Source organism: Phyllobates terribilis, unplaced genomic scaffold (genome assembly GCF_046119375.1).
Source record: "Phyllobates terribilis strain yellow unplaced genomic scaffold, ASM4611937v1 Scaffold_222__1_contigs__length_3263388, whole genome shotgun sequence".
NCBI lineage: Eukaryota > Metazoa > Chordata > Amphibia > Anura > Dendrobatidae > Phyllobates > Phyllobates terribilis.
The window spans coordinates 2,623,690-2,695,778 of NW_027362982.1; the positions used below are offsets into that span (position 1 = coordinate 2,623,690).

Here is a 72,089-nt window from a genome sequence, read left to right on the forward strand (position 1 = left end):
ACGGCCTATGAGGTGGTAGTGTCTCCGCTTCCTTTTTGTCAAAGACGCCCGCATAGGACCAGTAGGGAGCCGGCAGGCCAGGTAGGTTAGCTGGATTAGACGGGGGTCAAGCAGGATGAACCATGAGTCCTGTCTGGTTCCGGCATTCCTGACCCAAACGGATCACTTCACCAGATCTCCAATTCAGGATGGGCTCATGTCTCTGTAACCAGGGCAGACCAAGCAAGAGGAGATGAGAGAGACCGGACAGCACATGAAAGGAGATCTTCTCAGAGTGCAGCATTCCCACCTGAAGAGTTACAGGCTCAGTGTCAAGCCAGATGGTTTCCAGGATAAGCTTCCCATCCACAGAGGAAACCGCCAAAGGTTCAGCCAGATGTATGGTAGGAATCTGATAATGCTTCACAACGGCCTGTTGAATGAGATTCCCAGCGGCTCTGGAATCCAAATAGACAGTATAGAAGAAGCAGGTCTCACCACTGGTGACAGAAACGGACAGAGTCAAGGACGGAGAGGAAGAACTCTTGCCTAGGACGAGCGGTCCTAGACACTGGAGTTTCCCTGTCTCACCGGGCAGGAACGGATCAGATGCTCTATACTGCCACAGTAGAAGCAACGCCCCTCGGCGCGGCGTGTCTCCGGGCGAGACTTGACCATCTTGATTTGGTCACTTTGCATTGGCTCTGGAGAAGACACCCAGGGATGGCTGGTTGAGAGACTGGGTTTTGGGAGGTTGGAGCGAGACGCGGAGGTCTTCTCTCCCAGGTCGTCTCCTTAGCACGCTCCAGAAAACGGATGTCAATCTGGGTAGCTAATGACACCAGGTCGTCCAGGGTGGGAGGTGTAACGGGTCCGGGAGGCGGAACCTCTGAGCTACTATACAAGGGGGCGGCCCTTGTAAGGGAGCGGGCGGCAGTCTCTGGGTGAACGGACAGGGAGCTACGGCAAGTGATCAGGGCAGTCTCTGGGTAAGGGGTAGGTACGACCTGTGATGGCTGAGCCTCCGGGTAGGCTAGCAGGCAGATGGTAGATGTGTGCTCCCAGGTGAGCAAGCGAGAGTCTCTGGAATAGCAGGTGGTCACGGCACGTGACGGCGGAGCCTCCGGGCTGGCAGGCAGGCAGGTAACGGAGAAGCGCTCCCAGGTGAGCGGGCAAGAGTCTCTGGAATAGCTGGTGGTCACCGCACGTGACAACGGGACCTCTGGGCTGGCAAGCAGGCAGGTAACGGAGATGCGCTCCCAGGTGAGCGGGCAAGAGTCTCTGAGATAGCTGGTGGTCACAGCACGTGACAACGGAGCCTCCGAGCTGGCAAGCAGGCAGGTAACGGAGAAGCGCTCCCAGGTGAGCGGGCAAGCTGGTCCATAGACAGACTGACCGGAGTAGTAAGGCAGACCGTCGGACCTCAGGCAAGCAGGCAGGTAGCTGGTATGCGCTCCCAGGTGAGCGGGCAGGCTGGTCCTTAGACAGACTGACAGGAGTAGTAAGGCAGACCGTCGGACCTCAGACTGGCAGACAGGTAACAAGTATTCAGGCAGGAATCAGGCAGGAATCAGGCAGGTAACTGGCAGGTAACTGGCAGGTAACTGGCAACGGGACCTGAGGGCTGAAGCACAGGTGAGACACAGGTGCAAACAACATTGCTCGGGCACCTCCATTTTGGAGGAGGTGCCTTATATATGATGAGGTCCTCCGGCCATTGGCCGGGGACTCTTTAGGGCGGCGCGCGCGGCCCCTTTAGGAGGAGGGGAGCGCGCGCGCCCTAAGCACAGGGGCCGGGAAGGAGCGCGCGCTGAGAGCAGAGCAGGAGGAGGACGCCGGGACGGAGCGCGCGCTGACAGCAGAGCGGGGAGAGGACGCCGGGCACGGAGCAGAGCGGTGAGGGGAGCAGCGTCCCTGCCTAGCAGAGGGCAGGGACGCCAGCGCTACAGTACCCCCCCCTTTAGGCCCCCCCTTTTTTAGGTCAGACAGAAATTTAGCTAGGATGAGAGGGGCATGGATGTTCTCCCGGGGCTCCCACGTTCTCTCCTCAGGACCAAACCCCTTCCAATCTACCAGGAAAAAGGTCTTTCCTCTTACCCTTTTGGTGGCAAGAATGTTCTCTACCTCAAACTCGTCCTCAGCAGAAACCGGAGCAGGAGGCGTACCTGTAGACTTGGAAAAAGAGTTAAGCACCACAGGTTTCAGGAGAGATACATGGAAGGAGTTAGGGATCCGTAAGTTGGCCGGGAGTTTCAATTTATAGGCCACCGGGTTGATCTGACTGATGACCTCCAGTGGGCCGATGAACCGAGGCCCTAACTTATAGGAAGGGATCTTGAGCCGGACATATTTGGACGAGAGCCAGACTTTATCCCCAGGACGGAATTGAGGAGGGTCCAGACGTTTTTTGTCAGCGTGTCTTTTCATACGCTCGGATGACAGAAGGAGTGCGGACCGGGTACTCTCCCATATGGAGGAAAATTTGTTAACAAGAGACTCCGCAGCCGGATTGTCCACCGAGGTGGAGACGGGAAACGGGATCCGAGGATGCTGACCGAAGACTACAAAAAACGGAGATTTGGAGGAAGACTCGCTCTCGTGATTGTTGTACGAGAATTCGGCCCATGGCAGGAGATCCACCCAGTCAGAATGGTGGGCATTAACGAAGTGCCGGAGGTAACTGGTCAGGTTCTGATTGATCCGCTCCACTTGACCATTAGACTGCGGGTGGTAAGCGGAGGAGAAGTCCAGGGTGACGTCCAGCAATTTACAAGTGGCTCTCCAGAAACGGGAAGTGAACTGTACTCCTCGATCCGACACGATGTGACGGGGCAGGCCATGAAGACGGAAGATGTGGCGGATAAAGTCTTTAGCCAGCTCGGGTGCAGACGGGAGACCTGGCAATGGAATGAAGTGAGCCATCTTGGAAAAGCGGTCAGCGACCACCCAAATGACCGTACAACCGGCAGAGACGGGCAGATCAGTTATGAAGTCCATCGCTATATGCTGCCAGGGGGCAGCAGGTACTGGCAGAGGTAGGAGGCGGCCGGCCGGCAGGTGTCTCGGAACTTTGTTGCGGGCGCAGGACACACAGGCAGAAACAAAGTCTATTACATCCTTGTGCAGGTTAGGCCACCAGTAGTGCCGGGTAATAAGCTGGAGGGTCTTTTTCTGACCGGCGTGGCCAGCTAGTTTAGACGAATGGCCCCAGTGTAGGATCTTCTCCCGATCAGGTACTGGTACGAACGTCTTACCGGGAGGGAGACGATTTAGACTCGCGGGAGCCACCTGCATCACTCTGGCGGGATCGATGATGTGTTTCGGATCCTCCTCGAGATCAGACACCAGAAAGGATCGAGACAAGGCGTCCGCCTTGACGTTTTTGTCAGCCGGGCGAAAATGAAGGACAAAATCAAAACGAGCAAAAAACAAGGACCACCGGGCTTGGCGCGGGTTAAGTCTCTGGGCATGCTGGAGGTAAGCCAAGTTCTTGTGGTCAGTGTAAATTATTACCGGGTGAAGAGCCCCCTCGAGCAGGTAACGCCACTCCTCCAATGCCAGTTTGATGGCCAATAACTCTCGGTCTCCTATGGAATAGTTGCGCTCAGAGGAGGAGAAGAGTTTTGAGAAGAAGCCACAAGTTACCATCCTCCCGGAAGATGATTTTTGAGTAAGTACCGCTCCGGCTCCAGAGGAGGAGGCGTCAACTTCCAGGAAGAACTGCTTGTTGCCATCTGGGCGATGCAGCACCGGGGCGGAAGAGAAGGCCTGTTTAAGGGAAAGAAAGGCCTCCTCTGCTTCGGGTGGCCACTCTTTGGGATTAGTACCTTTACGGGTGAGCGCAGAAATTGGGGCCGTCCGGGAAGAGAAGTGTGGTATGAAGAGGCGGTAGTAGTTGGCGAAGCCCAGGAATCGCTGAATGGCCTTCAACCCCTCCGGTCGGGGCCATTTCTCGATGGCAGACAGTTTCTCAGGATCCATTTGTAGGCCGGTCTGAGAGATAATGTAGCCCAGAAACGGAAGCGAGGTCTGCTCAAAGAGGCACTTCTCAAATTTAGCGTAGAGATGGTTTTGCCTGAGCCTGAGCAGGACCTGACGAACGTCCCTCCGGTGAGTCTGGAGATCCGGAGAGAAGACCAAGATGTCGTCCAGGTACACCACTACGCAGGAGTAGAGAAGGGCCCGGAAGATGTCATTGTCACGGGTGTGTTGCCACGAAGATCGTCACGAGTACACAGCCTGACTTCTCGCAGCTGACTTGTTGGTGCTTTGTGTTTTCTCGGCAGTGAAGGAGTTAATTCTCTCTCTCTCTGGGCTAGCTGAGGTCCAGCCTCGCCCAGCTGCAATCAATGCTTCGTTAGTGAGACTCCTTTATATTCCTGCAGGTCTGTTTGTGAGGTGTCGGTGAAAGCTTTTCATTCTGACTTACAGAGCGGATCGTGGTGTTTGGAGTTGCTGAGATAAGTGTATTTGGAAGTGTTTTTCCCTTTCCTCGCTTTATCATTTATCTCCTTTCCCGTTGGTGTTCCCTCTGTTGTAGTTGTGTAGAAGTTGTATGCAAGGTGGTTTTGGTTTTTCCCTTGTACTGTCTCGTTCGTCTAAATACTGTGTGTGGGCATATTATTTCTGGTTCCCAATTGTTGTGATCGGGGTCCTTCTCAGGACTAGATTACTGTGGTGCAGGGATCCTCAGGAGGTAGGGGTTACGCTGGCGGCCTGGACCTCTGTACCTTTAACAGTACCTCCAGGATGAGGGATTAGTCAGGGCCCCAGCTTAGGGTCAGCTTAGGCCCCCTACCTCCAGTATTCTGTGACAGTGTGACATTTTCACCGACCAACTTAGTTTTTCTCCAGCTACCATGGATCCAGTAGCCGGTCTAGCTCGGCAGTTGCAGAGTTTGTCCATGGGGCTGGCGGACGTTAGGTCCAAGGTTTTGCATCCTCTGGAGCAAGCCGGACCAGAACCTAAAGTAGCTCTCCCTGACAGGTTCACTGGGGGGCGGGACAAGTTTTTTGTTTTCCGGGAGGCATGCAAATTGTACTTTCGGCTGCGGCCTCGGTCATCGGGCAGTGAAGAACAAAGGGTGGGAATTGTCATCTCGCTCCTACAAGGGGACCCACAATCTTGGGCGTTCTCTCTTCCCCCAAGCTCCCCGGTTCTCCAGTCAGTGGATAGGTTTTTCGCTGCTCTGGGACTCGTATATGATGACCCAGATCGGATCTCCCTTGCTGAGTCTAAGTTACGTAGGATTCAGCAGGGAGATCGTCCGGCGGAGGAATTCTGTTCGGAGTTCCGTAGGTGGGCCACGGACACCCAGTGGAATGACCCGGCTCTTAGGAGCCAGTTTTGTCATGGTTTATCCGACAAATTACAGGATGTGTTGGCACAGTATGACTCTCCCGCGTCACTGGAAGCCGCTATGGCCCTTGCTATTCGCGTTGACAGACGGCTTCGGGAGAGGTGCGGGATAACTCTACCCCCTGTAATGTCTCCACCTCCTACAAGGTCCCCTCATATGGTGGTTCCCCTGGTCAGTCCGGAGGAGCCTATGCAATTAGGAGGGACATCATTTCGGGGAAGGGGACCGGTGGTGCGCCATAAGACAGGAAGGTGTTTCCTCTGCGGGAAAAAGGGACATTTTATTGGGGGGTGTCCATCCCGTCCCTTGCAGAGTAAAGAGTCGTCGAAAAAACTGTTGATCCCAGGTTGTGTGGTGGACGGCAATCTGGGAGTAGGTATTTCGTCCCTAGGTTCGTCTCAGTTTCTCGTACCGGCGGAGGTGGTGGTGGGTACGAGAACTGAGAGGATATCTGTTCTTCTGGATAGTGGGGCCGGGGCTAATCTGGTTGATGCTCGGTTTGCCCGGGTTCAAGGTATGCGATTGAGTGAGTTGGCTAAACCCATCCCCATATTCTCGATCGATGCCAGGCCTCTCGGTCAGGGAAGTTTTTTGCAAGCTGTGCATGGCGTAAAACTTCAAGTGGGGGCAATACATAAAGAACTGTTGTCTTGCTACGTGTTGGAGGGTCTTCCCACTCCTATAGTGTTGGGCCTTCCTTGGTTAGCTAAGCATAACCCGGTTATTAATTGGCAAACCAGAGAGATAAGCCAATGGAGTAAATTCTGTAATAAAAACTGCATGAACACGGTCATCGGTGCGGTTACTCCTTGGGTCTTACCTCCATTTCTGGCGGACTTTGAGGATGTATTCTCGGAGAATGGGTGTCAGGAACTACCTCCTCATCGCGAGTATGACTGTTCTGTAAAACTGCTCCCTGAGGCCAAGTTACCTAAAGCTAGGTTGTATAACCTTTCTGGTCCTGAGAGGCAGGCCATGAAGGATTATATTTCTGAAAGTCTGGCTAAGGGGCATATTAGACCTTCATCTTCACCGGTGGCCGCGGGGTTCTTCTTTGTTAAGAAGAAAGATGGAGGCCTACGCCCTTGCCTGGATTTCCGTGAACTTAATCGGATTACGGTCCGAGATCCGTATCCGCTCCCACTTATTCCCGATCTCTTTAATCAGATCGTGGGCGCCAAATGGTTCTCTAAGTTGGATCTCAGGGGGGCGTACAATCTGATTAGGATGAAGGAGGGGGATGAGTGGAAGACGGCTTTTAACACTCCGGAGGGGCATTATGAGAACCTTGTCATGCCATTCGGTCTGACTAATGCCCCGGCGGTGTTTCAACACTTTGTGAATGATATTTTTCGCCACCTGGTGGGACAGTTTGTTGTCATATATCTGGATGATATCTTAATTTACTCGCCGGATCTGGTGTCTCATCAGGAGCACGTTAGACAGGTGTTACAGATCTTGCGGGATAATAAACTGTATGCCAAGTGGGAAAAGTGTGTGTTCGCCGTACAGGAACTCCAGTTTTTAGGCTTCCTGGTTTCAGCGTCCGGTTTTCGTATGGACCCTGGGAAAGTGCGGGCAGTTCTTGAGTGGGATCGGCCGGAGAATCTTAAGGCACTACAACGTTTCCTGGGGTTTGCTAACTATTACCGGAAGTTCATTCGTAATTTCTCGTCCATGGTTAAGCCTCTCACAGACATGACTAAAAAGGGGACGGATTTTTCTAGGTGGTCTGACAAGGCTTGTCAAGCATTCTCCTCCTTGAAAAAATGTTTTGCCTCGGCACCCATACTCATTCAACCTGATGCGTCTCAGCCATTCTTTGTAGAGGTAGACGCTTCCGAGGTAGGGGTGGGAGCAGTATTGTCACAGGGTTCGTCCCCTGGTAAGTGGCATCCGTGCGCCTTTTTCTCTAAAAAATTGTCGTCCGCTGAGAGGAATTACGATGTCGGCAATAGGGAACTCTTGGCCATTAAGTTAGCTTTTGAGGAGTGGCGCCATTTTTTGGAGGGGGCAGTTCATCCGGTCACCGTCATCACCGATCACAAGAACCTGCTATATCTGGAGTCCGCTAAACGTCTGAATCCCAGACAAGCTAGGTGGTCATTGTTTTTTACCAGGTTTAATTTCGTCGTTACATATCGTCCTGGGTCTAAAAATGTAAAGGCGGATGCCTTATCTCGTAGTTTCCCTGGGGCCGGGAATACGGACGACCCGATTCCTATTCTTCAGGAGGGGGTGGTGGTTTCGGCAGTATGCTCTGAGCTGGAGGAGGAGATATTGGAGGCTCAGGGGGACGCCCCTGTTGGACCTCCGGGGAGACTGTTCGTTCCAGATCAGTTGCGACAAAAGGTGATCGAGGCACACCATAACTCAGTTTTTGCAGGACACCCGGGGAGTAAAGCAACTGTGGATCTCCTCTCGCGTCGGTTTTGGTGGCCTAACTTACATAAGGAGGTGGTAACTTTTGTCGCGTCCTGTGGGGTTTGTGCGCGCTCTAAGACCTCACATACCCGTCCGTCTGGGGCCCTCTTACCTTTGAAGATCCCGGAGCGTCCTTGGACTCATCTGTCTATGGACTTTATTACGGACCTCCCTCCGTCTTCGGGTAAAACGGTCATACTTGTTGTAGTGGACAGGTTCAGCAAGATGGCACATTTTATCGCTCTTCCGGCTCTCCCTAATGCTAAAACTCTTGCGCAGGTGTTCATTGGGGAGATTGTGAGGCTTCACGGGGTACCCTCCGAGGTGGTGTCTGATCGGGGGTCTCAGTTTGTGTCCAAGTTCTGGAAGGCGTTTTGTGCACGGCGGGGGATGCATTTGTCATTCTCGTCGGCTTTTCATCCTCAGACCAATGGTCAGACGGAACGTATGAACCAGAGCTTGGAGACATATCTTCGGTGTTTTGTGTCAGAGAACCAGGAGGACTGGGCTTCTTTCCTACCTCTGGCAGAGTTTGCTCTCAATAATAGGCGGAGCGAGTCCACTGGTAAGTCCCCGTTTTTTGGGGCATATGGTTTTCACCCCCAGTTTTGTACTTTCAGTAGGGGGGGCTCTTCGGGGGTTCCGGAGGAGGAACGATTTTCCTCATCTCTCGCTTCAGTATGGAGAGGGGTGCTGAAGAATCTGAATACTATGGGGAACCGATACAAACGTATGGCTGATAGGAGGAGAGTGTCTGGTCCGGACCTAAGTGTGAACGATCTGGTATGGTTGTCTACCAGGAATATTAAACTTAAGGTTCCCTCCTGGAAACTGGGTCCCAGGTTCATCGGGCCGTACAGAATCAGTTCTGTTATTAATCCGGTGGCATTCCGTCTTGACCTCCCCCCTACGTTTAAAATTCACAACGTGTTTCACAGATCATTGCTTAAGAGGTATGTGGCGCCGGTGGTACCGTCACCTTTACCTCCCCCTCCTGTGGTTGTCAATGGTAACTTGGAGTTCCAGGTATCGAGGGTCATTGATTCACGCTTTAATCGCCGGTCCCTTCAGTACTTGGTTCATTGGAAGGGGTATGGTCCTGAGGAGAGGATGTGGGTTCCTGCGTCGGATATTAACGCAGACCGATTAGTTCGGGCCTTCCACACGACTCACCCGGATAAACCTGGCCCTGAGGGTCCGGAGGCCCCTCGTAGAAGGGGGGGTACTGTCACGGGTGTGTTGCCACGAAGATCGTCACGAGTACACAGCCTGACTTCTCGCAGCTGACTTGTTGGTGCTTTGTGTTTTCTCGGCAGTGAAGGAGTTAATTCTCTCTCTCTCTGGGCTAGCTGAGGTCCAGCCTCGCCCAGCTGCAATCAATGCTTCGTTAGTGAGACTCCTTTATATTCCTGCAGGTCTGTTTGTGAGGTGTCGGTGAAAGCTTTTCATTCTGACTTACAGAGCGGATCGTGGTGTTTGGAGTTGCTGAGATAAGTGTATTTGGAAGTGTTTTTCCCTTTCCTCGCTTTATCATTTATCTCCTTTCCCGTTGGTGTTCCCTCTGTTGTAGTTGTGTAGAAGTTGTATGCAAGGTGGTTTTGGTTTTTCCCTTGTACTGTCTCGTTCGTCTAAATACTGTGTGTGGGCATATTATTTCTGGTTCCCAATTGTTGTGATCGGGGTCCTTCTCAGGACTAGATTACTGTGGTGCAGGGATCCTCAGGAGGTAGGGGCTACGCTGGCGGCCTGGACCTCTGTACCTTTAACAGTACCTCCAGGATGAGGGATTAGTCAGGGCCCCAGCTTAGGGTCAGCTTAGGCCCCCTACCTCCAGTATTCTGTGACAGTGTGACAGTCATTGACCAACTCTTGAAAGACGGCAGGAGCGTTACAGAGACCAAAGGGCATTACCAGGTATTCATAGTGGCCGTCCCGGGTGTTGAATGCCGTCTTCCATTCATCCCCCTGACGGATACGAACCAGGTTGTACGCCCCACGAAGGTCCAGTTTGGTGAAGATCCTAGCCCCCCTCAGACGATCAAATAATTCTGGAATGAGCGGAAGGGGGTACTTATTCTTCACCGTGATCAGGTTTAGGCCTCTATAGTCTATACAGGGACGGAGAGAGCCGTCCTTCTTTTTGACGAAAAAGAAGCCTGCTCCCGCCGGGGAGGTAGATTTCCGGATGAATCCTCTGGCCAGATTCTCCTCAATATATTCGGACATGGACCGGGTCTCAGCAGCGGATAAAGGATAGATACGCCCACGGGGAGGAGTAGTACCGGGTAGCAGATCGATGGGACAGTCATATGGTCTATGTGGTGGTAATGTCTCTGCCTCCTTTTTATTAAAGACATCTGCATAAGACCAATAAGGAATCGGAAGTCCAGGTAGATTAGCTGGGGTAGGAGAGGGACGGACGGGATGGACGGGAACCAGGCAGGTTTTATGACAGTCTTGTCCCCAGCGAAGGACCTCTCCAGTTTGCCAGTCTAGCACGGGTGCATGTCTCTGGAGCCAGGGCAGACCTAGCAAGAGGGCGTGAGAGAGTCCAGGCAGAACATGAAAGGAGATACTTTCAGAATGCAGCATTCCCACCTGCAGGGTAATGGATTCGGTGATGAGTTGAATGGGGCGAGGTAAGAGGCCCCCATCCACGGCAGCGACAGACAAGGGTACAGCCAGAGGTTTGGTGGGGATGCGGTATTTCTCAACCAGGGACTGTGAAATAAGGTTCCCGGCTGCTCCAGAGTCAAGTTGGGCTAGTTCGAAATAACGGTTCTCCCCGTAGATGATTGAAACTGACAACAGCAGGGATGGAGAGGATTTATTCTTGTCTAGGTGGACCTCTCTGAGCGAACCTAGACACAGGCGTTTCCCGACCTCTCCGGGCAGACACGGATCCGGTGCTCCTTACTGCCACAGTAGAAGCAGCTCCCCTCGGCACGGCGTGAGTCCTGACGGGTTTTGACCATCTTGGTCTGGTCAACCTGCATAGGCTCAGGAGAGTGTACCTGGGGAGGGACGGAGGGAATGACGGGTTTCTGGAAAGTAGGAGCTAAACGTGGAATCCTCCTCTCACGGGTGACCTCTTTGGCACGCTCCTGGAACCGTAGGTCAATCCGGGTGGCAAGGGTTATCAGATCATCGAGAGAGGTAGGAATGTCCCGACCAGCAAGTTCATCTTTAATACGACCGGACAGACCCTCCCAGAAGACGGATACCAAAGCGTCGTTATCCCAGGCCAGCTCCGAGGCAAGGGTGCGGAACCGTATGGCATATTGGCCCACGGTGAGGCCTTCCTGACGGAGGCGTAGCAGAGAGGATGCGGATGAGGTCTTCCGTCCGGGTTCGTCGAAGACTTTCCGGAAAGCCGAGAGAAAAGCAGGCAAGTTGGACACCAGGGGGTCTCCTCTCTCCCATAGAGGATTTAGCCAGGCCAGGGCCTCCCCGGTGAGATGGGACATGATAAAGGCAATTTTGGCCCGGTCGGAATTAAACTGATGGGACAAAAGTTCAAAGTGCAGGGTGCACTGATTAATGAAGCCCCGAGCCTGAGCGGAGTCGCCTCCGAAGCGAGGAGGTGCAGACAGCCGGGGGCCGGGATAGGTTACCACGGTATTAGTGGGTAGCGGAGCTGCCGGGTTGCGAGTCATGGTACTGGCGGTGGTTGCAGGTGGTGCAGTCAGAGTGTCCAGGCGAGTATTGACATTCCGCAGGTGACCCAGGATGGACTCCTGTTGGGACCTTTGACGGGACAGTTCATGACACAGGTCCGTGAGCGAGGGAGCTTGGGTGCCACCGGGTTCCATGGCCCGAGCAAACTGTAACGGGTCCGGGAGGCGGAACCTCTGAGCTACTATACAAGGGGGCGGCCCTTGTAAGGGAGCGGGCGGCAGTCTCTGGGTGAACGGACAGGGAGCTACGGCAAGTGATCAGGGCAGTCTCTGGGTAAGGGGTAGGTACGACCTGTGATGGCTGAGCCTCCGGGTAGGCTAGCAGGCAGATGGTAGATGTGTGCTCCCAGGTGAGCAAGCGAGAGTCTCTGGAATAGCAGGTGGTCACGGCACGTGACGGCGGAGCCTCCGGGCTGGCAGGCAGGCAGGTAACGGAGAAGCGCTCCCAGGTGAGCGGGCAAGAGTCTCTGGAATAGCTGGTGGTCACCGCACGTGACAACGGGACCTCTGGGCTGGCAAGCAGGCAGGTAACGGAGATGCGCTCCCAGGTGAGCGGGCAAGAGTCTCTGAGATAGCTGGTGGTCACAGCACGTGACAACGGAGCCTCCGAGCTGGCAAGCAGGCAGGTAACGGAGAAGCGCTCCCAGGTGAGCGGGCAAGCTGGTCCATAGACAGACTGACCGGAGTAGTAAGGCAGACCGTCGGACCTCAGGCAAGCAGGCAGGTAGCTGGTATGCGCTCCCAGGTGAGCGGGCAGGCTGGTCCTTAGACAGACTGACAGGAGTAGTAAGGCAGACCGTCGGACCTCAGACTGGCAGACAGGTAACAAGTATTCAGGCAGGAATCAGGCAGGTAACTGGCAGGTAACTGGCAACGGGACCTGAGGGCTGAAGCACAGGTGAGACACAGGTGCAAACAACATTGCTCGGGCACCTCCATTTTGGAGGAGGTGCCTTATATATGATGAGGTCCTCCGGCCATTGGCCGGGGACTCTTTAGGGCGGCGCGCGCGGCCCCTTTAAGAGGAGGGGAGCGCGCGCACGCGCGCCCTAAGCACAGGGGCCGGGAAGGAGCGCGCGCTGAGAGCAGAGCAGGAGGAGGACGCCGGGACGGAGCGCGCGCTGACAGCAGAGCGGGGAGAGGACGCCGGGCACGGAGCAGAGCGGTGAGGGGAGCAGCGTCCCTGCCTAGCAGAGGGCAGGGACGCCAGCGCTACAGGAGGTATGTCATGGCCCGCTAGCTCATCCTTGATCCGTCCGGAAAGGCCTTCCCAAAAGGCGGACACCAGTGCCTCATTATTTCAGGCCAGTTCAGATGCGAGGGTGCGGAAACGCACGGCATACCGTCCCACAGAGAGACTCCCTTGACGGAGTCGGAGAAGTGAGGAAGCAGTAAAAGATCTTCGTCCAGGTTCATCGAACACCTTCCGGAAAGCCGCGAGGAAGGCCTGGAGATTGGACACCAGAGGATACCCTCTCTCCCACAGAGGGTTAAGCCATGCCAACGCTTCTCTGGTGAGGTGAGACATGACGAATGCCACCTTGGCCCGGTCGGAGACGAACTGGTGTGCCAGAAGTTCAAAGTGCAGCGTGCATTGATTTATGAAGCCCCTACATAGGACAGGGTCACCATCGAAACATGGAGGCGCAGAAAGCCAGGATCCGAAGCCAGGTGCCATAGCGCCACTGGGTTGAGGTGCTGCCGGAGTGGGTGCCCCTCGGTTAGAGACGGACACAGTCGGGGTGGACAGCGTGTCCAGATAGAAAAAAGAGAGGGGTCGCTCACTGGTCTATTCGGGTGCTCTGAAGAAAAGAGTAATCTCAATTGCTAAAAGAACTTCGGCACTCCATACATGAATATATAAGAAATATTGTATCTAGACTAATGTCACTTTGAAAAATGAAGGTTTTTTGCGCATAATTTGGCCAATTTATGTGTGCCCATCAACCACGACAAGGTCACCTTCGTATGATGGGAAACTACGCTACGCTACCATTGGATATGCCACTCTTGGGCTGTAAGCCTGTATGGACAATATGTCTCTGCTTGGGCTTTTAACCTACAATGTATGGGCTGGTAGAGCTAGTTAAAACCACCTGTGACTGAATGGGAGGGACACATGGTCAGAAAAAAGGCTGTCAAACTTCTAATAGTGTGAACACGTACCTGCTGCAATGCTCCAGGAGCGGGATCCCAAAAATGATTAATAGAAAAAAGAGAGGGGTCGCTCACTGGTCTATTCGGGTGCTCTGAAGAAAAGAGTAATCTCAATTGCAAAAAGAACTTCAGCACTCCATACATGAATATATAAGAAATATTGTATCTAGACTAATGTCACTTTGAAAAATGAAGGTTTTTTGCGCATAATTTGGCCAATTTATGTGTGCCCATCAACCACGACAAGGTCACCTTCGTATGATGGGAAACTACGCTACGCTACCACTGGATATGCCACTCTTGGGCTGTAAGCCTGTATGGACAATATGTCTCTGCTTGGGCTTTTAACCTACAATGTATGGGCTGGTAGAGCTAGTTAAAACCACCTGTGACTGAATGGGAGGGACACATGGTCAGAAAAAAGGCTGTCAAACTTCTAATAGTGTGAACACGTACCTGCTGCAATGCTCCAGGAGCGGGATCCCAAAAATGATTAATAGAAAAAAGAGAGGGATCGCTCACTGGTCTATTCGGGTGCTCTGAAGAAAAGAGTAATCTCAATTGCAAAAAGAACTTCGGCACTCCATACATGAATATATAAGAAATATTGTATTGTATTTTTTCTGACCATGTGTCCCTCCCATTCAGTCACAGGTGGTTTTAACTAGCTCTACCAGCCCATACATTGTAGGTTAAAAGCCCAAGCAGAGACATATTGTCCATACAGGCTTACAGCCCAAGAGTGGCATATCCAGTGGTAGCGTAGCGTAGTTTCCCATCATACGAAGGTGACCTTGTCGTGGTTGATGGGCACACATAAATTGGCCAAATTATGCGCAAAAAACCTTCATTTTTCAAAGTGACATTAGTCTAGATACAATATTTCTTATATATTCATGTATGGAGTGCCGAAGTTCTTTTTGCAATTGAGATTACTCTTTTCTTCAGAGCACCCGAATAGACCAGTGAGCGACCCCTCTCTTTTTTTCTATTAATCATTTTTGGGATCCCGCTCCTGGAGCATTGCAGCAGGTACGTGTTCACACTATTAGAAGTTTGACAGCCTTTTTTCTGACCATGTGTCCCTCCCATTCAGTCACAGGTGGTTTTAACTAGCTCTACCAGTCCATACATTGTAGGTTAAAAGCCCAAGCAGAGACATATTGTCCATACAGGCTTACAGCCCAAGAGTGGCATATCCAGTGGTAGCGTAGCGTAGTTTCCCATCATACGAAGGTGACCTTGTCGTGGTTGATGGGCACACATAAATTGGCCAAATTATGCGCAAAAAAACTTCATTTTTCAAAGTGACATTAGTCTAGATACAATATTTCTTATATATTCATGTATGGAGTGCCGAAGTTCTTTTTGCAATTGAGATTACTCTTTTCTTCAGAGCACCCGAATAGACCAGTGAGCGACCCCTCTCTTTTTTCTATTAATCATTTTTGGGATCCCGCTCCTGGAGCATTGCAGCAGGTACGTGTTCACACTATTAGAAGTTTGACAGCCTTTTTTCTGACCATGTGTCCCTCCCATTCAGTCACAGGTGGTTTTAACTAGCTCTACCAGCCCATACATTGTAGGTTAAAAGCCCAAGCAGAGACATATTGTCCATACAGGCTTACAGCCCAAGAGTGGCATATCCAGTGGTAGCGTAGCGTAGTTTCCCATCATACGAAGGTGACCTTGTCGTGGTTGATGGGCACACATAAATTGGCCAAATTATGCGCAAAAAACCTTCATTTTTCAAAGTGACATTAGTCTAGATACAATATTTCTTATATATTCATGTATGGAGTGCCGAAGCGACAGCGTGTCCAGGCGGGAGTTGACTGTCCGCAGATAGAACAGGATAGTTTCCTGTTGGGATCTCTGACGAGAGACCTCCAGGTACAGGTCTGAGAGCGAAGGAGCCTGGGGGCCACCGGATTTCATGGCCTGTGCAAACTGTTACGGATTCGGGTGGTGGAACCTCTGTGCTTCGATGCAAGGAGGGACCAGAGGGGCGTAACTAAGTGCCTACTCGGACCGACCCAGGTCACACGGAGGCTTAGTTGACTCCGTGAACCAAGGAGGGACCGGGCAGGTGAACCAGGTTCCACTCTGTGACCAACCTTGTGTGAGAGCAGGTGACTCCCATGGGTCAGGTGACAGAAGCTGACAGGTACAGCGGATAAGCACGGCAGGTAGGCCGGCGGGTGATCCGGGTAGACAAGCAGGTGGGTATGGCAAATAGTCAGACAGGTGCTCCGGGTAAGCAAGCAGGCGGACACGGCAGGTAACCTGGCAGGTGCTCCGGGTAGGCAGGCTTGCGGGCACCGGAACCTGAGGGCTGAGGAGAGTGTTGGTGTGTGACTCAGCGTGGTCTCCAATAAGGCCTTACCCTGGGAGATGGGGGACTCGGAGTCGGGTCCTGTGATGTAGAGATGGGGTGCAGCCGTGGTCCGGACCCGACCCGTGCCCAGGGCCGTCACACTAAAACAAAGAGATGGGCTTATCCGGGTTGAGTGGCTGATCTCGACTACGCCACCTGTGGCACCTGGTGAAGGCCACCAGCTCTGCTGCAGTCCGCTGAGGCATGGTGTTATTGCAGCCATGGTTGTTACTACTCCCCACAGGCGGAGCAGGGCCTCAGGGCAGAGGGACAGGACGACAGGGGTAGTAGTCCAGGGGAGTCTAGTGCTGCGTAGTGTGGTGTAGTGCAGAACAAAGAGTCCGGAGGCCATAGGGGTGAACTTCCAAGGCTTTACTCACTAAAGAGATGGCAGTAGGAAGGCGACTCCCTGCTCCTTGCGGAGTCCTGCGGTCACAGAGACAAAGAGGGTCCGACAACCTCCGAGTAAGTCCAGTGTCAAATCAGGACCCTGCACCAGAGTGTTCCTAGACTTCAGACCGGGTCCTTTCCTGTCTGTGTGTAGATAGGCCTTGTCTCCCTCTGAACTCCTCTCAGAAAAAGGGTACGGGTGACAGCGCCATTCCTTCCGTTACCCGGTGGGATCCTCAGGGCCTACCGGGCTTTCCCGACCAGGACGTGGAGTAGCAAGGTCAGGTGTCGGGGACCGGTTCCCCTCTTGCAGCCGGAATCCCACTGAATAGAACAGGTAGGCGAGGACAGGTGGCGTACTCTGCTCCGTCTGCATCCTCCCTGGGATCCATTTGCTGTGGAGCTACACTCTTAAGCTCCGGGCCTTCTTGGTCATGGTCCTTGACCGGGTTGAGACATCCATTATCTGCAACCTGCCCCTCGACCCAAGGCTAAGGTACGAGGGCTGTGTCTCCGTCCTCTGCAGGCCCACACAGGATCCACGCTCAGGGAGGGAGATCACAATACAAAGACCCAGAACCAAAATGTTTTTTTTTTTTATTAAATATGAAATTTACAGTGTCACCAAAATGTGAGTCCTCCATCCTCACCCATTAAATGGTTCCCCTATCTCTTGGTTCCCCAGTCTCCCTGTAACCAGGAGGGCAGCACCTGGTGCAATCTAGTCCCCTCTGGTGGGAGAAGTGTGGTGTTGGATGTGAAGGAAGGTTCCTGACCATCACACTGTTCTTACCCCAGAGGAGAAACATTACACTCCATTAAAGAAATGCAGCATCCTTGTGGTGGTCAAACCCTCAGGGGCGCCACATTGGCACACAAACAACAACCTTGCACAGGCACCTCCATTTTGGAGGAGGTGCTTTAAATAGGGGAAGTCGTCCAGCCATTGGCCGGGGACTCTTTAGGACGGCGCGTGCGCGGCCCCTTAAAAAGGGAAGGAGGGCGCGCGCCCTAAGCACAGTGCCTGGGAAGCTGCGCACGGTGCGCACCACAGCAGCAGGGGTGCAGGAAGACACCGGACCGGGACCGCGGCGCTGATGGGAACGAAGTCTCTGCCCGGCAGGAGGCAGAGATGCCGATGCTACACTTTGTCCTACCTGCTCGTATTCAGTCATAGGGGTGTGATTCTCACATTCAGTCATGGGCAGCACCGCATTCAGTCACTGCTGAAGCCACCCATGTATTTGAATATTGCAAGGTTGTGTATAGATCGGAGGTGATTTTTTGTGCTCCTCACTTTAGCCACGCCGCTCTAGACGCTTCACTGCTGAGGAGACTAGATCGGAGTTGCTGGAGTGAGGTCCTCAAAAAATCCCCTCTGATGTAGACAGTTCAGCACTGTCACCACTAGACCGATGTAGACAGTTCAGCACTGACACCACTAGACCGATGTAGACAGTTCAGCACTGACACCACTAGACCGATGTAGACAGTTCAGCACTGACACCACTAGATCGGAGTTGATTCAAGGATCCTTATACTCACTGCTGTCTAGTCGCCTCTACTGGCTTTTTAATGTTTTTCTTATGCTTTTTTATGCATTTGCTCATGTGATGTTTGCTCCATTAAAAACAAATCAAAAATGATTTTTTACACTGTTATATAATTTATGTATTTTTACACTGTTATATATTTTATGGATTTGGGCAAAATTCTTTTTTTTCCTGATTAATGAAACTTATATTTTTATTGTTGCTTTATGTAATATAAAAATTCCCCTTATCGCTGATTGTTCAGTTTTGCCAGAATGTGACTTCTCCCATTTGTCCACAGTCCTGTCCGCAGCACCGACATTGTGAAGAGTGGAGGGAGCTCCACGGGGAGAGGCGTAAAAGAGCGCCCCCGACAGTCACCATAATGTACAACATGGAAGTGACAAATTATTACAGGAATGTCTAAGGTCACTGGAGAACTGTTATAATTTATGCTACTTTTGAGCTGTGCATTCTGATGATTCTGCCGGCTGCTCCGTCGCTGGCTGAGACTTGTGGACATACAGGAAAATTTGAATTCTAACAAATCTGAACAATCAGAGCTGTGTGTAATTTTTTATATTACAGAAAGCGATAATAAAAAAACCTCACTTTATTAAAAAAAAAAAATTCACAAAGTGGCCGAGCTTTCTCCCTCTCACAAAAAAATCACCTCCAATCTAGACACAACCTTGCCGGGAGCAGTATTCAAATACATGGGCAGCGCCAGCAGTGAGTGAATGAGGTGCTGCCCATGACTGAATAGCAGGATCACACCCCTATGACTGAATACGAGCTGCTAAGACAAAGTGTATATAAAGTTCATCATTATGCTACCATCGATTTTAATGCAAAAAGCTTGTTAGTGATGCACATTGCATCACTAACAAAGCAATGGGGGCAGTATACATAGCAACTAGGACGTGACAGGTTCCCTTTAAAATACAACATTTTATTTTGTTTTTAAAAGTAAATTATTATTATGAATTATATAATCATTAATACAAAAATAAAAATTGTGTCACATTCCTTTTAAATAGGACCTTTCACAAATTGAAAACAAACCTGTCCGCAGGATTTTGCTAAGTAAACTTCAGGCAGTGTCATGTTGGGGCTGCTGCACTGATTAAAATGATACCTGAGGTAAAGAAATCCGTCTTGTGTTTCTTGTGTAATCATTGTTTGCAGTTTTGAGTTAATGAGATTCTTGTGCTCTGGGGCGGGACTGTAGGCCGGGTCTTATCCTGATACTCTGGGCCAGAATAGCAAGAACAGATCTGCCCACAGGCCGCCCCAAAGGACAAGTATGTTCTGTATCATAGAGACAGCCAGAAAGAGAGACAGATAGGGGCGGCCTGTAGACAGGGTTTTATCTTGCTGATCTGGCCTAGAGCACCAGGATAAGACCCTGCCTACAGTCCTGCCCCAGAGCACGGGCATATCATTAACTAAAAACTGCAAACACTAATTACACAAGAACCACAAGACGGATTTCTTCACCTCAGGTATCATATTAATTAGTGTAACGGCACCAGCATGATAACGCCTGTAGTTTACCGTATATACTCGAGTATAATACGAATTTTTCAGCATTTTCATTCTCTTTAGTAGTGGGCACGGTACTAAAGAGAATGAATATTCACTCTTCTTCTCCACACTGCGAGGCAGTGAGAGGGATCATATGCGAGGGACGATATGTGTCTCCTAGGATGTGCATAGAAGCATTTTGAACCCGCTGGAGTGCATGGCAATCACAGACATAGCTGTGGTTGCAGTGCAGGATAAAAGTAAAGTTTGAACTTGGTCAAGCTTTTGGCTAAGTTAGATTTAAGAAAACCCAGCATGGGCTTTTATTCTTGGAGTAGACTACAGGATGACAGTGGGGCGGTCCACTCCCTCCAGCCCGGGTCTTGCATGTGGCTCATGTCCACAGTTCTTATTTAAAAACCTGCAGCAAAGGTTTGGATGTGTCAGTGTTTTGTCTACAAGTTGCAGTGCAGCTGGCTTTGCAATACAGGCCTGTGTGAAGCTGAGCACAGAGCCAAGAGAAGCAAAACTCCTGGCACTCCTCAGCGTGACACGTCGGTGCCGTCGCCCACGGTAACGGGTTTGGAGAAAGACTGTGTTACGACCCAGCTGTGATCAGGAGGATACCGTTTACCTTTACTTTGTGAGTTTGTTAAGAATAAAGACATTTAAGTTAAACTTTACTGGGTCAGTGCCTCATTACCGCACAGTGTGAATACCACCGCAGTACAACGCACATAGTCCCGGTGTGGAGAGGAGTGAACATGCCGGCAGCAGCAGCTCACATCAGCGTCTAAGGGCGCATGGCTGTGACACCATGCGCTGCTCAGATGCTGACATGAGCTGCTGCAGGAGAACAGGACGCAGTGCTGGAGTAGAGGTGAGGAAGGAAGGTGAGTATAAGTGTTTATTTTTTATGTGTACGGTGATGGGGCCATGCATATTAGGATTGGCGGATGAGGAAACCATACATACTAGGATTGGGGGATGAGGGGGCCATGCATGCTAGGATTGGGGGATGAGGGGACCATGCATACTAGGATTGGGGGATGAGGGGGCCATGCACACTAGGATTGGGGGATGAGAGGGCCATGCATACTAGGATTGGGGGGTGAGGAGGCCATACATACCAGGATTGGGGGATGAGGGGGCCATGCATACTAGGATTGGGGGATGAGGGGGCCATGCATACTAGGATTGGGGGATGAGGGGGCCATGCATACTAGGACTGGGGTATGAGGGGGCCATACATCCCAAGATTGGGGGATGAGGAGGCCATGCATACCAGGATTGGGGGATGAGGAGGCCATGCATACCAGGATTGGGGGATGAGGAGGCCATGCATACCAGGATTGGGGGATGAGGAGGCCATGCATACCAGGATTGGGGGATGAAGGGGCCATGCATACCAGGATTGGGGGATGAAAGGGCCATGCATACCAGGATTGGGGGATGAGGAGGCCATGCATACCAGGATTGGGGGATGAGGAGACCATGCATACCAGGATTGGGGGATGAGAAGGCCATGCATATCAGGATTGGGGGTGAGGGGGCCATGCATACCAGGATTGGGGTTGAGGGGGCCATGCATACCAGGATGGGGAAATTTACCAGTAGCTGCTACATTTCCCACCCAAGGCTTATACTCGAGTCAATACGTTTTCCCAGGTTTTTTTTTGTAAAATTAGGTGCCACGGCTTATACTCGGGTCGGCTTATACTCGAGTATATACGGTATTTAGCAAAATTCTGCTGACAGGTTCGCTTTAAGCATTATAAACTCTAGATTCCTGCATGTAATGGCAGAAGTTTAGATGAAAAAGTTACATTTTATAATTTTTCTTCTTCTGCACTCTGTTGTGGAGATATAGGGTGCCACAATTTCTGGTGCCGATTTTCTTCTCATTCAACTTGACGTTTCATTTTGTTCAAATCTGTGGACATGTACTTTCAACCCACTATGAAGCTGTTCAATCATAAAAGGAATAAAATATAGCTTTTATTAAATATAGTTTAAAAAACACACATATGTACATATCCAGCACAGTAGACATGTAAACACATTGTTAGCAAATGTGTCCACAGTCACAGCACAAATACACAAAAACAGAAATGAATGTACCAGCCTATATTGTCTGCATGGATGGAGTAACAGGTTCAGTACAAATGGAAACATACGATTATACAGAAATAAATGTACACCAAGACCATATATATCAGAAAACATAATCAAATATTATTAATTACAACAATACAAAAAATATATAAAACATGTTAAAAATGGGAAACCACAAGATAAGATCCCTATAAACCATAGGAAGCTATGATACCAGCAGGAGATGGATAAGTTAGACATATGTGGAATTGAGCGATAATCTAGATCATTTTCATGCAAAAGGCTGTTGTTTCATACTACTGCTGGGATTGTGGCGCCATCTTGTGGTTTCCCATGTTCAACATGTTTTAATAAGTCAAAATGTTTTTGCATTGTTGTAATGAATACAATTTGATATGTATTTTGATATATAATATATGGCTCTGGTATATATTTATTTCTGTATGATTGAATGAAAACATATTGGTGGGTGAACCAACTGGGACCCTAGTTGTCATGGATGACAGAGTGGGCCAAAAAGAGAAGCTGTCAGCACAAAATTGGAATTTAAAGTAAAGACATACTTTAGATGGTGCTGTAATATTGATTAAATTGATACCTTTGGTGAAGAAAGCCGCTTTGTTGTTCTTCTTTAAATCACCACGTCAGTGTTTTTTTTTATTACAGCGCTGGAGTGGTGCTTCTAATCTAAGGTCCCTGCCCCCAATCTTTTTGTTACCAGCCGCCGTCTTCACCTTCTATCAGCGCCGCTCCAGTCGTCTTCTGCAGTTTGTGACCTGCCGGATCGCTCCAGTGTTTGCTGGACAATCTGGAGGTCAATTTTCAATGCAAGATCTTATGACTATTACCTTTTGACTTCCGATCAGTCAGAAGTTGCGGTCACAAGGTGGCGCAGCGGGACTAGAGCATCGTCGATGAAAGGTGAGGACGACGGCGGGTAAGTATTATACTAGGGTCAGGGACCTTAGATTAGCACTGCAATAATAAAAACCTGCTGGAGTGGTGCTTTAATCCCCATTTGAAGTTTTCTTCTAATCAGATCTCGTTCACAGGGGCTGGACTGTACACTCTGTCTTCTCCTCCCTGTCTGTGATTCCCGGCCCCTCTGGTCTGTGAATAATAGGACCCTGCTTTTTCAGTGACCTTCCTGCTCTTTTCGAAATCTCGCACCATCATTACCATGGGCAGCGAATGCGCAGATTGAGTTTTCAGCTCAATGACATCTTTTAGAGATGACTACATGCGCTGCCCATGGCAATGATAGAGCCATGTTATTGTAGGTCAGCCGGGAACTTAATCTGCGCCTGGGCCTTCCATGGCAAAGACAGTGTGAAATCTCAGCAGAGCAGGAAGGTGACTGAAGAATCACTACTCTGACAACCCCTTCTCCATCACTATGTTTCCCCAAAATATATTAACCCCTTCATGACTGGAGCATTTTCCGTTTTTGCGTTTTCGTTGTTTGCTCCCCTTGTTCCCAGAGCCATAACTTTATTATTTCTCGGTCAATATGGCCATGTGAGGGCTTATTTTTTGTGGGACAAGTTTTACTTTTGAACGACATCATTGGTTTTATCATATCATGTACTGGAAAACGGGAAAACAAAATCCAAGTGCTGTGAAATTGCAAAAACAGTGCAATTCCACAGGTTTTTTTTTTTTTTTTTACCACGTTTACTGAATGCTAAAACTGACCTGCCATTATTATTCTCCAGGTCATTACGAGTTCGTAGACACCAAACATGTATAGGGTCTTCTTTATTTAAGTGCTGAAAAAAATTTCAAAGTTTGCTAAAAAAAAAAAAAAAAAAAAAAAAAAGGCACCATTTTCCAAGACCCCTAGTGTCTCCATTTTTTGGGATCTTTGATCGGGTGAGGGCTTATTTTTTGCGCGCCGAGCTGATGCCATTTTGGGGTAGATCCAATGTTTTGATCGCCTGTTATTGCATTTTATTGCAATGTTGCGGCGACCAAAAAAAAACGTAATTCTAGCGTTTAGAATTTTTTTCTTGTTACGCCGTTTACCGATCGGATTAATTTTTTTTCATATTGATCGGGAGATTCTGAACGCGGCAATACCAAATATGTGTATGTGTTTTTTTGTTATTTTTTAATTGTTTTATTTTAAATGGGGCGAAAGGGGGATGATTTAAACTTTTTTATATTTTTTTAACATTATTAAAACTTTTTTTTTTTTTACTTTTTGCTTGCTTCAATAGTCTTCATGGGAAACTAGAAACAGCACTTGCCTGATCGGCTCTGCTACATACAGGCAATGAGCAGATCGCCTCTGTGTAGCACAAATGCTCACTTGCTATGGGCTCATAGCAATCTGGCCATGACCATCACTGGGGTCATGCCAACCAATCGGTGATCCATGATCATGTAAAAGACGCGCTTCCGGCGTGGTTAAATGGCGCTGTCAGAGATTGACAGCAGCATTTAGCTAGTTAACAGCCGCGGGTGGATCGCAATTCCACCCGCTGCTGTTGCGGGCACATGTCAGCTGCATGGATGAGGTTGATGATCCGGGGGTTATGACGTGGTGTGTACTATTACGTACCACGTCATAAAGAGGTTAATAACCTCTATACTCACCTCTTGGTGTCGGCATTAGCTCTCCCGGGGCTCCTGTAACATAACTTCATTCCCACAGTCCTGACCGAAATGTCATGCCCACTGAGAAGGTCAGAACTGTGCCAGCATGGTCACTTGACTGTGCCGACTTCTCCCTAACTGTATGTTTTTCTGGCTTATTCCCCTGTAGGGTATCCAAATTTTGGAGCGTAAGACATATGGCTGGACCCGTAGTGTGGTTCAAATTATTGGAACATTACTGCCATTGGAATCGTGCCCTCGACCTCATTTCCAGGTTGGTGCACTTCTAAGTCATGTGAATCCACAGTGTATTAAAATGAACCGGTTGTGTGAAAAACCGCTATTAACCTGCCGATATGGGTTTAATCTGCAGGGAAATAGCATTCTGACCATGTGTTGCTGTAGCACCCTGAGGATTCGGCTGCTACAGGAGTATTGCACCTCCGCCAGAGGTGTGATATTCCACTCCCGGGTAAGGATGGAGAGTGGGTCTGAGCTCGGTAGGCTGCATGCACTACACACATCCCATTTCCGAGGGGCAGGCCGACGGTACTCCCACTTAGAAATGTGCAGGTACGACCGTGTCTGTCCCTGGCTGGAGTGGGAGGGGGTTGGAATATCCCTGTAGTGTAGGGGCAGATAGGGGGAGCAGTCTGGGTAGTGTTAGGAGCTCATTGGGTGCTGGTCACCTGAGCTCACACATAGAGGGTTATATAAGGTGGGAACCAACTAAGATCAGGGTCAGTCAGTCAGAGAGAGTCAGACAGGCAACAACATCCAGTCAGTCAGCAAGTCAGAGGAAGAGGAGCAGAGCGGCCCAGAGAAGAGAGAGAGGAGACAGAAAGACCCAGAGGGGGAAGCAGAAAGGACTCTGAGACCCCAAATACCATCATCGGGTGAAGAGTCGGCAACAGGGTACCGGATCCCAAACTGGTGGGGGCTAAAGCACACCTCAGCCAGAGACCGGAGGCCGTGGGCAGCATCTGCCACGGCCACCCACCATATCCACCCCGAAGGCAGACCACGAGTGGGGTCAGGGAACCCAGGGCCAAGGGTTTCCAACAGAAGGCCCAAGGGAGCCGGACTTAGGTGGATCACTGGTGGGGAAGGCCAGAGACAGGACAGAAGGAGGGCTCAGGACCACGCTCCGGACTTGCTTGGGGGTTGGCCGAATCCAGGACCTGGTGGACGCAGCACGGCTCGGGTGGTCACTCAAGGCCGGAGTGGCCAGCGCAACATCAGTAAGTAAAGACCATGAACTGCACCGCTTGACTCTGTGTCTTTCTACCGTCCGTGCTGCATCACCACAACCCCCATCCTCTGCACCTGACCCCCTGAGGCTATACCCCTCCCGTTGGGGGTTATACTACCTGGGCTGCACCAAACACCATCAGCCTCAGTGGACCCTGCTGCAGCGGCGGCCGTAGTGACCGCAATACAACGGGTGGCGTAGTCGACATAAAGAACTTAATAACATCTGTAGGACTGCCACATACAACTGAGTTTGACACCCTGGGCACGGACCGGGTCACAGCCACTCGGAGACTACAACCCCCATCTGATCCGGCTCCGGGTATTCCCCTAAAGAATATGGCCCAGGGGGCGCGTCAACTTTGGCGTAGTCGGCAGGATTACGTGCCCGCAACAACCGGGTACTGCGTGCCTCAAGAAAAGTACAAGTTTACCTCAAACAGAAGTCTCCTGCCGGTTCCGGAGGGTCCACGCCATCGGACTCCATCACAGGTCGATTCCCGCCGGTTGTCCGCCATTTGCAGCTTTTTCCCGCCATCTGCAGAGTTTCCCGCCACTGGGAGACGATTCCCGCCATTTCCAAGGATTTCCCGCCTTGGAAGAGCGGACGCCATTATGGGCGTGCCAGAGGACGGCAAGAAACCACCTCCCATCGTGGGCCAAGACGAAGAATGGCGCCAAAAGTGGAAACCGCCCCCACCAACAGAGACTGTGATGCTAGAGGTGTCAGTCAGCGAGAAAGACCTGCCCCTGGAGCTGATAATCACCAAGTTGCCCCGGGACCGCCCTCGAAGTGGGAGGAGACTGAACAAAAGAACGAAGATGGGTGCCGCCTGGAGCAGTCTGGAGAGAGCGCACCCGGAGACCAGCAGTCTGGAGAGAGCGCACCCGGAGACAAGGAGTCTGGAGAGAGCGCACCCAGAGGCAAGAAGCCTAAAGCTGAGTCGAGAAGAAGCTTACCCGGAGATGGAGAGAAAGCAGAGCAGCACCGGCCCGCTGGCCAGGAGCCTGCTAGAAACAGCGGAAGGAGAGCAGAGCAGCACCGACCCGTTGGTCAGGAGCCTGCTGGAAACAACGACCCCACTAGGCCTAGTGGAGGTCCTAGCACAACTCCCCCGAGACCGGGAGTGTGCGCAGACCGCGCTGGAGGGCCTCGCAAGGAGGATGGCCCGGGTGCAGCAGGAGACGTTGGCGGAGTGGAGCCGAGAGATGGCCCAGCAGACCGAGACCCGTCAGCGGAGCACGCCACCCAAGATGAGGAGACAGACCGCCTCTGAGGATGGCGCAGGAGGACTGAAGGCCGGAGACGGCGCCGAGAAGGGAGCCGAACGAGTGGAGGCAGGTAAAGGGGACGTCTATACCCCAAACCGGGAAACCGCGTACCTGCCCCAGCTCCCCGTCGCAGAGCCCGAAGTTTACCCTGCCGTGCCCGTAACCGCCACGTCACCGCCGCAGACTAGGCCTCAACCGGAAGCCGCCGCCGCGACCCCTGTGACGCCATGCGCAACGACCCCGAGCGTGGCCAAGCAGGAAGTAACACCAGCCTGGTCGCAAGGCCTAGTACCCCCGGGCGCGGCATCACCAACAGCGCCCCCTACCTCCGCGGAGCCACCGGCCTGGTCACAGGGCCAAGTAGCCCAGGGCGCCGCCGTCCTTACGGTGCCCTTCACCTTCCAGGTGCCCCAGGCCTGGCCGCAAGGCCTGGGCAACCCGGGCGCCACAACCACCGCGCCCGCAAAACCAAGAGTGCCGCATTTGGGAGAAGACCTGTTCGCCCAACACACGTGGCCGGACGGGCGGCCCTTCATCTGGCCCCAGGAATATTATGAACTGGAGCTGCAGAAGAAGGCAAGGGCCATGTGTGCACCCCTGATCCCGGCTCCGAAGCCCGTGACAAGGATCTCGCCCCCGCTTGAGGAGACCCAGTTTGAGTGGGACCCCACCGGAGAAGATCTAATGGGGTTCACTCAGGAGACTCGGGCAGCTGCAGCGGAACGTGCAGAGTGCTGCCGGCAACAGCTCGAGATCTTCGAGAGGGAGCGGAGAGAGAGGCGGGTCCGGGAACAACAAGCCCAAATAAGGAGCGCCGAGCAGAAGAGCCGGACCAGGAGGGACCCCCGTGCAGCGCATAGTCCCCGCACCAACGGGACTGTGATAAAGTTTAATCTGCAGCATGGGTGGGGCTTCATCAGGGACCACCACACCCCCGGCGACGTCTTTGTCACGCGCAGAGACGTTGAGTCCCATCTGCCGGAGGGGCACAGAGGTCGTGACCTTTACATCGGGGATGAGGTCACCTTCACCCGGCACAAGTGTGCCAAAGGACCCTACGCCCTCCATGTACATCGCCTGACGGAGGAGGAGCTGCGGTGTGAGGAGGAGCAGGAGGACCCGGACGGGTCTGAAACTGAAAAGATCCCCAAGGAAAGAGCAGGAGGACGTCGTCGTTAAGTACGGCAGAGCAGGAGTTGTATATAGTTACCCGTCGGGGTACCAAGAACTGTTGCTGCTAATATAGTCCCCGTTGGGACCAGCATGTGTGAACTGTTAACCCGTGTGTCCCTTAATCCCACTGGCCGAGGACTGAGAGCGGTCATTCCCTCCTTATATCTGGCCGAGGACTGAGAGCGGCCACATTCCCCTTGTATATAGTTGCGCGTCCTAAAGCGCCCCCTACTGGTTTTACAGGAAAACCATTTCCAAGAAAAGGAACTGTTGCACTTTGCCCGGTCACAAGTTGCACGGTGACCGGAGGAACAAGAAGCAAGCTACGAGAATGTTGTTTATATGAAAAAGTTTTTATTGCTGATATATATCTATATAATGTTTTATATGATATTTTATATGTTATGTTATTATGAAAAATTGTATGTTTGTGGGTTTTTATATCTTACAGCCCGAGGACGTGCTGTGATTTACCAGGGGGGAATGTAGCACCCTGAGGATTCGGCTGCTACAGGAGTATTGCACCTCCGCCAGAGGTGTGATATTCCACTCCCGGGTAAGGATGGAGAGTGGGTCTGAGCTCGGTAGGCTGCATGCACTACACACATCCCATTTCCGAGGGGCAGGCCGACGGTACTCCCACTTAGAAATGTGCAGGTACGACCGTGTCTGTCCCTGGCTGGAGTGGGAGGGGGTTGGAATATCCCTGTAGTGTAGGGGCAGATAGGGGGAGCAGTCTGGGTAGTGTTAGGAGCTCATTGGGTGCTGGTCACCTGAGCTCACACATAGAGGGTTATATAAGGTGGGAACCAACTAAGATCAGGGTCAGTCAGTCAGAGAGAGTCAGACAGGCAACAACATCCAGTCAGTCAGCAAGTCAGAGGAAGAGGAGCAGAGCGGCCCAGAGAAGAGAGAGAGGAGACAGAAAGACCCAGAGGGGGAAGCAGAAAGGACTCTGAGACCCCAAATACCATCATCGGGTGAAGAGTCGGCAACAGGGTACCGGATCCCAAACTGGTGGGGGCTAAAGCACACCTCAGCCAGAGACCGGAGGCCGTGGGCAGCATCTGCCACGGCCACCCACCATATCCACCCCGAAGGCAGACCACGAGTGGGGTCAGGGAACCCAGGGCCAAGGGTTTCCAACAGAAGGCCCAAGGGAGCCGGACTTAGGTGGATCACTGGTGGGGAAGGCCAGAGACAGGACAGAAGGAGGGCTCAGGACCACGCTCCGGACTTGCTTGGGGGTTGGCCGAATCCAGGACCTGGTGGACGCAGCACGGCTCGGGTGGTCACTCAAGGCCGGAGTGGCCAGCGCAACATCAGTAAGTAAAGACCATGAACTGCACCGCTTGACTCTGTGTCTTTCTACCGTCCGTGCTGCATCACCACAACCCCCATCCTCTGCACCTGACCCCCTGAGGCTATACCCCTCCCGTTGGGGGTTATACTACCTGGGCTGCACCAAACACCATCAGCCTCAGTGGACCCTGCTGCAGCGGCGGCCGTAGTGACCGCAATACAACGGGTGGCGTAGTCGACATAAAGAACTTAATAACATCTGTAGGACTGCCACATACAACTGAGTTTGACACCCTGGGCACGGACCGGGTCACAGCCACTCGGAGACTACAACCCCCATCTGATCCGGCTTCGGGTATTCCCCTAAAGAATATGGCCCAGGGGGCGCGTCATTGCCACTGCACTAGGAGCCTGTCTGCCGGGAGGAAATTAACTTTATCCCCCGGAAGCCTCCCGCTTTCAGTCATAGGGGTGTAAACTGTAACAATGCATGCCCAGGATGGGTTGCATTTTGAAATATGTAAAGGCGGCCATCTTGAATAACTTTTTTGGAAAATCCTTTTAAATGGAACTTATCTGGCCAAATCACTGACTGTGGCCTCCAATGTGAAATCAAGCAGTGATGTCAACACTTGTGAATTATTAGGTAGCATCATTATTCACAGTAGAGGCTTAAAGCGGATCTATTCCTCCTGCTGCTGAGATCTCACACTTCTCAGTACAAGCTGCAGCTGCAAGTCAAGTTGAGTGGAGATTAAAAACACTACAGCTTCTGAGCTCTCTAACTCTGTAGGTGGACTCATAAAAATGACCATCCTATTATATCAGTATCATACAGCCATTCTGACCTGTTTCGCTAGGTTTAAGCCATCTATCTAACAATGTATATGATTTGAATTGTGGAATCCGTTGACAGATCCACTGTAAAGAGGACACACCACTCTTTTTTTGCATATACCACTCTTGTTCTCAGTATCTGTCATCACGAATGTCCAAGAGGTTCCAGAAATGAATCTAAAGGTTTGCCATCCCTTATGATTTCATGCCTATACTTGTGGCATCACCACTGTTTGTGGAGCCTTAAAGGGAGTCTGTCGGAAGGATCAACCAACCTAAGCCGTCTATGTGGCGCGTAGGTCATAGAAAGTTGAATACAATGATACCTTCATGTCTGCGATCTGATGTCTTATTCCAGAGAAATTCACATTTTCTTAATATGTAAATGAGCTGTGGGTCGGACGTGGATCTCCCTGAGAATCTGCCTCCAGAGTTTATTGAGCTTATTTTAAATGAAAGGACACATTACCAGTGTGAGAGATGTAGATCAGGAGAGCAGACTGTCAGTCATTACATGTCTCACACTGGTAACAGAACCTTTCATTCAAATTGAGCTCTGGAGTCAGATTCTCCAGGAGATCTATGTTGGGGCCATGATTAAGAGCTCGTGTAGACCGTTGTGCTAACATGTTTTAAATTTTACTTTTTCATGTTTTAATCTACAAATAAATGTGATGTTTTAATGAATTTTGTGGTTGCTGGATTTTCCACTTTTTTTCACAGCTCATTTACATATTAAGAAAAATGTAGATTTCTTTGGAATAAGCCATCAGATCGCAGATATCAAGGTATCAATTTAGTTAGCTTCCTATGACGTACATGCCCATATAGACGGCTTTGGAGGGTTGATCCTACTGACAGATTCCCTTTAAATGGTACAGTGATAAAGTGTAGTTAGAATATATATATATATACACTGTGCAGACCAAAAGTTTGGACACACCTTTTCACTTAAAGATTTCTCTGTATTTTCATGACTATGAAAATTGTACATTCACACTGAAGGCATCAAAACTATGAATTAACACATTTGGAATTATATACTTAACAAAAAAAGTGTGAAACAACTGAAAATATGTCTTATATTCTAGGTTCTTCAACGTAGCCACCTTTTGCTTTGATGACTGCTTTGCACACTCTTGGCATTCTCTTGTTGAGCTTCAAGAGGTACTCACCGGAAATGGTTTTCACTTCACAGGTGTGCCCTGTCAGGTATAATAAGTGAGATTTCTTGCCTTATAAATGGGGTTGGGACCATCAGTTGTATCGTGCAGAAGTCTGATGGATACACAGCTGATAGTCCTACTGAATAAACGGTTAGAATTTGTATTGTGGCAAGAAAAAAGCAGCTAAGTAAATAAAAACGAGTGGCCATCATTACTTTAAGAAATGAAGGTTAGTCAGTGCGAAAAATTGGGAAAACTTTGAAAGTGTCCCCAAGTGCAGTTGCAAAAACCATCAAGCGCTACAAAGAAACTGGCTCACATGAGGACCGCCCCAGGAAAGGAAGACCAAGAGTCACCTCTGCTTCTGAGGATAAGTTTATCCAAGTCACCAGCCTCAGAAATCGCAGGTTAACAGCAGCTCAGATTAGAGACCAGGTCAATGCCACACAGGGTTCTAGCAGCAGACACATCTCTACAACAACTGTTAAGAGGAGACTTTGTGCAGCCGGACTTCATGGTAAAATAGCTGCTAGGAAACCACTGCTAAGGACAGGCAACAAGCAGAAGAGACTTGTTTGGGCAAAAGAACAAAAAGAATGGACATTAGACTAGTGGAAATCTGTGCTTTGGTCTGATGAGTCCAAATTTGAGATCTTTGGTTCCAACCACCGTGTATTTGTGCGACACAGAAAAGGTGAACGGATGGACTCTACATGCCTGGTTCCCACCATGAAGCATGGAGGAGGAGGTGTGATGGTGCCAGGGTGCTTTGCTGGTGACACTATTGGGGATTTATTCAAAATTGAAGGCATACTGAACCAGCATGGCTACCACAGCATCTTGCAGCGGCATGCTATTCCATCCGATTTGCATTTAGTTGGACCATCATTTAGTTTTCAACAGGACAATGACCCCAAACACACCTCACTGGCCTCCACAGTTACCAGACCTGAACCCAATCGAGATGGTTTGGGGTGAGCTGGACGGCAGAGTGAAGGCAAAAGGGCCAACAAGTGCTAAGCATCTCTGGGAACTCCTTCAAGATTGTTGGAAGACTACCTCTTGAAGTTCATCAAGAGAATGCCAAGAGTGTGTAAAGCAGTCATCAAAGCAAAAGGTGGCTACTTTGAAGAACCGATTATAAGACATATTTTCAGTTGTTTCACACTTTTTTGTTAAGTATATAATTCCACATGTGTTAACTCATAGTTTTGATGCCTTCAGTGTGAATGTACAATTTTCATAGATTTCTGAGGCTGGTGACTCGGATAAACTTATCCTCAGAAGCAGAGGTGACTCTTGGTCTTCCTTTCCTGGGGCGGTCCTCATGTGAGCCAGTTTCTTTGTAGCGCTTGATGGTTTTTGCAACTGCACTTGGGGACACTTTCAAAGTTTTCCCAATTTTTCGCACTGACTGACCTTCATTTCTTAAAGTAATGATGGCCACTCGTTTTTCTTTACTTAGCTGCTTTTTTCTTGCCATAATACAAATTCTAACAGTCTATTCAGTAGGACTATCAGCTGTGTATCCACCAGACTTCTGCACAACACAACTGATGGTCCCAACCCCATTTATAAGGCAAGAAATCCCACTTATTAAACCTGACAGGGCACACCTGTGAAGTGAAAACCGTTTCTGGTGACTACCTCTTGAAGCTCATCAAGAGAATGCCAAGAGTGTGCAAAGCTGTCATCAAAGCAAAAGGTGGCTACTTTGAAGAACCTAGAATATAAGACATATTTTCAGTTGTTTCACACTTTTTTGTTAAGTATATAATTCAACATGTGTTAATTCATAGTTTTGATGCCTTCAGTGAGAATGTACAATTTTCCTGGTCATGAAAATACAGAAAAATCTTTAAATGAAAAGGTGTGTCCAAACTTTTGGTCTGTACTGTATATATATATATATATATATATATATATATATATATATATATATATATATATATATATATATATATATATATATATATACACACACACATATGTATGTGTATGTGTCTATATAATATATGTATATATACATATATGTGTGTGTAGACACTGGTTAGGCTGCTACTGTAACGGCTTGAATATATATGACATTGATCAATTATCGTTATGGCCTCTGTTAGGTAATTACATAGATGATGCTCAGTGACGATAGTAAATGGCCCAGTAATACAATATGGGAGAAGAAAGGTGACACTCACCATAAGGGTCTTGGTATCTTTATTGGCTAAAAAATAGCAGCTGACCTGTTACAGGAGAGCGTGGGTGCACGCAGGTGCCGACCATTTCCTGTTATTGTGCGCTTCATTTGGTGTGACTAATAAGACAAATAAATATACCAAGATACTTCTTACTTCTGGTGAGCTCTGATTGTCTTCTCCCATATTGTATGAGCTCAGTCTAACCCAACCTGCACCCAGAGCTGTGGAGTCCATTTTCGTGGAGTCGGAATCTGTATAAAATGTACCGACTGCGACTCCTAACCTAAAATATATAATAAATTGGGTACAGTAGTTCAATGCAGTTTGTGGGGAATATTGTTTCATAAGAATTTGGGAAAGTTATGAAATGTCCTATAAATGTCTGTCCTATTCCTGATCTAAGGGTCTAGACTTTTAGCTGAGATGAATCTGTGCTACAGTAAATTTATCACTTAAACATGAGCCGTGTATGAGGGAGTCAGAGTCATGGAAATTGAGGAGTCGGAGGTTTGGCTTACCGACTCCACAGCCCTGCCTGCACCATTGATTTACAGCTTTCTGTCTACACTGTGCATAGACAACGCTGACAGCGGAGAGGGACATGGTTAGCCAGAGCTCATGAATATTAAGGACTGCATAGCAGGAGCTGATCATTGAGAGGACTAGCAGAGCTGAAGAAGATAACACAATTATTTATCAAAACTACAGCAAAGAGCCCAGTAACATCACTGGATTCGGGGTCTCGGCCCCCACATCATGCTGCTCTCAGATGAGGTAGCATAAACCTGGTGACAGATTCCCTTTAGTAACTACTACTTTTTAATGGTTCTTTAGTGACAGTGACCTTTTTCATCAGACACGATCTTCAATCCAACAAGTCCATGGACCCGAATAATTCAGACTCAGGATTTCTGACTATGATGTCGGCCAAGAGAGTGTGTGAAAAGAGTCTCCTTCCTGCAGACGATCATGCCTTTCAGAAAATCGCAGCTTTGGAAGATGAGCTGCTGCAGCTGAGAGCACAGATTGCTGCCATTGTTGCCCTACAACAGTCACAAGCCGCACAGTCTCGTAAGCCATTGTTTTTGTAATCCTTATTAATCACTTAATGGGTTAAACAGGTCAAGCTTTTGCTATGTATTTGGTATGATTTGATCTTGTCTTTTTTTCTCAGATACAGAATCACTGTACTCATTTGACAGCCCAGGTAATGCCCTCCCACCCCCATCTTCAGCTTCTACACCACTTTCCGCACAGTTCTTACAATGTACAACCCCAGTAGCTCCGCTGCCCCTTCCTCCTCCTCCTCCTCCACCACCCCCAGTCCCATCTACCCAACTAAAATCTGCACTTGATCTTATAAGAGAATGTAAAGGGTTTCACAAATGCAGCCCGACGGAAAGCGAGGCTTCAGAGAAAGGCAGTGTGGATCAGCTCCCCAGTATGATGGATGTGTTAAAAGGCATGAATTCCATCAAGCTTCGGGCGGTCGAAAGGTAAGATCATTTTATAGACTTTCTTTAAATACAGTATATATTTTTTATTACAGACATGCGTGAAATAGAATGAAGGAGAAAACTGTATATAAAAAAAAAAATCTGGCTCTGAGCCCGCATCTTTCCCCGCACATGACTAATGATCTTGATGCGCCCATGGTGTTGGGGGACGACTCGGCGCCCGGGCCTTGTTGTTAGATTTGGGGGATGTCGCGGTGGCCAGCTCCCGAGCCCGTACCCTGGGGTCACTCTTAAAAGCAAAGGAATGGGGGAAAAGGTGTATGGGATAAGGGAAAGTTTGTGACGCACCCGTTGGGTCTGGTGGGAATCACCAGCGCTGCTACAGTCCTCTGAGGCCGGTGATCAGTCAGCTTAGTTGGGTGCGGCTCCCCACAGGTGGAGCGGGGCCTCAGGGCAGCATAGGAGAAGGGATGCAGGACAGAGGGGACCCAGCCGGGTCAGGAGAAGAATAGGCACACTCACAACAGTTCACTTCAGTACCTTTACTGGTGGTGTTTCAGGCACGATCCAGGGCACTATAGGGTGAAGGGTGCATTTCAGGACTCTCCCCAGTGAGTGGGGGTGGGGCCTCCTGTTTCTTGCCTTTTCCTGATAAGTTTATGACCTGCCTGAAGCTAGGACTAACTTTGTCTCTGTCTCACACCTCCTGACCTGGTGGTAGGGCCTTCTGATAGAGATCACACTCCCTTGTCTCTTGGGCCTCTGTGATTCCTGACCCTGGGATAACGGTCAGATTCTGGTGTTCCTGGGACATATAGTTCGCCAGGGGTTCCGGTTGTTTCTGCTGGTTTTAGAGATCCTTGCAGACACGGACCCGGTGTCCGGTAAATGGTTTTGGGGTGAGCTGGCTAAGCTCCTCTGCCCCCTATGTAGCTCGCATACTCCACTTGCCTTCGGCCGCGCTCGGGGCCCTCACTAGGCTTCACACTGGCAGTAGGCCTCGCTACTCTTCACCGCTCTTATGGCGTCGGCACGCCGTAGGCTCACTAACCTGAGCTCACTGAGTCTGTGCTGGACTGACTTTCTCACAGGCTTCACTCTCTGTGGACTCCAGAATTAGACTAACTGCCTAGCTCCACCTTCCCTATTTATATCCCTAAAGGGCTCCCTCTGGTGGTCTGAGGTGGAAGGTGGAGGTGTGTGAATGCTATGAGGGCCTCTTGTGGAGGAATCCGTCCATGCACACCTCTAGGATCTGTGGCACCAATGCACAGCAGGGCGCCACATTCCCCCCTAGCAAAGCTCAGTACTCACGGACTGAAGTACTTTTTATAACAACAATAACAATAACTCTTCCCTTTATGGGAGGCACTTTGCTTGAACGTTACATATAAAACATTATAAATAATAAATAGGTACGTACAATTCAATAAGCAACCTCAGAATTCAAGTCTCTTCCTGTGAGGTTCCCCGACAGTATGTCCATCTCACAGGGTAGAGTACTTGGTAGCTTGAGGGACCTGTCCAAAGCAAACCCTCCACGTAGGCCCTGGGGTGGCTGCAGGGCATGGCGATCCTGAGTTCGACCTCCGCTTGTGCCACCCAGACAGGTTTTTCTTCTGAGGTCACCTAAAGGGGCACACCAGGGAGTGCAATTATTTACTGCAACAGTTTTTGGGCTGCACATAGTCCTCAGCCACAAAGTTCTTTATGTACCCTGGCGGGTAGTTAGAGGCAAACAAGAAAAGTGTCCATTTCACTTAGATTGTCCATTAAAAGGCAAAACACAAGTGAATAGATACATATACATGAAAATACACAATATAATACCCCAAGGGCAACTATCTACACTGTCAGTGTTATGATCTGCTACAAGCACTAAGGAAAGACAGGAGATCTGTCCCTACAATAGAACTAAGCTGGATCCCTACGATGTAACGGGGAACCTGATCCTGCGATTAGACCCGCTAAAGTCCTCGGCTAGTCTGAACGAAGTCCTATAGATGTGAGGGAGGGATCCCTATAAGAACTAGGGACTGGGAAAAAGATGGACACCTCCTAGCAGAAATTGTAGCAGAAATAAGACACACAAACAACATAGAACATAGAGGTCCGAAGACCCAGCAAAACCAACTGAGAAAGGCAAAAGAGCACTAAGCTAGTTCAAGAGTAGAAATTACAATGAAGTCCAGCAAGGCTAGGAGGGCGGAGCAGGACTAAATAGGCAAAAAAGGTCATGTGACCAGCAAGATAGATAAAACCTAACAGGAGAGTTCTAACAGTACCCCCTCTTCTAAGAGGATCCTCCGGATCCCCTAGGCCCAGGCTTATCAGGAAACCTCCTGTGAAACGCTCTGACAAGTCTGGAAGCAGAAACATCATCCGCCCTCACCCATGAGTTATCCTCGGGTCCGAAACCCTTCCAAGCGACGAGATACTGCAAACTCCCCCTATACCGTCTAGAATTTAGGATGCGGGAAATTTCATATTCCCCGTCCTCCACCACCGGAGGAACAGTGGCAGAGGCGTCACCATCCGACACATCAGCTCTTTTCAACAGAGAAACATGAAACACCGGATTAATCTTCCAGGAGGTAGGAACCTCCAACTTAACAGCAGATTGGTTAACTATCTGAAGCACCTTAAAGGGCCCTACAAACTTGGGACCCAAACCATGTCACCAATAGCAAACGAAACCTCTTGCCGTTTCCTATCAAAGTACCTCTTAGATTTTTTGTTAGCCTCCTGAAGATTAGCACGCACATCCGTCCAAACTCTCTCCAAATCACCGGAAAAAATTCTCCTCAGGCACAGTCGATACCAATTTGGAGAATGACCCAAAAGACGGATGTCTCCCAGAACAGCAAAAAAAAGGCGAACACCCAGCAGAAGAGGATGTATGGTTGTTAAGAGCAAACTCAGCAAGTGGCAAAAACTCAGACCACCCCTCTTGATTGTCTGCCACAAAGCAACGCAAGAACTGCTCAACATCCTGGTTCTTTCTTTCTGTCTGGCCATTAGACTCAGGATGATATCCGGATGAAAACGACAAATGAACTCCCAACCTGTCACAAAAGGCACGCCAAAAACGAGCCACAAACTGAGGTCCCCTATCAGAAACAATGTCAGTAGGAACGCCATGTAGTCTGACAATTTCCTTGACAAAAGCCTTAGCGAGTGTCTTAGCGCAAGGCAGTTTGATGAAGGGAACCAAGTGACACATCTTGCTAAAATGCTCCACGACCACCTAGATGACCGTGAAACCCTCAGAGGGGGGAAGGTCAGTAATAAAGTCCATAGCCAGATGTATCCAAGGTGCACTAGGAACCTCTAGAGGGCAAAGCAACCCCGCAGCAGGAGCATGCGAAGACTTAGATCTAGCACACACAGTACATTGACGCACCCACTTAATGACTTCCTTCTGCCATCCAGGCCACCAAAAACTGCGACCCACAAGTCTGTTGGTCTCAGAAATTCCTGGATGACCTGCCAACCGAGACTCATGACACTCAACAAACAAATCTCTCCTAAAGGTCCTAGGCACAAACAACCTCCCATGGGGAGTGTTAGATGGGGCATTCTCCTAAGCTTTAAGAATCTCATCCTCCAAAATGGAGTCCAAAGCATCAAAAACAACACCTTCTTGTAAAATGCTCTCCTCCTCCTCCTCAGCACCGACCATGGGAGAAAAGCTGCGAGACAACGCATCAGCTTTAACATTCTTGGTACCCGGGATGTAAGTAACGGAAAAATTAAACCGCGAGAAAAAAAGTGCCCACCTAGCCTGACGGGCATTCAAGCGCTTGGCAGCATCAAGATAGATCAGATTTTTATGATCAGTGAAAACCTGAATGGGAAATTCAACACCTTCCAAGAGATGACGCCAGCGTTCAAATGCGAGTTTAATAGCCAGCAATTCCCGATTACCAATATCGTAATTAAGTTCAGTCTCAGAAAATTTTTTTGAAAAAAAGGCACAGGGATGTACTCCATCCTAGTTTTCCTGAGACAACACCGCACCGACCCCCACAGAAGAAGCATCAACCTCAACCAAAAACGGCTTAGTCATATCAGGCTGCATAAGGATGGGAGCAGAGGTGAACCTCTCCTTTAGAAACACAATAGCTTCAATGGCCTCAGAAGTCCACTGAACTGCATTAGCACCTTTCCTGGTAAGATCGGTCAGTGGTTTGACAATAATAGAATTTTTTTTTATGAATTTTCTGTAATAATTGGCGAAACCCAAAAACCTCTGTATTGATTTCAAACCAATAGGCCTAGGCCATTCCTGCACAGCTTGAACTTTAACCGGATCCATCTCAAAACCTTCACTGGAGATAATGTAACCCTAAAAACTAATTCTCTGTACAGCGAACTCACATTTCTCTAGCTTAGCAAAAAGCGAATTGTCCATTAATAACTGTAAAACCTCACGTACGCTCCGCCAATGAGACTCCAGATCCGGCGAATAAATCAAAATGTCATCCAAATACACAACCACATTTTTGCCGATCAAAGGTCTAAGGATGTCATTAATAAGATTCTGAAAAAATGCTGGAGCATTGGTAAGACCAAAAGGCATAACCAGATTCTCAAAATGACCCACAGGAGTGTTAAAAGCAGTCTTCCATTCATCACCCTCCTTCATGCGCAACAAATTGTATGCCCCCCGGAGATCAATTTTAGAGAACCACTTGGCCCCCACTAACTGGTTAAACAAATCATGAATCAATGGCAGTGGGTAAGGAATGCGTACAGTAATTTTATTAATCTCACGAAAGTCCAGACAAGGACGTAAACCGCTGTCCTTTTTTTTAACAAAAAAAAATCCAACAGCCACAGGAGACTTGGAAGGCCTAATGTGACCGGCGGCCAAGCTTGTCTGTATGTATTCCTCCAAAGCCTTTCTCTCAGGAATAGTAAGATTAAATAAACGACTTTTAGGAAGAGTCGCTCCAGGGACAAATTCAGTGGTACAATCATAGTCTCTATGGGGAGGCAAAATTTGCGATTCTTTCTCAGAAAAAACTTTCCAAAAATCCTGAATAGGTACAGGTAATTCCCCTTTATCCACAGCAGCAATGCGCCCGTTACAACACTTGTCATAACACTTAGGGCTCCAAGACTTAATTTCATTGGTAGACCAATCCAGTACAGGATTGTGCAATTTTAACCAGGGTAACCCCAACACTACAGGAGAAGGCAAATTATTTAATACTACCAAATCCAAATTCTCTTGGTGAATACCATTAATAGTGAGGGGAAATTCACAGACCTTGTGAGTAACACTCTTTAAGGGAGAGCCATCGACAGAAACCACGGCAATAGGGGATGACAAAGGTTTGGGTTTTAATTTAAGTTTTTCCAAGAACCCCCCATCAATCACATTCAGAGTACAACCACAATCCACAAATACCCGAAATTCAATTAATTCTTCCTGAGCAGTGGTAGTAGCAGAAAGAAGTACACCCTTAGTATTTAAACAGGCTATACGGGCGTAACTGACCTTTTTTTTTCTTTGTTCACACGAAGCACACAGTTCCTAATGAAATGGTAAGACCCACCTCAATAAAAGCACAAACCTTCAGAAAATCTGCGGTCTTTTTCCTGAGAGCGGGGTGACATCGCCCCAATCTCCATCGGCTCTCCAATGTCAGTACAGACCCTCTCAAGACTCGGAGCTGACATGGCAGAGGTTTTACTCTCATTAACCCTTGCACGCAGTCTCCTGTCCACCCGTATAGCTAATTGCATTGCCTCCTGCAAGTTTCCAGGTGAAGGATAAGCAATCAGCAGATCCTTAACCCTTTCCCCTAGCCCCGCAAGAAACAAACTTTTCAAAGCTGAATCGTTCCACTCCACCTGTGCAGACCACCGACGGAAGTGAGTACAATAATTTTCCACATTACCTGATCCCTGCCTCAAACGTCTTAATTCAGACTCAGCAGATGAGACACGATCAGGATCATCATACAACAACCCCAAAGCAGAAAAAAAACTATCCACTGATCTAAAGCACGGATCACTAGGTTGGAGAGAAAAGGCCCATCCCTGAGGTTCTTTGAGCAAAAGTGACATTATGAACCCTATGCGCTGTGATTCATCACCAGAGGATCTGGGTCTTAAACGAAAATACAATAAATAAGCATTTTTAAAGGAAAAAAAATCTTGTTGTTCACCAAAAAATAAATCAGGCAAACGTACCTTTGGCTCTACAAAATGTGCTCCAGAACAGCTACTCACGTGTTGTTGGAGCTTGGCCACCTCCAGAGAGAGTCCCTGCAAGCGTTGAGCCAAATCCTGAACCGAGACCATGATGGAAACTGGAGGTCTTTCCTTAGAGAAATTTTTTGGGCTGGACTTACTGTTATGATCTGCTACAAGCACTAAGGAAAGACAGGAGATCTGTCCCTACAATAGAACTAAGCTGGATCCCTTCGATGTAACGGGGAACCTGATCCTGCGATCAGACCCGCTAAAGTCCTCGGCTAGTCTGAACGAAGACCTATAGATGTGAGGACGGGATCCCTATAAGAACTAGGGACTGGGAGAAAGATGGACACCTCCTAGCAGAAATTGTAGCAGAAATAAGACACATAAACAACATAGAACATAGAGATCCGAAGACCCAGCAAAACTGACTGAGAAAGGCAAAAGAGCACCAAGCTAGTTCAAGAGTAGAAATTACAATGAAGTCCAGCAAGGCTAGGAGGGCGGAGCAGGACTAAATAGGCAAAAAAGGTCATGTGACCAGCAAGATAGATAAAACCTAACAGGAGAGTTCTAACATTCAGAGTTTCCTTCTTTACTCTCTGTATCTGACAGGGGTCTGACCTCGTGTGCTACGTGTCAACCTACGTGGTACTGGGATGCGTGAGGCACTAGTATTTGCACTACCTCCCATTCTGTCAGCTCTAAGTGTTGGGGAACTGCAGGGTTGCCTTAACCTGTCTACAGGACTGGCAAGTATACCATTGGCTGGGCCTTCTTGCTCTGCTCCAATCGGGGATCCTTCTTCCGGGGATTCTTCTTGAGCAGGCTCTTCTGAAGCACTTACGGGCTCTACTTGCTGTGGAGGGTCTTCTGGCTGTTGAAAGAAGTGGATCACAGGGATTATTACTGCTCCTCCTAGTTGAGGCCAATCTGCCGGTAAATCTCCTGTCAGTATGGAGTACTGCTTCTTTAGGCTCCTCCGGTACGGTGAGAGGCACTTCTTCTTGCGGCTTTAGCAGGTCTGGACACAACTTCAGATGATCTCTAGATACCGTTGCAGTCGTCATTCCTCCGACTCTACTAATTAGGCAGGTCTTCTTGTTATCAAATCTTGAATTTAACACAGTGTAGGGTTCTCTCTCCCACTGGTCATCAAGTTTGTGGTTTCTCCTTTTCCTCTTTAACACCACTTCTCCTGGTGTGAAGGGTTCTGCGGGCGCACTTTTATTGTAGTGGGCTTCCTGCTTGTCTCTTACCCCAGTGAGACTGTCTTCGACACAGGCCTGTACTCTTCTGTACTGCTCCTGTCTGGTCGTGTCCCAGTCCTCAGTGGACCTATCTGCTTCCGGTTCTACTACACCAAGCTCCAGGTCCATGGGCAACTTCCCGGGTCTTGCTCGCATGAGATATGCTGGAGTACAATTGGTGGAACTCACAGGTATGTGGTTGTACAGATCTACCAGGTCAGGTAGTAGGTCTGGCCACTGATTTCTCTCCTCTAGTGGTAAGGTCTTCAGCAGGTCAATGACGATGTTATTCATCTTTTCACAGAGACCGTTGGTTTGGGGGTGGTACGGTGTTGTCCTGATCTTTTTACACCCGTACAGATGGCAGAACTCTTTAAACAATTCGGTCTCAAAGGCTGAGCCTTGATCTGTCAGCACCTGCTTCAGGTGTCCGTGGGGCCTGCAGAAGTACGCCTGAAACGTCTTCGCCGTGGTTTCGGCCGTCAGATCCTTGACGGGGGCGACCACCAGGAACCAGGAGTAGTGATCCACCATGGTCAGGGCATAGGAATATCCTGACCTGCTGGGTGACAGCTTGACATGATCCAGGGCTACGATGTCTAAGGGACGAGTCATCTTCATGGGTTGCAGGGTTGCCTTCTGGCAGCTGTAGTCTTTTCTTCTGAGGCTACAGGGTCCACAATTCCGGCACCACCTCTCAATGGAACTGCGCATTCCTACTCAATAAAACCGACACTTCAGAAGGGTTTCTAGCTTCTTCCAGCCAAAGTGCCCCGCCTGATCGTGGTAGGCTTCCAACACCATCTGGATGTCTGTCTTGGGCACCACTATCTGCCATACCATCTCATGGGTTTTGGGGTTGATGTACCTCCGGCACAGCTTCACCCTATAGATGAACAGCCGGCTCTTCTCATTCCACAGCTGCTTGGCTTGGAGAGACGCTTCCTTCTCCAGGGAGGAACCTTCCTTGGTTATCAGTTCTTTAATACGGCTGACAACTGGGTCGCTATCCTGGGTCTCCTTCCAGCTGTGGTGATGCAGGGGGTTTAATGTCTTACCACGTTGCCTCCTGGAAGCTTGTTGCTCGTGGACCACTCCATTCTGATGAAAGGCAGGTAGTTCAATCTCCTCCAGGTCATCCACTTCTTCTTCAGTATCCGACTGGTGAGGCATCCTGGACAGGGCATCGGCGTTGGCGTTCTTGCAGCCTGCCGGGTACTTAATAGTGAATTGGTAGTTTGACAGCCTAGCCATCCATCGTTGTTTCATGGCTCCTAGCTTGGCTGTTTCTAGATGAGTCAAGGGGTTATTATCAGTGAAGGCAGTGAACTTATTGGAGGCTAAGTAGTGCTTGAACCTCTCGGTGATGGCCCAGACCAGGGCCAGGAACTCCAACTTGAAGCTGCTATAGTTCTCTGGGTTCCTCACGGTCGGGCGGAGCTTCCTGCTTGCATAGGCGATCACCTTCTCTCGGCCATTCTGCTTCTCACTCAGTACAGCTCCTAATCCTTCATTGCTGGCATCAGTGTACAGCAGGAACGGTTGGCTGTAGTCAGGGTAAGCTAGGATCTCTTCGCCGGTCAGGATCTCCTTCATCACCTCAAAGGATTCAGCTTGCTCCTTTCCCCACTGGAACGGGGGGTTTCTGCCTCTCCCGGACTGTCCTACCAGGAGATCTTGCAAAGGCGCCGCTTTCTTGGTATAGTCCTTCACAAACCTCCGGTAATACCCGATTAGTCCCAGGAACTGACGTACCTCCTTGAGGCTCTTCGGCTCCGGCCATTTCTGGATGGCAGTGACCTTCTCCGGGTCTGGTGCTACTCCCTCTGGACTAACGATGTGCCCCAGGTACTGTACCTTCCTCTTGAGCAGGTAGCACTTTGAGGGCTTCAGCTTCATCCCATACCGGGACAGCGACTCAAATACCTCCGCCAGGTGCTTCAAGTGGTCCTCATACGTTTTGGAGTACACTATCACGTTGTCCAGGTATAGTAGTACAGTCTCGAAGTTGCGGTGTCCCAAGCAGCACTCCATCAATCTCTGGAACGTTCCGGGGGCATTGCAGAGTCCAAACGGCATACTATTGAACTTGCAGAGTCCCATCGGGGTTGTGAAGGCCATCTTCTCCTGATCCTCCTCAGCAACAGCTACTTGCCAGTACCCACTAGTGAGGTCAAGGGTGGAGAAGTAATTTGCAGACTTTAAGGCAGCCAGGGATTCCTCTATACGAGGTAAAGGGTATGCATCTTTATGTGTAATGCGATTTACTTGTCTGTAATCTACACACATTCTCATGCTTCCGTCCATTTTCCTGACTAGAACTAGGGGAGCTGCCCAGGGACTACAACTATCCCTTACTACCCCTGCCTTCTTCATGTTGTGCAACATCTCCTTCTGGTAGTGTGCTGGTGGTATAGGCCTGTAACATTCTTTGATGGGTGGATGGTCACCTGTGGGGATATGGTGTTGAACCCCCTTAATCCTCCCAAAGTCAAGTGGGTGCTTACTGAATACCTGCTCGTATTCCTGAACCACCCGGTGTACACCCTGCTTCTGATGGGCAGGAGTGGTGTCTGTCCCAACATGGAGCTGTTGACACCAATCCTCCACCTGGGTTCCAGGGTCATTATCCTCCACTTCGTCTGGTGAGGTTAAGGACTCCGCCGTGTGTAAGGAGTTGTTATTTACTGTGTACAGTTTGGCAACAGTGGCGTAGTGTGGTAATCTAATCTCGTCCTCCCCATAGTTTAGGAGGCATACGGGCACCCTCCCATTGCGTACATTCACTACCCCTCTGGCAGTCAAGAGTGTAGGTCTATGTTCCGAGCTAAGGGGCTCTACTACCGCCTGGTAGCTCCGTACTTTGAGACCTTTTGCTGCTCTACACCAAATCAGCATTTCACTCATCGGGGGGATCACAATGAGTACCGGGTCTGTCACCCGTACGTTACCAATTTCACCGCCTGTTAGCTTTACCTGTTGCTGGTACATAAAGGCTCAGATTTCTTTCTGCAGTGCCCTTCTGTGCCCTGGTCTGGCAGTGTCAGCTATCTGTTGGAGCAAGAACAACACTTCCCCCAAACAGTTACTAACAATATTAGTGCCAAGTACCATATACAAGTTTGTATCATCAGGATTAGTCTCTACTACAATTAGTCCCTGGTCCTTCAGTTCCACTCTTCCCACCTTTACTGCCACATCCTTAACCCCGACTAGGTTAAGGGGGAGGCTGTTTGAGGCATAGACGGAAAGATTTGGATCTGGTGGGTGAAGTTCGTCTATAGACCAGAACCTTTTGTAGAGGACATCAGGCGTGATGGTTACCTGAGATCCTGTGTCCAGCAGAGCGGGTGTCGCGATGCCGTCCAGCACGATGGACAGGAAAGGTCTTCCTCCCACGAACCTGTGGTACCAGTTTGATGGGCCTGCGGGGTCTACTCCTGGGTGTCGGAACCTCGGCCCCAGGGTTTTCTCGTTTAAAGGAAAGCTCTGAATAGCGTGACCTGTCTTGTGACAGCGGTGGCAGACAGGGTCCCTCGGCGGGCAGCGTTGGTCGCTGGTCCTCCCAGGGGGTGGCATTGTCCTCCTCATCCTTCTCATCCAGGGGACATCCTCAGGGCTGTCGGCTAGCAGGATCCTTCCTTCTGCCTCAGGCTCCGTCCTCAGCTGCAGGACACTCAGTACAGTGGTCAGGGTTTTGCTCAGGCGGCACACTTCAGAGCGCAGGCTGTCCAGCTCACTAGGGGACGTTGCTGGAACCTTGGCTTCAGCAGCCACCGGGGAAAAGGTGGATGCTGCAGGCACTGGGGTGGCCCCACCCTGGTAACATTGGATAGCAGTTGTTTCCAGGGGCTGCAGTCCTTTTATAGCCATGTCCTTAAGGGTGTCAAAGGTGCCATCTGGATGATCCAGGGACCACCAACGCACAGTCCTGCTCTCCTCTTGGGACCTCAGTCCCTGGATAAACTGTTCCTTCAGCATTTTATTTTCATCATTGAAGCTGGTTGGACTAACCTGTTTCAGAGCTCGCAGGGCCCCTTGTAAATGCCAGGCATAGTCCCGAACACTGTCCTCCGGTTGCTGAGAGCAGTTGTAGAACCTCATCCGGAGGTCTGTCTCAGTACAATTCTCAAAGACAGTCTGTAACTTTTTAGAGATTGCGGACACTGACTCCTGGTCTGCGGCCGACCAGCTTTCTACTTCTCTCTCCGCAGCATCGGTCAATTGTCCCAATACAACATCAGCTCTTTGCTTGCCTGTCATAGAGTACATGTCCAGTATACCGCATATTTTCCTTTTGAATCCAGACAGGGTATCTGGTTTGCCGCTGTACTGGGGGAGCCACTTCGCTCCAGGGATGTACGGTAGGGCCATGGGTATGACAGGGGTTACAGGCCCTGCTGGTGGAGCGGCTGCTTCGGCCTGCTCGGCGCCGAGCACGGGTTGGACATCAGGGCCATTAACCGGTACTCCGGCGTTGTGCTGTTCTTCGGACATTCTGGCGCCCCCCTAGCGAACCGTGGCCTACCTTCTTTTCTTTTCTTCCGGTAGGCCGCAGCTCCGCAGGTGATGGTCTTCTTCAGGACCTTGTGTGACGCCCTGCTATGCATGAGTGCCACAGATCCTAGAAGGGTGCATGAAAGGATTCCTCCACAAGGGGCCCGCACAGCATACACACACTTCCACCTTCCACCTCAGACCACCAGAGGGAGCCCGTCAGGGATATAAATAGGGAAGGTGGAGCTAGGCAGTGCAGTCTGGTCTGGAGTCGAGCCTGTGAGAAGCTGAAGTTCAGTACTGTCTGAGAAGAGTTACCTCAGGGGACAGAGCCAGTTCCAGCTCTTGCAGTTGTTAGCCTGCAGTGCAGCGCAGTCCAGACTCGCCTAGCTCAGGTTAGTGAGCCCAAGGCGTGCCGACGCCATAAGAGCGGTGAAGCGCGGCAAGCTGCCGTTAGTGTGTGTAGCCTAGTGAGGGCCTCGAGCGAGGTCGAAGGCGAGTGGAGAGTGAGTAACATAGAGGGCAGAGGAGCTTAACCAGCTGACCCCGAAGCATATACCGGACACCGGGTCCGAGCTTACAGGGATCTCTATGACCCAGTAAAGCACAACCGGAATCCCTGGAGAACTACAGGTCCCAGGAACACCAAAGAGCTGATACGTAACAGAGCCAGGAAACGCATAGACCCCGCAAGCTGGGAGCGTGTACTTCAAGAGAAGGCCCTACCACAAAGTCAGCCGGTGCAGGACAGAGACAAAGTTAGGCCTAGTTCCAGGCAGGTCAGAAACTACTACGCAAAGGCAAGAAACAGGAGGCCCTATATCCGCTCTCTTGGGAGGATCCTGAAATGCACCCTTCACCCTACAGTGCTCCGAGATGTGCCTGATTTCCCATCAGTAAAAGGTACTGAAGAGAACTGTATGTTTGCCTGTCTTTCCGTAGGCCCGGCTGGGCCTCCCTGTCCTGCATTCCCCCTTCATACGCTGCCCTGAGGCCTAGCTCCACCTGTGGGGAGCTGTTCCATCAAGCTGCCTTATCACCGGCCTCAGTGGGCTGCCGCAGCGCTGGTGCTTCTCACCAGATACCACAGGTGGCGTCACGAACTTTTATATAATTATAAACCCCTTTTAAAAGAGAGGCCCAGGGTACGGCCCCGGGAGCCGACTACCGCGACATCCCCCCATAAACCAGAACAACTAGGCCCGGGCGCCGAGTCATCCCCATCCTCTGGGCTATTCATCTCTTGCGTCGCTTGCGTCCTACGTCAGAGCGCTCACTGAGGCTCCTTCAAGGACCTGGCGCTTCCTGGTATGACTTCGAGGCATGGGGTGTGTCCGGGGCTTCGCGCGCTTCAGCAGGTACGCCTCTCAGTTTCCCGCGGTTACGCCCTTCTTCCCGCTCGGCGGCACAACAATGGCGGCAATCTTTCACCACAGTTAAATACACAGTTTTTATTAAAGGCGCACAGTACCCGGTGGCAACGGGCACAACACTCCGTTGTTGCAGTGGGCACGGGATCCTGTTCGTGATGCCAGGAAGAGATGACGCGCCCAGGGTGTTGGGGGACGGCTCGGCGCCCGGGCCTTGCTGTTAGATTTGGGGGATGTCGCGGTGGCCGGCTCCCGAGCCCGTACCCTGGGGTCACTCTTAAAAGCAAAGGAATGGGGGAAAAGGTATATGGGATAAGGGAAAGTTCGTGACGCCACCCATGGTATCTGGTGGGAATCACCAGCGCTGCTACAGTCCTCTGAGGCCGGTGATCAGGCAGCTTAGTTGGTGCGGCTCCCCACAGGTGGAGCAGGGCCTCAGGGCAGCGTAGGAGAGGGGATGCAGGACAGAGGGGACCCAGCCGGGTCAGGAGAAGTATAGGCACACTTACAACAGTTCACTTCAGTACCTTTACTGGTGGTGTTTCAGGCACGATTCAGGGCTCTATAGGGTGAAGAGTGCATTTCAGGACTCTCCCCAGTGAGCGGGTGTGGGGCCTCCTGTTTCTTGCCTTTTCCTGATAAGTTTATGACCTGCCTGAAGCTAGGACTAACTTGGTCTCTGTCTCGCACCTCCTGACCTGGTGGTAGGGCCTTCTGATAGAGATCACACTCCCTGGTCTCTTGGGCCTCTGTGATTCCTGACCCTGGGATAACGGTCAGCTTCTGGTGTTCCTGGGACATATAGTTCGCCAGGGGTTCTGGTTGTTTCTGCTGGTCCTAGAGATCCTTGCAGACACGGACCCGGTGTCCAGTAAATGGTTTTGGGGTGAGCTGGCTAAGCTCCTCTGCCCCCTATGTAGCTCACTTACTCCACTTGCTTTCGGCCGCGCTTGGGGCCCTCACTAGGCTTCACACTGGCAGTAGGCCTCGCTACTCTTCACCGCTCTTATGGCGTCGGCACGTCGTAGGCTCACTAACCTGAGCTCACTGAGTCTGTGCTGGACTGACTTTCTCACAGGCTTCACTCTCTGTGGACTCCAGCCTTAGACTAACTGCCTAGCTCCACCTTCCCTATTTATATCCCTAACGAGCTCCCTCTGGTAGTCTGAGGTGGAAGGTGGAGGTGTGTGAATGCTATGAGGGCCTCTTGTGGAGGAATCCGTCCATGCACCCTTCTAGGATCTTTGTCACCAATGCATAGCAGGGCGCCACAATCTCATGAGCTGTCATGTGCCCCTAACAGCCGTCGGCGGATCCGAGATAACCAGTTAAATATCACAGTCAATCACTGGCAGTGGCATTTAACACACACCTGCCAGAGGCTCGTCACAAGACACACCCATAGGCGCCCCTGTCATGTGATTGCGGGGTGCCAACGTGTTGTCATGACAGCGGGGGGTCTGCAGAAGACCCCCGTGGCTGTCATTGTAGATCCCCTGTGGCCGGCATTCATAGGAAATTGTGATTTCTGCTATACATAGCAGTGCTGAAGCCCTGCTATGTGTAGCTTAGGTGAAAAGATTATTGCAGCTTCAAGTCTCCTAAGGGGGCTATTGCAGTCAGTAAAAAGTAAAATAAAAAAAGTAAAAAAAAAAATAAAGGTTTAAATCACGCCCTTTTGCCCTATTGAAAATAAAATCATTAAAAAATATACACATATTTGGTATTGCTGCGTTCAGAAATGTCCTATCTATCAAAATATAAAGTAAATTAATCAGATCGGTAAACGCCGCAATGAGAAAAAAAATCTAAACTCCAGAATTATGTGCGTTTTTTTTGCCTCTGCAGCTTTGCAATAAAATAAAATAACAGGCGATCAAAACATTGTATCTACCTCAAAATTATATAACTAAAAACGTCAGCTCAGGGCGCAAAAAATAAGTTCTAACCTGGCCCCAGATCCCGAAAAATGGAGACACTTCGGGTCTCGGAAAATGGCGAAATAAGCGATTTTTTTTTCTTTTTTCTTACAAACTTCTGATTTTTTTTCACCATTCAAATATAAAAGAACCTATACATGTTTGGTATCTATGAACTCGTACTGACCTGGAGAATCATAATGGCTGGTCGGTTTTAGCATTTAGTGAGCATGGTAAATAAAAAGAACAAAAACAAAATACAATTGTGGAATTGCACTTTTTTTGCAATTTCACCACACTTGGAATTTTTTTCCCGTTTTTCCACTACACGATATGCTAAAATAAATGGTGTTAATCAAAAGAACAACTCGTCCCACAAAAAAGAAAGGTACATTGACAAAAAATAAAAAACGTATGGCTCTGGGAATAAAGGGAGAAAAAACGAAAGAGCTGTACCCTTCTCTGGAAGTCCCACATATAATAATGTAGCAATGGTGTGAATGCTTGAGAAGGCTCAAAAATAATGTGTCTCTTCCAAGCCCCATTCATGGTGGGGGTCTTCCATGCGGACCTCCTGCGACCCGTGGATAGGTGATAACTTGCAAAGTGAAAATTAACTAATGCAAGCATGATTTCAATAATGATGTTAGATTTAACATTTCAGAGTAGTCTGTCCCTAATTATAAATATGCTGTATTAGCCCCACTAATAGGATCTTAGACAAGTCTTTTCCGAAAATGGATAGCAGGTGATTGATGCATTTTTGTAGAAAAAATCTGTAAAAAAATCTTATTAGACATAGCAGCAATGAATGAAAAGTGGTTTGTATGAAGAGCTAAGTTATAGCCTGTCAGCCCGTCTGTTACAGAATGGCAGTGATGTTTATGTTCACCGCTTTTTCACTTTAGATCCCCTGGTGGGAAACCCTCAACCAGGAAAGACAAGAAGAAACGTTCACTTAATGATCCCACAGACCCTGCAGCCATTATAGCCAAAGCCTGGAAGCATAAGTTTGCGCACAGAAATGGTGATGACGCTGTCAATAAAGAAAATAGATCTCATGACGAGTCTCCGTTCTCCAGCCCCAATGGTACTGTTTGTAAATCTTACATGACTGACCAACCAAAAATCAGGCTTATGAAAGATCATGAATGGGAGGTTTGTTGCTGGATCTTTAAAGGGTTTATCCAGGACTATTTTATCTTTTTACTATAAGCCTAAAAACTAACAGGCAGGTTGTTACTAACAGAGGCAACTACCTGCCTGTTGTATCCGGCGCCTGCTCGGAGAGGTCACCGACCACTGTCACCAGCGATTCAGCTGCTCCAAGTCAACAGAGCAGCTCTTCTTCTTCCAGGCTGCTCTGTCGACGGGGCGTTACTGCCGATGTTAGGCAACTTGTGAGTCGGCTGCCAATCAGCATGACGTCGGTGACGCGCCCCTGGGGCAATGGGGTACTCGGCAGCCGGGCCTATGGATGCTGGTGGGGGATATGTCACAGTGGCTGGCCCGGTCCGTGGCCCAGGGCGGTCAACCAAAAAGGGGATAGTAACTTGGATAGGAAAAATAAAAATAAAGTAAATAGTTCGTGATGCCACCTGTGGTAGCTGGTAATGATTACCAGCGCTGCTGCAGACCTCCGGGGGGGTGATGGGATGGTAGCTGAGGTGTTTCTGCTCCCCACAGGTGGAGCGGACCCCCGGGGCAGTGTGGAGTTTGGTGGGTGGTGATGCTGGGGCTTGTAGAGTGGTATATGGGTATTGTAATATGTCACCACATTTAAAGTATTAAGATAAACGTCCCTGACGCGCGTTTTGCCGGGGTTACCGGCTTTTTCTAAGGGCCCATATACCACTCTCTGTCATGCTGTGTGCCGTCGCTATCTCACTTCAATTTCCACTCTGCCGGCTTAATATATAAAGTGGCATTGACCACGTGCAGATAACCTGCACGCCACCTGAGTGAGAATGCTGTGGGGGAGATAGGGTGCTCTGACCTCCATGTGCTTAAGCTAATGATACAAACTGGCGGTTGACCGCATCCTTAATCTCTGTAATTAACAACAGTGATTGTAAGCAGACCATCCGCACACAGCCAGAACGAACACGCTGCGGGAGAGACAGAGCACTTTTATCTCTAGGGGCATGATTTAGTAGACCAGCGGTATTAACCGCTTACATTACCCATATGAGATTAATGCTTGGCTCTTAGATGTAAGCTCAGCCATAATAGCTGTTGCTTTAATGCCACCTGTAGCAGTGAGATTGAACAAGCATAACATTTATATCTCCCTATGCAATACTCTTACTAATTTACTTACAGCTTAGAGAATGTAAGAAGCCACAAGAGGCTCACTAGTGGAGAATAAATGATCACTCCTCACATTTCAACGGTATCCCGTATATGGAATCAATAATAACAAAATTATCTGACAGAGAGGGTTGGGATATTTGGGATATACAACTTATAATACCCAGCCAACAATTATAGGGACATTGGCTGTGGACAATTTATCTCTGTGTCCTCACATTTAAAATAGGAACTTTTGGGCTATAACTGCATAAAATTATATAGTAGTAGCCCTATATGCATCCTTAGATGTATGATAATTCATTTACAAATAACTTTTTATTAAACAAGAGTTTTTAATTATACTAATAAAAGCTAAATTTTATTCACACATCTTTCCTTTCTTCATACCCTTTCCAATTTATATTAGCTATTTGAATCAGTGGTGACCACTAGTGTGAATTTTGACCATTATTCTAATCAGTATTCTATGTAATCTGGGTATAAAGGCACCCTGTAGGCGCGGACCCGGTGTCCGGTTTGTATCTTCGGGGTGAGTCTTATGATGCTCCTCTGCCCCCTCAACTCCTCTCTCCTTTCTCCTCTTGCCTTCGGCCACACTCGGGGCCCTCAGAACTCTGCAGCAGACACGCTGCGTCTTCGCTGCTCTCAGCGTCAGCACGCTCTCAGACTCTGTCTCAGTCTGACTCCTTACTAACTGAACTGCCTGGCTCCACCCTCCATAGATATATCCCTAACAGGCTTCCTCTGGTGGTGTGAGGTGGAAGGGTGGAGGTGTTTGTATGTAATGAGGGCCTCTTGTGGAGAAGTCCGTCCATGCACCCTGGATCCTGTGGTACCTGTGCGCAGCAGGGTGCCACATCGGCAGTCACGATCCATCAAGAGACCAGAGCGGAAGAGAAGCCGCTGCTCTGTAGACATGATATCAGCAGAAGCCGCTGAATCGCTGTGACCGCTCTGTGTCAGCAGAGATTCGTGCCAGGCACAACAGGCAGGCAGTTAGCAACTATCTACCTGTTAGTTCTTAGGTCAATAGTAAAAAAAAATAAATAGTCCTAGATAACCCCTTTTAACATTATATACTTGCCAGCAATTATCTATTGTGTGACGTGGTCATAAGACTAAGTAAACTGAGTAACCTGGTCTATTACTGTATAACAAGGTCTATTACTGTATAACATGGTCCTTGACTGTATAACATGGTCTATTACTGTATAACATGGTCTATTACTGTATAATATGATCTATTACTGTATAACATGGTCCTTGACTGTATAATATGGTCTATTACTGTATAACATGGTCCTTGACTGTATAACATGGTCTATTACTGTATAACATGGTCCTTGACTGTATAACATGGTCCTTGACTGTATACCATGATCTATTACTGACCAGTGATAAATGGGGTTGTCCGTGCTTTTATACTTTTTTATTTGAAATATGGTTTCTAATGTTGGGGGCACTAGCTACAGGTATAGACCCTAATTGCTCTATAGGGGTTGTCCATCAATAAAGACAATTTTTTTTTATTACTTAAATGCATGCATTTTTAGCTAAAAATAATTTTTTGTAATTGGATTTGATTAAAAATTTTGCACCGTTTGCCTTTTGTAGTCTCTATCTTGCACTGTCTAAGAATCCATCAGTGAGCTTACTATAACAGTTCAATAGGAGAGAACTGTTATAACAAGAGAAGGAGAGTAACTTTTTTTATGTCTTTTTCTGACCTCATCTCAGCTGGTTTAAGACCACTGACCACATCAAAGTTGAATGTGCAGGGAAACAAATAGTCTCTAAAAGCCAAATGGTGCAATATATTTAATGAAACCAAAATGCACAAAATATATCTTTAAGTCCACATAGGTGTAACATGCACCAATTGGCAGAATGGGGAATTTTTTATCCCCAATGGTGAACTTTTATCCCTATTACAAAATATGTGCCGCAGGTCAGATGCATGACCGCTGGGAGTCTACCGGAAAAAGCCGAGCAGCCACCTAGGGAATGAATGGAGCAGCTGTCAAGCATGTGCCTTTGCTGAAGCATTTGTCATCGAAACCAAGTTTTTACACTGTTGAAACTACATAGTAAAAAAAACATAGTTCTTATAGATGCTATATAACCCTTTTAAGGCAACCCACATACTCTAAAATCTAGACCTTTATTGGGTAGAAGTGTTTTAACTAATTGAATCGTTGACTGATCCTTCACGATTTTCCCAGTGTATATATGAATGTATATCTGTTTCTAACTTTTCCTATGTTCTTCACTTGTAGTTTGGGCGCCACCTGCTAAATCCTATTAGGAAAATAACACAGAAGGAAATTACAAGAAAGCAAGTCCATGTCTGAGTTGATGGACATGTTTCAGAGGTTTTTGGGAAAAGCATGTGAAAATTTGACAATTACTCCGAATAGCCTAATGTAACAAGCTGCTCCTCTTTTTTCATTTATTCCTTAGGATTGCCATTGGAAGGTTTATCTTACTGTACAAGTCTCATGGTTCCACCGTAACACGATTTGTTGGGCAATTTCAACATATATTTTTTTAATTGCTTAAAATAACATTTTGATAAGTACTATTATTAAGTGGCTAAATCATAAATGTTTGGGTCAGCTTCCACCAGCCAGAAGAAGGTCCTTTGTGCTCTTCTACAACCATAATGCGTACTTACTCTTTAGTCCTCACACACAGTCTCATCTTTTGGTGTGATACAACACTCCGGTATGCTCGGTGGTCAAGTTCTAGTGGCTACTGTACCACGGCAGGAGACACTTGGGCATGGGTCCTATTCCATATCAGAAGGTCATACATGAGGGAGCACACAAGTCTAGGTACACTATAAACCTGCAGCAAAAAAATAGAGGAGCAGACCAATGACTCTATTAGACCCAGACTTCATTGAAGTGACATCATAACCTCTGCTTCTTTATTCCCCAGGTTAGAGCAGTAACATGGGATCCCACGTTTTTCCAATTTCTGGATGTCTTGACAGAGGCACAACCAGATATTTATCTCATATGTTATGGATATGTCACTTTTCTCAGTTCCCTTTTACCATGACACAAAGTAATGCTACTAGTTTTGTAACATACTGGGGCCATTCATTATTTAACTCTGGTCTATCAAATGCTATTTCCCGGCTGCTTTATGCAATATAGCTACATAACACCAAAGGAGATAACAAAATTTGGTACATACTATACATAGTATTTTTTTTTATTAAAATGCAGTGTATTTGAGATTACAAATAATTTTTGGGTTTCATTGTTCACCGTTTGGCTTTTACAGGCTGTTTGTTTCCCTGCACATTCAACTTTGATGTGGTCTGTGGTCATAAATGAGCTGACAGGAGTTCAGAAAAAGACCGATTAATAAAGCTCTATAAACTCTCCCATTAAGACTTTTAGAAAGGGCTTACTGATGATTCTCAGTTAACTCATTCTGCAGCCAGCAACAGACAGTGCAACACAGAAGCAAATGGTACAATTTTTTTAGTAAACATAATTGCAAAAATGATTTTTAGCCTCAAATACATGCATCTAAGTAAAACAAAAAATACCCTAAATTGCAGACAATCCCTTTAATTAGTTTGGCAAGACTCTAAATGGAGATGGGGAAGGTGTAGTGTGAGTACATAACTAACCAGAGTAAAAGCCACATGCAGTTGATAAATATGTGTGGAAAACTCTTAAAATAGCAAAGGAAAGCCTGCATAGGAAAACCCTTCCATGGCAGGTGAAGCTTCATGGGTACTGTTATATGTAGACCGAGATGATGACATTTGAAGGTCCTGTTAGTTGCTGATTTTAGTAATGAATAAATACTGTGCGTGTAGAATTGCACTTAAAAGGAGTTCTCCAGGCATATAATAAAATTGTCCCCATCACATAATTCAAACGCAGCCCGTCCTAGACACGTGTCAGGACGGGCTTCATTCTGAAGAAACACTACTTCTGAGACCTGTGTCCCAACAGACAGGAGCTATATTGTAAGCACACAATACCTCTGTGATCCAAGGAAAAGGGTGTGACAAGAAGAAATCAATCTTCTGGGCTGACTGAGCACAGTCTCCACCCTCAGTCCCTTGTGCCCAGTCAGCCAAGAAAATTGATTTATTCTCTCATATGCAAATTGCCTCTTCAGAATAAAAGAGGACTTGTACTCTATAGCGCCACCTGTTGGAAGCAGCAATCCTACAAGTCATAATCAACCCTTTAACGAGTCGTGCAATATGACTTAGGATAAAAGCCAAATCAGAATCTCAATTTGCAGACACGGTGTTTCGGGCTGTTGGCCCTCATCAGTGCAAAGTATGAGTTCTGATTTGGCTAGGTGAGAGGCTCTGGACTGAGGTCTAAGGGGTAGCGTTTCTCCTTATGGAGAGTGACACACCAGCTCTGGCACGGCAAGGTAAGGAGGCTTATTCGCCGTGCAATTCTCTCACATACTTCTCCTCGGCTCACAGAGGTACATGTGCTTACGATACAGCTCCTCTGACATTGAGACACAGGTCTTTGGAGCAGTGTTTCTTCTTCAGACTGCAGCCCATTTTGACGCGTGACTAAGACGAACTGCCGTTTGAATTATGTGACAAGGGACATATTAGTGCATTCTTGGACAAACTCTTTAAAGTGCATTACTTGCATTGTTAAATGCTGCCTTCTTATTCTCCCTCAAGCAGTCTGTTTTCTTTTTAGCATGTCCATTCTTGTATAGCTGATAAACCTGTGTTGGAAGGACAGACAGGTGACTGGACCGATGAAACATATGAATTCTTACCAGGTTTTGCTAGCTAAAAATCGATGGCTGTGTTCCATGCAAGAACCCATACTTTTATATGCTTTTCCTTTTAAGTCTACGTTCCCACAATGAGTTTTTGGTGAGTTTTTGATGTTGCAGATGTGATTTTAACTTTTTCTAGGCTTTACATTTGCAATCAGGGAGAACCATGAGATGCTGCTTTGTTTTATCTGCTGCTCGTGTTCACAGGAAATGATGTACATTCTGCTATTTAGTATATAGTTTTTAAAATAAATTTGTTTTCACTTCCAACTTCTTTTGACCTCTTTTTTCTTAATACATTAAGTGCAAAGTTTCCACCAAACCAAAGGAACAGAGAAATAGGCAATTACTGCTATGGTGTAGGTGTGAGCCAATGAGTGGCAAAAGGGTATTGATAGAAGTTGTCTGTCCAGTTTCCATAACACTGGCTAACACCACCTAAAGTAATAGCAATGCTAGATATTAATGATGGTAGGTGTGTGTCCAGTTTACATAATTCTGGCTCGTACAATGCTATGAAGTCTACTTCTACCGGTAGCAGCTATATACAGTACTGGGTCAAAAGTTTGAACACACAAAAAAATCGCCCAAGTTTTCTGGATTTTTGATACATTAGTCTGTCCCTGGCCTTACTTTAATGGCCACTATACACATCCTTGGCATTCTCTCAAGACCTTCTTTAGGCATTCACATGGAACGGCTTCCAATAGTCTTGAAGGAGTTCTCAGAGGTGCTGAACACTTGTTAGTTGCCTTATCTTCACTTTTCTGTCCAACTCATCCAAAACCATCTCAATTGGACTGAGGTCCTTCTTCTTGGTCACATAGCTTGAAGTTTTTTTTGTTGTTTTTTTTTGGGGGGGGACTGGTCATTGTCCTTCAGTCTGAATCTACAATGTGCCCATTGTAATAAGAACAATTTTGACCGGTTTTATTTTAATGGTGACATGCATCAGTCCAGTTTATAGAATACTGGCTCACAATGTGCTCTTTAAGCTGCTTGACAGCTGCCACCAAAATGTGAAGATCCTTGGTCTTCCGTGGGCATAACGCTACTCAGACAACACTGGGTGAGGGTAAAACAGTGTGGCAATATTTTATTGAATCACAAAGTTGACATTAAACACATAGAACAGCCCCAGCAAATACCCAAGATGGTACAACATTACACAGTCCTCACACGTCCTTCTCCGCCCGCCTGGGATAGAACAGCTGAAACTTTGGAGACTTCCAGGGATGACTACTTCAACCAGTGCCCCCCCGCTTCAGGCTGGCCCCCAGAGAGAGAAGGTAGCAGCAAGCTTAGAAAGCTAGCAGTCCATCGAGATCCAAGACCAGGAGGGTCCCAACCTGGCCTCTCCTCAAGTCTCCATGGGGCCACATGACCGGTGGGTCCCAATCTGGCTTCTCTGAATGTCTCTGTGGGTTGCAGGCAACCGGTAGGTCACTCCTGGCAACTCCAAACAACATATCCATGGGGCCAGGTGACTTTTTTGTCCCAACCCTTGTCTCCCCAAAATGTATCCATGTCTCTCTGATGGTCAATGGAGCAGATCCGAATCTTTCCAGTCAGGACGAATACCCTTAAACTAGAATCATAGAATACAAATCTGTGTCTCTTTGGGTGCCATGCTACTTTCCTGAAGGATGTCTCTCATTCTCTTTGTAAAGTCTTTCTGATGCTCCTTGACACTCTGCCCCAAGTCTGACAAAAAAACATGTATCTTCTGCTTCTCTGGGCTCAGCCCCCTGAATGACAGAACTGCTCTCATTCTCCTCCCCCAAAGCTAAGTGTGCATTAGTGGAGGTATCTTTCTCAGGTGACCTCATCACCTGGGTCTACATGTGAGACTCCCTGTGGTGAAGGCTCGGCCGGATCTTTTTTCAAGACTTACACAATGGGGCTAGACTATTTTTTGAACAATGGTTAGATGCTCCTGAGGTACTAATGAGATTAGTAGAATGCAGGACACTTTACAAGTTAAATTAGTGTACATAACCTGATAAGCAAGCAGAACATTAGAAAAACACAGCCAGCAATCTCTAATAAAACACAATAAGGTATTTCTCTTGGATTAACAAATCTAATCGTCTGGCTAATTAAGATTTTAGGCTGTATTATCACAGTCCCCAATACAGATTCCTAGGTAGCCCATTAGTAGCAGTGTGTGAACAAAGTTTTGCTGATATGCAGCATTCACATGTACAGAAAAGATGACAAGCGACTCGTCAGATGTATAGTATTGTATATAGAGATGAGCGTTGTTCGACTCGAATTGTTCGCCAATCTCAAATTCGAGCTGTTTTGGGCGGTGTTCGAGCCGTTCGGCGAACACGAACGATTTGAGAAAAATTCGGCTGTTCGAGGTTATGTTCGATAACTGTTCGTGCACCAAAATCATAACTGGATTTTTTCTCAGTAATGATGAAAATTAATGTTAATACGCAGTTTGAGTGTACAGCGGGGTGGGGGGAGGGGCAGGGGATGGATCTCTGCAGGAACAATGAAGATCTCCATTTTTTTTTCTCTTTCCCGCATTTGCAGTGGGGAGGTGCAATCTGTCAGCCTATCAGCAGCGCACACACGGAGCGAAGTGCTTTTTTTCACACAAGCAAGGGCATGTGTCATTGGCAGTGTATGTCACATGTCCTTGCCCTATAAGACCAAGCCATTTTCCCCGTTGCCACCATTTTCTCACTGCTGCAGCTGCGTGTTAGACGGCACCGCTGTTGCTGTGTGCGCTATACCTTGTTAATTTCAAGCCAATTTTCGCACAAATCTACAGATAGCTTGGGAGTAGGGAATAGTTGTGATTGCAGTCCTTTTAAGGACTAGGTTACAGCATTTCCTACGACTTTTATCAGGCAGGTCTGTGCTCTTAAATAGATAGATTGTGGGAGTAAAGACTAATTGTAATTGCAGTCCTTTTCAGGACTAGGTTACATCAGTTCCTATCAGTTTTTGCCAGGCAGGTCTGTGCCAGTGCTGTGCAAGTTTTTTTCACAGCATTTGGCTGAATCTAGCAAAGCTAATCCTTTTTGGCCTATTGCAGAGTGTGTTAGTCAGTGGAGTAGCCTATCTGTGTTGCAAGATATACCACCTGTGTATAGAATAGCAATTTTTTTACTGCACCTAGTGAAGTAAAATCTTTTGGGCATAGCATCATTCTATTAGTCCATCTATACTGACCTCCATCAGGTTGCAAATTGAATATAATTTTTTTCTGCATCTAGCTCTGAAAAAATATTTGGCCTTCTAGCAGTGTGTGGGACTTGGTCTATTAGTCCATCTATACTGACCTCCATCAGGTTGCAAATTAAAAATAATTTTTATCTGCATCTACCTCTGAAAAAATATTTGGGCTTCTAGCTGTGTGTGGGACTTGTTCTATTAGTCCATCTATACTGACATCCAGCAGGTTGCAAACTGAATATAATTTTTTTCTGCATCTAGCTCTGAAAAAATATTTGGCCTTCTAGCAGTGTGTGGGACTTGTTCTATTAGTCCATCTATACTGACCTCCATCAGGCTGCAAATTAAAAATAATTTTTATCTGCATCTAGCTCTGAAAAAATATTTGGCCTTCTAGCAGTGTGTGGGACTTTCTCTATTAGTCCATCTATACTGACCTCCATCAGGTTGCAAATTAAAAATAATTTTTATCTGAATCTAGCTCTGAAAAAATATTTGGGCTTCTAGCTGTGTGTGGGACTTGTTCTATTAGTCCATCTATACTGACCTCCATCGGGTTGCAAATTAAAAATAATTTTTTGTCTGCATCTAGCTCTGAAAAACTATTTGGCCGTCTAGCAGTGTGTGGGACTTTCTCTATTAGTCCATCTATACTGACCTCCATCAGGTTGCAAACTGAATATATTTTTTTTCTGCATCTACCTCTGAAAAAATATTGGGCTTGTAGCTGTGTGTGGGACTTGTTCTATTAATCCATCTATACAGACCTCCATCAGGTTGCAAACTGAATATATTTTTTTCTGCATCTACCTCTTAAAAAAATATTTGGCCTTCTAGCAGTGTGTGGGACTTTCTCTATTAGTCCATCTATACTGACCTCCATCAGGTTGCAAATTAAAAATAATTTTTATCTGCATCTACCTCTGAAAAAATATTTGGGCTTCTAGCTGTGTGTGGGACTTGTTCTATTAGTCCATCTATACTGACCTCCATCAGGTTGCAAACTGAATATAATTTTTTTCTGCATCTAGCTCTGAAAAAATATTTGGCCTTCTAGCAGTGTGTGGGACTTTCTCTATTAGTCCATCTATACTGACCTCCATCAGGTTGCAAACTGAATATATTTTTTTCTGCATCTACCTCTGAAAAAATATTGGGTTTCTAGCTGTGTGTGGGACTTGTTCTATTAATCCATCTATACAGACCTCCATCAGGTTGCAAACTGAATATATTTTTTTTCTGCATCTACCTCTGAAAAAATATTGGGCTTCTAGCTGTGTGTGGGACTTGTTCTATTAATCCATCTATACAGACCTCCATCAGGTTGCAAACTGAATATAATTTTTTTCTGCATCTAGCTCTGAAAAAATATTTGGCCTTCTAGCAGTGTGTGGGACTTTCTCTATTAGTCCATCTATACTGACCTCCATCAGGTTGCAAATTAAAAATAATTTTTATCTGCATCTAGCTCTGAAAAAATATTTGGCCTTCTAGCAGTGTGTGGGACTTTCTCTATTAGTCCATCTATACTGACCTCCATCAGGTTGCAAATTAAAAATAATTTTTATCTGAATCTACCTCTGAAAAAATATTTGGGCTTCTAGCTGTGTGTGGGACTTGTTCTATTAGTATATCTATACTGACCTCCATCAGGTTGCAAATTAAAAATATTTTTTTGTCTGCATCTAGCTCTGAAAAACTATTTGGCCTTCTAGCAGTGTGTGGGACTTTCTCTATTAGTCCATCTATACTGACCTCCATCAGGTTGCAAATTAAAAATAATTTTTATCTGCATCTACCTCTGAAAAAATATTTGGCCTTCTAGCTGTGTGTGGGACTTGTTCTATTAGTCCATCTATACTGACCTCCATCAGGTTGCAAACTGAATATAATTTTTTTCTGCATCTAGCTCTGAAAAAATATTTGGCCTTCTAGCAGTGTGTGGGACTTTCTCTATTAGTCCATCTATACTGACCTCCATCAGGTTGCAAACTGAATATATTTTTTTCTGCATCTACCTCTGAAAAAATATTGGGCTTCTAGCTGTGTGTGGGACTTGTTCTATTAATCCATCTATACAGACCTCCATCAGGTTGCAAACTGAATATATTTTTTTTCTGCATCTACCTCTGAAAAAATATTGGGCTTCTAGCTGTGTGTGGGACTTGTTCTATTAATCCATCTATACAGACCTCCATCAGGTTGCAAACTGAATATAATTTTTTTCTGCATCTAGCTCTGAAAAAATATTTGGCCTTCTAGCAGTGTGTGGGACTTTCTCTATTAGTCCATCTATACTGACCTCCATCAGGTTGCAAATTAAAAATAATTTTTATCTGCATCTAGCTCTGAAAAAATATTTGGCCTTCTAGCAGTGTGTGGGACTTTCTCTATTAGTCCATCTATACTGACCTCCATCAGGTTGCAAATTAAAAATAATTTTTATCTGCATCTAGCTCTGAAAAAATATTTGGCCTTCTAGCAGTGTGTGGGACTTTCTCTATTAGTTCATCTATACTGACCTCCATCAGGTTGCAAATTAAAAATAATTTTTATCTGCATCTACCTCTGAAAAAATATTTGGGCTTCTAGCTGTGTGTGGGACTTGTTCTATTAGTCCATCTATACTGACCTCCATCAGGTTGCAAACTGAATATAATTTTTTTCTGCATCTAGCTCTGAAAAAATATTTGGCCTTCTAGCAGTGTGTGGGACTTTCTCTATTAGTCCATCTATACTGACCTCCATCAGGTTGCAAATTAAAAATAATTTTTTTTCTGCATCTACCTCTGAAAAAATATTGGGCTTCTAGCTGTGTGTGGGACTTGTTCTATTAATCCATCTATACAGACCTCCATCAGGTTGCAAACTGAATATAATTTTTTTCTGCATCTACCTCTGAAAAAATATTTGGGCTTCTAGCTGTGTGTGGGACTTGTTCTATTAGTCCATCTATACTGACCTCCATCAGGTTGCAAACTGAATATAATTTTTTTCTGCATCTAGCTCTGAAAAAATATTTGGCCTTCTAGCAGTGTGTGGGACTTGTTCTATTAGTCCACCTATACTGACCTCCATCAGGTTGCAAATTCAAAATTATTTTTTGTCTGCATCTAGCTCTGAAAAAATATTTGGCCTTCTAGCAGTGTGTGGGACTTTCTCTATTAGTCCATCTATACTGACCTCCATCAGGTTGCAAACTGAATATATATTTTTTCTGCATCTACCTCTGAAAAAATATTTGGGCTTCTAGCTTTGTGTGGGACTTGTTCTATTAGTCCATCTATACTGACCTCCATCAGGTTGCAAATCGAATATAATTTTTTTCTCCATCTAACCCAGCCAATAGTTTTGGCCTAATACCACAGTTTGGCCACTCAGCTCTGCTCCGTTCCCATCCATTGTTTTTTTGTGCAAACAACTCCAGAGTTGTGAATTAGTTAACCACCAAAATGAGTGGAAAAAGGCCTGCTGCTGGTGGAAAGGGGAATAGGCGTGTTGGGAAGGGGAAAAAAGGTTGTGTCCGTGGGGTAGGTGTTAAAGCAACAGTAACATCTGCAGAAGAAAGACCATCTTCCAGCCAAACTAAAATGTCTACTTCTTTTAGCGGACAATGTGATAAGATCCCTTTCTTACGGCAACGCCAATCGCTACAAATTCCAGATGAGGCACTAAAACAGCAGGTGCTTCAACGGATATCAAGTGCTCCTTTAAGTGGGCTCTCCTCCACATCAACTTCAACATCACAAATACTCCAGTCCTCAAAGGTGTCACCCCAATCGCACTTGCTTCCTCACAGCTCCCAAATCTCCAGCTGCCCGTCTGAGTATGAGGTAGAACAGATGGTTGAGTCTGCAGAGCTGTTTACTCATACTATAGCCTGGGAATCAGAGGTCAACTCCAGCGCTTCTGTGAATCCAGACGAGGAAATGATCTGCACTGATGCCCAGAATCTTTATGAGTCGGATCCAGGACCAGACGCAGAAGGTTCTGACCATAATGTAGACCCTCATTCCCAAACTGTAACTCCTGTTGGTGGAGACAATGAGGAAGACGATGATAAGACTCAAATACCTGATTGGAGCGACAACTTTAGTTTTTTGTCAGGGCAGGAACAGGTTGGCTCTGAGGACGACGGGTGTGATAACGCACAGGGTGATGATGATGAGGTCGGAGATCCCACTTACTGTCAACCCACAGTCAGCCAAGAGATGAGGTCAGCAGAGGAGGTGGAGGAAGATGCTAGTGACGACGAGGTCAGGTTGCGCCTTCCTGGACAGAGACGTAGTACTGGAAGCACGTCAACAACTGCATCCTCAAACACAACTCTGCCTCTCACCACTAGTCGTGGTGGCTCTTCAGGTCGCATGGGTGCTAAGCCTTGCATAGCCTGGGCATTTTTTCAGATCGATAAAGATGACCCAACTCGTGTTATCTGTAACATTTGTCAGCAAAAGCTAAGTAGAGGCCAAAAAATACATAGTTTGAGTACTTCATGCATGAACCGGCACATGGACATGAAGCATAAGTTGCAGTGGGAAGCTCAGTGTGCTACAATGCGGCCTAGCCGGCCAGGCCAACCACCGTCTGCCATATCTTGTGCATCCGCGGCCTCTTCATCCTCTGTGACTGGGGGGACAGCAGTCACACCTGTTTTGGGGCGCAGACCTGCCACCTCTTTACCTGCAACAGCCAGCGTGATTGGCAGGTCATCATTTTCTTTGGAGGTGGTAACACCAGCTGGTGTTGAGCGCTGTCCGACATCGATAGCACCAGCTTTGGATCAAGGCAACCTAACATGTCCGCCTGCATCTTCCTCACAGACTGGCAGTTTGCCGGGGACACCCTTATCAACCCCGTCTAAGCACAATAGCCAGCCCTCGGTCCCTCAGATGTGGACAAGTAAAAGACCATTTCCTCCTAGCCATGAGAAAGCTAAGAGGTTGAATTTCACCTTCTGCAAGCTCTTGGCTACAGAAATGCTGCCTTTCCGCCTGGTGGACACAGAGGATTTTCGAGACCTTATGTCCGTCGCAGTGCCCCAGTACCAGATGCCCAGTCGGCACTACTTCTCAAAGAAAGGTGTGCCTGCGCTCCACCAGCATGTCGCACACAATATCACCGCTTCTTTGAGAAACTCTGTGTGTGACAGGGTGCATTTCACCACAGACACTTGGACGAGTAGGCATGGACAGGGGCGTTACATGTCGCTGACTGGGCACTGGGTAACTATGGTGACAGCAGGACAAGGGGCTGCTGTCCAAGTCTTGCCGTCCCCACGAGTTGTGCGTCAATCCTCTTTATGTCAAAGTTCCTCCACTGCTTCTGCCTCCTCAACCTCCTCTCGGTCTTCCACCTGCACCCAAAGCCTGTCTGGTCATGCCACAAGCTTTCTAACTGCGCAGAAGGGATCCTGCACACCTCCTTACTATGCTGGCAGTAGGGCTCAACGTCATCAGGCGGTTTTTACTTTGAAATGTCTGGGAAATGTGAGTCACACAGCTGAGGAGTTGTGGTCAGCTCTGGAGAACCAATTTCATGAATGGTTGTCTCCACTGGACCTGAAACCAGGGAAGGCCGTGTGCGACAATGCTGCAAACCTGGGTGCGGCCCTTCGCCGGGGCAATGTCACACACGTGCCTTGTATGGCTCACGTGTTGAACCTGGTTGTCCAGCAATTTTTAGCCCACTATCCCAGACTAGATGGCCTTCTGCAGAGGGCACGGTCGCTGTGTGCTCACTTACGCCGTTCGCATCCCGCAGCTCAGCGACTTACATCTCTACAGAAGTCGTTGGGCCTGCCACTTCACCGGCTAAAATGCGATGTGCCTACCCGGTGGAATTCAACTCTGCACATGTTGCAGCGACTGTGGCAGCACCGACAAGCCCTGGTGCAATACGTTCTGACGTATAGCCTGGGCCAACGAGATCCAGAGGTGGGGCAAATCACGCTGGAGGAGTGGTCTCAGATCAGGGACCTATGCACCCTTCTGCACAGTTTTGAAATGGCGACGAAGATGTTTAGTGCTGACGATGCCATTATCAGCATGACTATTCCGGTGATTTACATGCTGGAGCACATGTTAAACAGAATTCGGAGTCAGGTGGTGGCACAAGAGGAGGTGGAGGAAGTAGAGGAGGAGGAGTTGTATGCGGAAGGGCTAACATCTGCAAGGTCCAGACGGTCGGCAGCACCAAGGCGGCAGGCATGCGAGGGTGGGGGAGATGGTTTTATCAGGGCGCATGGTAGCAGCCAAACTAGTGAGGAAGGTGCAGGAGCCCAGGAAGAAGTGGAGGACGAACTGATGGAAGACTCATCAGATGAGGGAGACCTTGATCACATTTCTGTTGTGCGAGGTTGGGGGGAGAGGACAGAGGAAGGAAGCATGATTGTTACCTCGCCACCAACACAACAGGAACTTGGTGCTCCTGGATGCGCAACACACATGAGTGCCTTCTTGCTGCACTACCTGCAACATGACCCTCGAATTGTGAGAATTAGAAATAATCCTGACTACTGGGTTGCCACACTGTTAGATCCCCGGTACAAAAGTAAATTTGCAGAAATTATTCCTGCCATAGAAAGGGATGCACGCATGCAGGAGTATCAGCAGAGACTGTTGCAGAATCTTACATGTGCTTTTCCACAAAACACCAGTGGTGCACGTAGTGAATCTCACAGTTCCAACTTGCCAACCGTGGGACCGTCAAGTGTTCAGCACTCAAACCGTAACAGAACCACAGTATCTGCTGGTAACATCAATTTTGCGGAATCATTTCACCACTTTTTTAGCCCATCCTTTGCAAGGCCACAGGAGACAAGAAGTCTGACACATAGTCAACGCCTAGAGACGATGGTACAGGAGTATCTCCAAGTAAACATTGAAGCCATGACTGTGTCACTGGACCCTTGCTCTTTTTGGGCTTCCAATCTGGATAAATGGCCGGAGCTAGCCACTTACGCCTTGGAGATCTTGTCATGCCCCGCAGCCAGCGTTCTGTCTGAACGTGTGTTCAGCGCTGCTGGTGGTGTGCTGACAGATAAGCGCACGCGGCTCTCCACTGATAATGTAGACAGACTCACGTTCATAAAGATGAACAAATCATGGATCCGAAACGACTTTTCTACCCCTGTGTCATCCTGGGGAGAGTAAAAGCTTGATGATTGGTTAAAATCACCCTACCAACCGTTTTAAGCTTTCAAATTACTAATCATGTTTATCTGTATCTTGGCTGGAAAATAATTTGGGCTTTGTAGCAGTGTGCAGCACTGATTCTATTAGGCCATCTATAATAAGCTCCACCAGATTTAAAATTACTAATCATGTTTATCTGTATCATGGCTGGAAAATAATTTGGGCTTTGTAGCAGTGTGCAGCACTGATCCTATTAGGCCATCTATACTAAGCTCCACCAGATTTAAAATTAATAATAATTTTTAGCTGCATCTAGCCCGGAAAATAATTTTGGGGCTCCGAGATGCGCAAGACACACAAGTGCCTTCTTTCCGCACTACCTGCAACATGACCCTCATATTGTCAGAATTCGAAGTAATCATGACTACTGGGTTGCCACACTCTTAGATCCCCCAAACTTTTCGATCAACCTTTTCATTTTAATAAAGACCAAAAAAATTGTCATTTTTGAAATTATAAGCATTAGCAGGTTATTAGAAACTGAAATCAAACAGTTTTCAACTCAAAACTTTATTCTAGGTGATGTTACATTTTCACATAGGACCCCTTGTTCGAAAGGAGCTTTTGAACTCTCTCGTCCATTGAATTTGTCAGGTTTTGGATGGTTTCTGCTTCAATTGTTTTGCATGAGGACAGAATACCCTCCCAGAGCTGTTGCTTAGATGTGAACTGCCTCCCGCCATCATAGACACTCCTTTTGATGATGCTCCAGAGGTTCTGAATGGGGTAGAGGTCAGGGGAGCATGGGGGTCACACCATAAGTTTGTCCCCTTTTATGCCCATATCAGCCAGAGATGCAGATGTTTTATGTGCAGCATGAGATGGTGCATTATCATGCAAAAAAATGATCTTGCTGTGAAATACACGGTTCTTCTTCTTGAACCATGGCAGGAAGTGCTGTTTGAGAAAATCCACATACATTATGAAGTTCATCTTTAGTGCCTTCAGGGATCCTAAAGGGGCCGACAATCTCTCTCCCCATGATTCCAGCCCAAAACATTACTCCACCTCCTCCTTGTTGGCGCTGTAGCCGTGTTTGCGTGGGGTGTCCATCAACCAGCCATCCTCCACTCCATCCATCTGGACCATCGAGCGCTGCACGGCACTCATCCGTGAACAAAACAGTTTTGAAATCAGTCTTCATGTAATGTTTAGCCCACTGGAGCCGTTTCTGCTTGTGTGAAGTGGATAGAGGAGGTCGACAGGATGGCGTATGCACAGCTGCAAACCTCTGAAGGACCCTGCATCTTGTTGTTCGGGGGTCGTTGGAGGCACCAGCAGCTTTAAAAACTTGTCTGCTGCTATGACAAGGCTTTTTTGCCGCTGCTCTTTTAACCTGACGTAATTGCCTGTAGGAAAGAGTCCTCAATTTGCCCTTATCAGCACGCACACGTGTGTACTGTGAATCAGCTACATACTTCTTGATTGCCAAGACACTTCATCCTGATCATCGCACAATGTTGATTGTAGTCATGCCTTGACCTAAACACTCCACAATTTGTTGCTTCTCAGCAGCCGACACATCCTTTTTCTTTCCCATTTTGGCAGAAAATGTAGGCTGCTTAATAATGTGAGACAGCCTTCTTAAGTAGTCTTGCCTTTCATTGGACACACCTGCCAAACTAATTAGCACAGGTGTCTGCAATTGCTTACAGTGATATAAAGAGCCCTGACACACATCACCATCAATGAGTTTAACTGACAAACAAACAAATTCTTCCCTTATCACTCCTAAACACTTTTTGCATAATAATTTGGAACACAGTGTACATGTGCTTTTCCACAAAACACCAGTGGTTCACGTAGTGAATCTTACAGTTCTAACTTGCCAACCGTGGTCTGTATGGAGTTGTTCAATAAAGGGCCAAAAATTAAGATAACATAGATGGGAGAGGTCTCTATGAATAGGAATTCCTAAGTATTTGATACCCTGTGAGGGCCAGGCAAAGGGAAAGTTGGACTGGATGGAATCCTATATGGATTTGGGGAGGGAGACATCGAGGGCCTCAGACTTCGCTGCATTGATTTTAAAATTTGACCATGTAACAAAGTGATCTATTTCAGCCATACCAGCATGGATGGATATATGTGATTGAGTGATATATACTAGGACATCATCAGCAAATAGAGAGCACTTGTACTCGGTGCCTCCCACCTCAATCCACCTAATATTGGGGTTATAGCGAATTGATGAGAGCAGGTGCTCCGTCACTAGGATGTATAAGAGAGGGGACAGAGGACATCCCTGCCTTGTCCCATTGGTGATTGTGAAAGGTGATGAAAATGTTCTGATGCACCCCCTGGGCCTTGGGACACCCGGAGCCGGACCCTTTTTGGTGGATGCTGGTGGTTGTAGTCTTCGTGGCGGCGACCCGGTTCCGTAGCTCAGGTTGGTCAAACCAGTGGCGGAACTATTTATGTGGTTTTGATGTTTAAATGTCCGACTACGCCACCCGTGGATTGCGGTCAGAGTGAACCGCCGCTGCAGGGCAGACCGCTGAGGCTGGTGTTGTGGGTGCAGCAGAGCGTAGCATAACTCCCCACGGGAGGAGTATAGCCTCAGGGCAGTGTATGCGGAGGATGGGGGTGATGGTGCAGGGCAGCAGCAGTAACGACACGGAGTCAGTGATGCAGTCCAGGGCCTTTACTCACAGTTCTTATTATCCAGACCACGTCTGCAGGTAACGGCTGCCCACGTCGTACTGTGCTCACCAGGTGAGGGGCTCAGACAACTCCCAGATAACTTTGGAGCGCTTCACAGGACCCCCTTTGTGTGTCCTTTGTCTGGCCTTTCTTACCAACCCTTCTGTCCGGCTGCCTCGGGCCTCCTCTTGGTAAACTTGGTGCCAGTTTCCCTGACCCTATGTGGTGCCTTCCTAGCGGGTGTAGCGAGGGGCTGCGCCACATAAAATGTCACAGCCTCCGGTTTCTAGCTGAGGGTCGTTTCCTGCCTCCACTAGTTTCGGGGACCGGTCTCCCCCTTTGGCCTGACCCCTCCACGCAGGTGGATTCGGGCGTGCGGTGGCGACTCGCCCGTCCGCACCCCTGGGATCCCTTCATTCCTCGTTCCTGGAGCCTTCTCCGCTCCTCTTCCTTCCTTCTCCCTCTTCCAGGCCTGGGCCTCTGTTACTAGGCCCACCTCCGGAGCAGAGCTCATGCAGAGCCCCTGCTCCCTGCCACTTCTGCTCAGACTTCTCTGCACTGAACTAAGATGGTGCCCACCTTTTATACTCCCTTCTCAATGCACCCAGGAACTGCTTCCTCCCTGCTCCTGCACTACAGGGTTCCCCTTCCTCAGTGTTCCCTCCCCCCACTCCAGCCAGGGACAGGGACTGTCGTGCCCATCTCAGAGGCATATTGGTCGCCCTGCCCCACGGCAATGTGGTGTAATGCATGCAGGTGTCGGGTCCTGATCCACACTCCATCCTTACCTGAGAGTGAGATATCACACCTCTGGGTGAGGTGCAATACCTCTGTAGCAACCGAGCCCTCAGGGTGCTACAGTTCCATTCATCTTCAGCCTAGGTGACGTATTGTGATACAGGGCCGTGATTTTGGCTATAAAAGGGTCCCCTAGACCCCTACCCCAAGCTTTTTAAGAGAATCATATATGGCGTGCCAGGAGACTCTATGGAATGCTTTCTCAGCATCCAACGAGAGTATCTAATTACAAATTTTTAACTGCATCTAGCCCAGGAAATACTTTGTGCCTAGTAGCAGTGTCTGCTAGTCAGCGGATTATCCCGGCTGTTAAGCAAGCTACACCACCTGTAGTTTGGACACTTAATTTTTTCAAAGGAAATGCTTCGGGACCACGGGATACTCAGTGAAGAGCATCAGGAGGCACCCCAAGGCATAGGGGCTGGGACTGGCAGTAGGATGCCTTGCGGTGGACAGCCGAGCTCGATCCTTATAAAAGCTTTTTAACTGCAGCAGCTTTAGTGGACGCTACTGGAGCTGGAATTACGTGGCTGCTGGCATGAGACTTGCCCTCCAATAGATCCTTGTAAATGGATTTAAAGTGTATTCATTCAAATTAGAGAGACAATTTAAATTAAAAAGCTTAGAGCTGCCTCCACCACAGGGGGGCTCGCTCGACCCACCAGCGGACAGGCACCAGTATTGGGAGAGGAGGGCTGGCCGTCAGGGTTCACCGCGGCTCTGGCACAAACCCGGCAACGCGGAGGTGGCACGGGCAGGAGCGGACTGAACGTGTCGGCTTCTCACTTTTTGGATTTTAGAAGGGCATGACATGCCTATATCTGTGTCTCCCCCTCCTTTTACTCCTCCACCTCTTTTCTTTTCGCATGACTATATGTACTTGTCACTTTTCCATGTGTTAGTTGTGTCTTCTGAGCAGTTTGTCAGCTTTTGGACACCTTTGAAGGTGTTTTCTATGTGTTTCTATGTGTTTTTGTTTGCCTGCCATTGGTTTTAACGGTGTTCGAAGGTGTTCGACGAACAGTTCGACGAACAGTTCGGCGAACACACGGGTGTTCGACGAACCGAACCGAACTCGAACACTATGGGGGTGGCTCAACACTAATTGTATATAGTACTGAGACTTA

The 72,089-nt window shown here is 48.1% G+C and overlaps 1 protein-coding gene across 1 annotated transcript; it reads left to right on the forward strand.

Annotated features, from left to right (window-relative positions):
• The first annotated feature begins 34,557 nt into the window (after positions 1-34,557).
• Positions 34,558-56,194, forward strand: LOC141214459 (mitochondrial fission regulator 2-like). Its single transcript, XM_073665443.1, has 3 exons — positions 34,558-34,828; positions 50,944-51,125; positions 54,625-56,194. The coding sequence occupies exons 1-3, from the start codon at positions 34,776-34,778 to the stop codon at positions 54,651-54,653; spliced, it is 264 nt and encodes an 87-aa protein (XP_073521544.1). The 5' UTR covers positions 34,558-34,775; the 3' UTR covers positions 54,654-56,194.
• The last annotated feature ends 15,895 nt before the right edge of the window (positions 56,195-72,089 follow it).

Bases quoted from the DNA above. Each gene is read 5' to 3' on its own strand.
- LOC141214459 (XM_073665443.1), top strand. From the start codon at position 34,776: ATGATGGATGTGTTAAAAGGCATGAATTCCATCAAGCTTCGGGCGGTC. The intron at 34,829-50,943 runs GTAAGATCATTT...TTTTCACTTTAG, and splicing joins AAGCTTCGGGCGGTCGAAAG to ATCCCCTGGTGGGAAACCCT. The intron at 51,126-54,624 runs GTACTGTTTGTA...CTTCACTTGTAG, and splicing joins TCCGTTCTCCAGCCCCAATG to TTTGGGCGCCACCTGCTAAA.